Here is a 72,089-nt window from a genome sequence, read left to right as displayed (position 1 = left end):
CTGTGGAGGCCATGTGGGTCTTGTGGCCCAAGCAGCCATAGGGCCGGCTGTAGAAGTAGGAAGGAAAAGGCTCGAAAGGCAAAAGGAGTGATAGAGAGGCAGAGGCTAAGGGTAACTATAATTATTGAAGGGTTAGAGACAATATAATTAATTTAAAAAACGAAATTTTTGCCCAGAATTCTTCCTAGGTGCTGGTAGCTGCTGCTAGACTCCTCCATACCATGGGATAGAGTCAATTCATGAAGCTCCAAGGTGCTGCTACCTACAGAACTCTACACAGCAGTACCAAGTTTTCCAATTTAATATTTCTACCGGGGTGGGAGGGGGGGGGGGGTGGGAGGGGGGTGGGGAGGGTCTATGTTTGACAACAGATCCATGCTCTTTTAACATGTTAGGTGCAACTGGTATGTGCTATAATGGTTTGTGTGTATTGACTATGGGTCAGTCTACACTGTACAATTCATGCAATGTGACACCATTTTAATTATATTAAATGTTCTTTGACCAGTAGCTGGCCACTTGGAGTGCCTCTGGTGTTGCTGTGAGAATGCCCTCCATTGTGCATGTGGCAGGGCTCAGACTGCATTGTAATAGGTGGTTTGTGGTTTGCTCTTCTTCACAATCGCATGTTGTGGACTCCACTTTGTGGCCCCATTTCTTAGGGTTGGCTCTGCATCCCATGGTACCAGAGTGCAGTCTGTTCAGCACCTTCCAACTCACCCAGTCTTCTGTGTGTCCAAGGGGCAGTCTCTCATTTGGTATCAGCCATGGCTTGAGGTTCCAGGATTTAGCCTGCCACTTTTGGACTCTTGCTTGCTGAGGGGGACACAAGAGAAGCCTCCTTGTGGGATTGCAACACATCCGGGCATCTCCTGGGCAACATCTTTCTAGACAGCCGATTCTCTCAACCAAAAGAGACTTGCAACACTTTGTTAACATTGGCATGCCTGTATTACATAGGGGTGGGAGAATATTCCCCATTATTCATTTCCTCATTGAAAATGGATTTCCTGGCATTTGGGGAAATCCCATCAGGAGCAGTGATAAAGCACCAAAGTTTTTATTCAGTTTTCTTGGCATATTGAAACACCCCACCGTGCTCTGGGGAAATTATTCCACAGAGAAAGTAGTGCAATTTTTCTGCAGAAAAATTTGGCATGGAAATGTGTACATTTCCGCAGATTAATTTCCCCAGAATACTTGGATACAGAGAGATATTTTTTATTTATTATTTGCTATCAAGTTGACTTTGACTTATGACAAGCCCATGAATGAAAAACCTCCAAGAGACCTTGTTATTAACTGCTGTTCTTGCAAACTCTGGGTTTTGGCTTCCTTAATTGAATCAATCTACCTATAGTGTGGTCTTCCTAATTTCCTAACAGGAAGAATACTGTGAAGAAATATTTGTTCTCTCCTGCAGTAGGGCAAAAACAATGCAATTATTCATCCTTATGTGTGAGGATGAAATAGTGGAAGATTTACATCCCTACCTCTGTACGATTACTTTAACTGTAGGTTACAAGGTGTTTTAGTGCTGATCACAGCGAAGCTCGAAACAATTTAGCATAGTGCTAAAATGATGCTGACAAGAAACTCAGAGTTCCTCAGGTATATGTTTTTATTTGTGCCAAAATGCTTTTTTAAATTTAAGCATGGCACAAATACTTGTTTTTTTAAAAAAATAAATAGGATAAAGGGGCACATTAGCACAAAAATGAAAGATAACGTAACACACGTACACACCTGTATGCAGATAACGTTAAACTCTGTCACTCCTTTCCACCTCCTACTAAGGAAGCTGTTCAGGTCCTTAACCAGTGCTTGGCTGCTGTGATGGTCTGGATGAGGGCAAACAAATTGAAACTGAATCCAGACAAGACAGAGGTCCTCTTCGTTAGTTGCAAGGTCAAACAGGGTATAGGGTTACTGCCTGTGTTGGATGGGGTTACACTCCCTCTGAAGACACAGGTTCGCAGTTTAGGGGTAATCCTGGATTCATCATTGAGCCTGAAACCCCAGGTCTCGATGGTGGCCAGGGTTAGGGTTAGGGTTAAAGTTAAAGCTTGTGTGCCAGTTGCGCCCGTGCCGTGGGAAGTCAGGCTTGGCCATGGTGGTCCATGTCCTTGTTACATCCCATATAGATTACTGCAAGATACTCTACGTGGGGCTGCCTTTAAAGACTGTTCAGAAGCTTCAACTGGTCCAACGGGTGGCAGCCAGATTGCTCACTAGAGCAGTGTACAGGGAGCACACAACTCCCCTGTTGCCCCAGCTTTACTGGCTGCCAGTCTGCTACTGAGCATAATTCAAAGTGGTGGCTTTGGCCTGTGTGTTCACTTGTTCAGTCATTTCCGACTCTTCATGACCTCATGGACCAGCCCACGCCAGAGCTCCCTGTCGGCCATCACCACCCCCAGCTCCTTCAAGGTCAAGCCAGTCACTTCAATGATACCATCCATCTTGCCCTTGGTTGGCCCCTCTTCCTTTTTCCTTCCATTTTCCCCAGCATCATTGTCTTCTCTAAGCTTTCTTGTCTTCTCATTATGTGGCCAAAATACTTCATCTTTGCTTCTAATATCCTTCCCTCCAATTTGCAGTCGGGCTTTATTTCCTGAAGTATGGAGTAGTTGGATCTTCTCGCACTCTCAGAACTTTCTTCCAACACCACAGTTCAAAAGTATCTATCTTCCTTCGCTCAGCCTTCCCTATGGTCCCGCTCTCACATCCGTAGGTGACTACGGGGAATACCATTGTTATTACTATGCGGATCTTCATTGCCAGTGTGATGTCTCTACTCTTTACTATTTTATCGAGATTGGTCATTGCTGTCCTCCCAAGAAGTAAACTTCTGCTGATTTCCTGGCTGCAGTCTCTGTCTGCATTAATCTTGCAAGCTTTAGCCTACAAAGCCCTAAATGGTTCCGGTTCAGCTTACCTGTCCAGACATATCCTCCCCTATGAACCACCTTGGGGATTAAGATCGTCTTGTCCTTGCTCCAAACATATGCCAAAAATCTGTTTTTTATATATAAAAATGATTTGAACATCTCATAAGCTTGAACTTATCCTATGGTGTAGTCCTTCTCACAATCTTCCTGCAAATACTGACTGATTGCATGTGCTTTTCCTTGGTGATTTGTCCATTCTCCCATTTAAACCCATGCCCCCCCTTAAACTCAGCTCTATTTGTCTAGATTCTACCCTATTTAATGGGATTACAGACAGTGTACAATACCATCAGTGTAAAATGTGGAGCAATTTAAACTAGTGAAAAATAATTTAAATGACTAAAAGCATATTAATCAATTTGCCAAGGTTAAAAAAGGAGTGTTTACATCCATTTAAAACAGTTCAAGATAATTAAAAATAGTATCAGGACACAAGGCAGTTTAAAAAAAATTAAAACTAATGTGGTTTATTATGATTTACAGATTCTTAAATAAAAACAAATCCAATCCAATTAATCTACCCATTAAAAACCTATTAAAATGCTTTTTTGATAGATATAATCAATAATCATCCCCTCTCCTCTCCTCATACTTTTCTCCCTTGGGTGGCTTATTTATGTCTCACTCAGACTGAAAGTCCAAGGGAGAAGGCATTGTTGTTGTTGTTGTTGTCCACTGCCCTCAAGTCGACCTTGATTTATGGCAATCCTATGAACGAGACCTCCAAGTCATCCTGTCAGCCCTATTCTGAATCTGCAGGATCTGGACCGTGGCTTTGCTTTCTTGGTTGAGTCTATCCATGTCATGTGAAATGCCATCTTCCTTTTTTCCTACTGCCTTCTACCTTACCAAACATTGTTATATTTTCCAGTGATCCTTTATAGCTGCATTTCCAAGTCTCAGTGATATTCTGACTTCCTGATTGCCATCCCTTTTTGTGATCAAAAAACAATCAAAGGTCTTGCTATAGCTTATAAGGCACAGTCTGATTTTATTTTGAAATTGTTTGATGTGCTCCATCATCTAACCTATGTTTGCAATACGATCCCTAGTGCCTTTGTTTTTCCTGAAGCCACTTGGACATTTGGCATTTCTCACTCCATATATAGTAAAGGTGTTGTAGAATTTTAAGCACCACTTTGCTTTCAGTGGTTCTCTAGTCACTGCATTCTCTGAGGTCCCCTTTGGGGAAAACCCGCATCTATGTTAAGCATTTCCTATCTGTGGGCTATTGTTTTGTTTTTCACACTTGTTGACAGATATTAGTTAGAAATACACTAGATTCCATTTCTGCAGCTTGGAAAAGCACAATAATAATAATAATAATAATAATAATAATAATAATAACTTTATTTATGCCTCGCCACCATCTCCCCAAGGGACTCGGAGCGGCTTACATGAGGCCAAGCCCAACAGCACATCAGTAAAAACAACAAGCAATAAGCAAATAAACAATACAATTAATATAACTCACATATAAACAATAGCACACAAAGATTTAAAAACCTATGGCCGGGCCAGATGTAATAATTAAAAATTTAAAAATAAAAATAAACGCTGGGCATGAACAGAGGTAGGATGTATCTAGTAGGAGGGTTATAAACGAAATGTAGGGAGAGCAACCCAACGGGTAATTAAAGTGCTAAGTTCTTGTGGGTTTTTTCGGGCTATAGGGCCATGTTCTAGAGGCATTTCTCTTGACGTTTCGCCTGCATCTATGGCAAGCATCCTCAGAGGTAGTGAGGGCTGTTGGAATTAGGACAATGGGTTTATATATCTGTGGAATGGCTGGGGTGGGGCAAAGAGCTTTTCTCTGCTGGAGCTAGGTATGAATGTTTCAACTGACCACCTTCATTAGCATTTGAAGGCCTGGCTGAGCCTGGGAAAATCTTTTGTTGAGAGGTGTTAAGATGTGCCTGGTTGTTTCCTCTCTGCTGTTTTGCTGTTGTAATTTTAGAGTTTTTAAAATACTGGAAGCCAGATTTTGTTCATTTTCATGGTCTCTTCCTTTCTGTTGAAATTGTCCACATGCTTGTGGATTTCAATGGCTTCTCTGTGTAGTCTGACATGGTGGTTGTTGGTGTGGTCCAGCATTTCTGTGTTCTCAAATAATATGCTGTGTCCAGGCTCAGCCAGGCCTTCAAATGCTAATGAAGGTGGTCAGTTGAAACATTCACACCTAGCTCCAGCAGAGAAGAGCTCTTTGCCCCACCCCAGCCATTCCACAGATATATAAACCCATTGTCCTAATTCCAACAGACCCCATTACCTCTGAGGATGCTTGCCATAGATGCAGGCGAAACGTCAGGAGAAATGCCTCTAGAACATGGCCCTATAGCCCCAAAAAACCCACAAGAACCTAGTGATTCCAGCCATGAAAGCCTTCGACAATAAATTAAAGTGCTTCTCAGGATATTTTGCAGGGGATTGTTTCCTTTATTCAGGGAAGGCACTGTATGCCATTTGTTCCTGGTGGCTAATTTATGTCAGATTTCCTCAGTTTCTATTTCACTTCCTAAAACAGTAGGTTCATCTTCAGATAATTCATTTTTGAAAGAATGTGTCATACGTTCATCTCTTTTATGTAGTAATTCAGTCTATTTATACTTTGTCATATAATGTGTTCACCTGCGGGTCATATAGCATCCCATTCTTGATTTAAAGTTTCTTTTCCTGTCTTGGATCTCGTGGAGATGTCTCTTGTTCTTTCTTTTGTTGTTGTCATCTCCTATTATAATGCACTGGTTATTATAGTAGTTCTCCTTGTCCCTGCATACAAGTCATAGAATAGTTAAATTCAGAGTTCTGACTGTAATACTGTCACCTTTTACTTTTATTTCTCATCTCTGTAGTTAACTGTGTGAAGAGTATAATCTCTCATCCATTGAGGCTTCTTTTTCTTGTTGGCTAGAAATAGTGTCTTTTTGGTTTACATCCTGACAATGTCCCTGGCTTTAGTCCAGAGTTCTGGCTCCCAATCAAATAGGCTTAATAATCCAAATCTGTTTTTATGTTATCTTTAAATTCTGCAGGATGCTCTTCTCATTGTATTTTGTATGATGTTGTTTTAGTGCTCTTTAGCTTTACTCTAATTTTGATATTTAGAGTACACAGTCTGTGCCACATTTTGCTCCTGGCCTTGTTTTTGCAAAAAAGTTGGAGTTTCTTTATAATCTTCTTCCAATTCTATAGTCCATTTGAGTTCTATATTGGCCATCAAGTGATGCTCATATATACAATTGTCCTTGAATTGCTTGAAGAATATTCATTCAGTTACTGCCAGTAGTAGCTGTAGACCGGTGGGCTCCGTGGCAAAAGGGAAGGGGAACCAGCATTGCCATCAAATTCAGGCCCGTTTGATGAGGTCATTACTGTGTGATCAATTTCCTCCTGGACTCTAGAATATAATGTTTCAATTTCTTTCTGTTCTGCCTGTGTAACTGGAGGACAAACTTCGATTATGGTTTAATTGAGGGGTTTTCCCTGAAGCCTTATTGATATCATTTGGTCAAACTTTGTATTATATCCAATGACTGTTTCATTAACTATGCTACTTATCATTGTCCCCTGCTGTATTCCAGTAGCTCATTGAGTGCCATTTGACCTGGGAGTTTCATCTTTCAGTCCTGTGTCTTGTTTCATTTTCAGTTGTTTCATCATAGGATTTTTAGGATAAATGTCTCTCAAAGGGGGTTTACTGTCCAGAGGTGTGCTCTTCCATTTTTCCACAGAACTTAGACTTGTGTGGCCAAGCGATGTCAGGATGTGGTCTGTTGTTTATTTGTTCAGTCGCTTCTGACTCTTCGTGACCTCATGGACCAGCCCACGTCAGAGCTCCCTGTTGGCTGTGGCCACCTCCAGTTTCTTCAAAGTCAAGCCAGTCACTTCAAGGATACCATTCATCCATCTTGCCCTTGGTTGGCCCCTCTTCCTTTTTCCTTCCATTTTCCCCAGCATCATTCTCTCCTCCAAACTTTCCTGTCTTCTCATTATGTAGCCAAAGTACTGTACTTCATCTTAGCCTCTAATATCCTTCCCTCCAGTGGTCTAGATGGCAAAAATTAATAATGAGGACAACTCAGACATGTTTGTTCTAGTCTGAGTTATTTGACAGTAAACTGCTTTTGTACTTCGAACATAGTTTGCAAAGGCAGAAGTGGAAAGAGGGGTCATTACTTGCTAGATTAAGAGAGCTGGACAATATGCAGGAATTGTCATAGTGTCAGTCTTATTGGCCTCTCTCAGAGACACTTTGGCTGAAGAGGGGAGGGTAGGTTGGGAACTTACATTATCAGTTGAAGAGGAGGATAGCCATTGATTTGTATTTACATTTGCATTCCTTGGTGTTGATTTGTATTTATATTTGCATTCCTTGGGTTAAAAGAGAGGGATAGTCTTCAGCTTCTCTCTGTCCCCATTGTGCTTCCTCTTGGTCACTCTCAAGGCAGTCTTAAATCTAATACTATTAAGATTACCTTGTATTCATATATGATTTTATTGTATGTATGGGCAAGTGTGTATGTTTTGTATGTTCTGTATGTTTTGATATGGTCAAAATTGACTAATCAATAAAAAATTGTTGTTGTTGTTGTGGCTGAAGAGTGGCATATAAATGCTTTAAATTATAAGGAAACCATCTCCCTTCTTTGAATGCTTGTAATCTGGAAAAAGGTCAAGAGACATTAATCTGGGGAGAAATGTATATAGTACACTTCGGCAGAAAAAAATGAAATATACTTAGGCAATCAAAATGAAATGCACAGATATATGATGGGTGGCATCTGACCTGAAAACAGGACATGTGGAAGGGATCCAGGAGTCTTAGTAGACCACAAACTGAACATAAGTCAACAGTGTGAATGCGGCAGCTAAAAAAGGCAATGCGATTCTAGGCTGGATCGATAGGAGTATAGTGTCTAGATTGAAAGATGTAATAATACCCCTTTATTCTGCTTTGGTCGGACAATATCTGGAATATTCTGTCCAGTTTGGGGCACAACAATTCAAGAAGGACATTAGCAAACTGAAACATGTTCAGAGAAGTGTGTCCTAAATAATCAAAGGTAGGAAGCCAAGCCTTATGAGGATGTTCAGCCTGGGTATGTTCAGCTTGGAGAAGAGAAGGTTAAGAGGGGACATCATAGCCATGTTTACATGTTTGAAAGGATGTCACATTGAGAAGGGGCAATAGATGCAAATTGCAGGGAAAGAGAGTCCAGCTAAACATCAGGGAAACCTTCCTGATGGCAAGAGCTGTTCAGCCATGGAATATGCTGCTTCAGAGTATGGTGGAATCTCCTGCTCTGGGGGTTTTTAAGCAGAGGCTGTATGGCCATCTATCAGGGGCTCTTTTATTGGGTGTTCTTGCATGGATTGGATGGCCCTTGTGGTATCTTCCAACTCTGTGATTCTATAATCTACCAACTTGTTTGTGTTTTTGCAATGAATAGGAATAGGAAAGCAGTGGAGGTGGAAGAATGTGAAGGCCAAAGACGAAGCAGTAGGAGAAACAATATTCCATGGAGTCAACAGATCAGAGAAGGGAATATGTCTAACAAAAGCAGGCAGCAAACACAAATGCTCTTACTCAACTATAGACCACCTTAAAATATGGCTCGATACATCTCTGACTCACATTTTGCTCACACAGATTCATTCTATCCCATTTCCTCATCTGTTAGATAACAATTGTTCAAGTCTTTCATGGAAAGCTTGTATGAGTAAACGTTATACAAAAGCATTTCTACTTAATGCACACTTTTTATTTCCAAGACCTTTGAGTTCAAACAATTTAGAAGCACAAAATCTACAGAAGTGAAAAATCCAAAGGATATTTCTGTGGTGTGCTTGTGTGAATGAGGTCAATTCATATTAAAACATGAATCACTCAAGTCCCACCCACCACTTCTTTATGGTGAAATTTTCATATGCACTCAATGTGCAATTGATACTGAAATCCAGTATGGATCTGACATTTATTTGAATCAGTAGCTTACTGGGGGATTTTAAGGGTTATAGTCTAAAAAGGTAACATTTGCTGGCACAAAGTATGTTTTTTTGAGTGACTTTTGCCTATGTTGAATTGGAGTTCCCATGCAATTGTCCCTTGCTTCTCTCCCGCTATTCTCTTGTGAAAACGACTGCATGCTTTCCAAAAAAAATTGTAAAGTGATCCAAGCTTTGTTCACACTGTTTTCTACCATACGGGTGGTCCTTTGTTTCCATAGATTCTGCATCTAGGTTTCCATCACCCAAGTCTTGAAAATAATTTTTGAAAATACAAAAAACAAAAAAACAAAACAAAACCCTACATTTTTGCCATTTTATATAAGGGACACCATTTTACTATGCCATTGTCATCCATGGATTTTGGTCTCCATGGGGCTTGGTTGGTCCTGGAACCAAACCCAAACAAATACCAAGGATCCACTACTATGGGCACACTAAGAAATTGATGTTTTTCCATGCTAGAAAACACAATAAAGTTCCCTGCATATAGAAATCTCTATGTCAAAAGGGGGAGGGGGGGCGTCTTGTGAAATTTTCTTTCTAACTTAACAGTATTCAATGTGCGTTGAATATTTTTGCATTGCCGCGTGAGTCCTAAGAGAGATTTGAGAAAATGCAGTATAGAAATAGGATTATGATCACATCTTCTCTGTAAAAGGGGAAATATGGGAGAAAAGGTGAACAGATCAAGACCCGAGATTCCCTCATACGCCTAGATATATTCCGTTAGTGATGTTGAATTGGAAAGACAGAGAATTATCAAGAAGAAGGATCACCCAAAATGTAAGCTAAAATTAAAACGTGAAATTATAATTGCCTCAAAAATCGATGCCAGTGCTGGGACATACAACCATCTCACCCCAACATAAAAAAATGCTCATTATAACCTACAAGGATGCTTTAGCTGGAGATCTTGCTCTGAATAGTGGGTTTGACTTGCTGGACCATGAGGCCCCTTCCAACTCCATGTTTCTATTATTTCCTGTAGAAATAAAATGAGCCCAAGATTTACTCTATGTGAAACTATCAATGCCCAGCACAGCCACTGAGAGATGGTGGGACCCAAGATTCTTTATCTGCCTCTGATATACCAATTCTTTCCTTCTTCCTTTAAGGGACAACCCAAATAATTACCATCCCGTCAGCCTCATGTCGATACCAGGCAAGATTCTGGAAAAGATAGTTAAGGAAGTGGTCTGCAAACACTTAGAAACAAATGCAGTCATTGCTAATAGTCAACATGGATTTATCAAAAACAAGTTATGCCAGACTAATCTGATCTCTTTTTTCGATAGAGTTACAAGCTGGGTAGTTGCTGGGAATGCCGTGGATGTAGCGTAACTGGATTTCAGTAAGGCCTTTGACAGTGTCCCCCATGACCTTCTGGCAAACAAACTAGTCAAATGTGGGCTAGGCAAAACTACGGTTAGGCGGATCTGTAATTGGTTAAGAGAATGAACCAATGCTTCCTCTTCATCCTGGAAAGAAGTGATGGGTGGAGTGCTGCAGGGTTCCGTTCTGGGCCTGGTCCTGTTCAACATCTTTATTAATGACTTAGATGATGGGTTAAAAGGCATGATCATCAAGTTTGCAGATGACAGCAAATTGCGAGGGATAGCTAAAACCCCAGAAGACAGGAGCAGAATCCAAAATGACATGATCAGATTAGAGAGATGATGGGCCAAAACTAACAAAATGAAGTTCAATAAGAACAAATGCAAGATACTCCACTTAGGTAGAAAAAATGAAATGGGAAGACACAGAAATGGGGACACCTGGCCCGACCGCAGTACGTGAGAAAAAGGTCTTGGAGTCCTAGTGGGGAACAAATTAAACATGAGCCAACGATGTCATGCACGAGATAAAAAAGCCAATGGGATTTTGGGCTTCATAAATAGGAGTATAGTGTCTAGATCCAGAGAAGTCATGCTACCCTCTATTCTGCCTTGGTCACACCACACCTGGAATCACACAGTCCTGGGCACTACCATTGAAGGGAGATATTGACAAGCAGGAAAGTGTCCAGAGGACGGTGACGTATCCTGTAAAAAGTGGATGTATAGTAACCCTAAGCACAACTACATACCATACTTTGCTTGATTTACTAACAATCTACCAGATTCATATTAGTGGGCAAGAAAAAGTTTATTTTTCAGAGTTACATTCAAATAAATGGGTTCATCACAGACAGACGCAACAACAGTCTTGTTTGTAGATAACAGATTAGTCAATAAACAAGGCAGAGCAACTGTGTTGATTATAATGATGAGAGTATTTGCTAAGTGCTGTTACACTGGGCTACATTTGAAAGATTATTGAAGGCAGAGCCAGCCAAATCTCTGGTGAAAATTGGTAGGGTTAGGGATGGGATAGGCTTTACATTTTCAGATGAAGCAAGAATACTTCCATAGGAAACTGAGGGGAGGTTGCTAAGGGATTCTGTGTTACAGAAAAAATGTATTTGGAGCTCAGCATAAGTCTGGGGTTGGCTCAGCTGAAGGGCACAATAGGTCAATAGCAAGCTAGAGTTGTGAAGTCTTGGCTCCGGCTTTTACTCTCCTCTGCTTCAGTCCCCCCAGTTTATAGGTTTTCCCAATTGTAGGTTTTCCCAACCTTCCTTTGTATTAGTTTTGGGTGGAGCTTAAAATCCCCCCAGAGGCCAGCGTTAGTTGGTCTATTCCATTTGCCTGTATAGAGCTCTCTTGCTGGACTTTTTCTACAGTCACTAGAAACTTGGGACATTGTTTGGTATCCTAGGCCCAAGCAATCCAAAAACAGGCATCCTTAGCACCTGCATTCAGCAGTATTTTTATACCAGCAGTCCAAAGGACAACAGAAGCTTATGACCAGCTTTGCACCAGAGGCAGAAGACTCCAGAGAGATGGCTGCAGCCAGCAAAGGCTCATTTTGTAATGTATTGTTTTAAGTTACCTGGAGTTAACCCTTTATTAATCTTGTTTGCAGTAAACTCATTTTGGTTATCTTTTCACCTTGCCTAAAGTGCCTCTGTCTGCTAAGGGTCTTAATCTTAACAGAAGATATACAGACCCCCCCCCCCCCCCGAGTAAAGCCAGACATTATCGTTTTCCCATAGGCTCGGACATGCCATCACAAGAGTCCACTGCACAGAAACTAACAAAATATTACACTACTTCAGCAGATTGAAATGCACACAATTATAAGCCTTTGCCTGCACTATTTTTTATTCTTAAACAATGTTATGCCAATCCCTCTTTACTAAACTGTATGATTACCCGACTTGGAAAAGATTCGTCTACATGGGCAAAATGCCAGGATCTAGTGCAGTGATATGCAAAAAGTAATGTAGGCTATTGGCAGGTAGTTAGGAACAAACAGTGTATTGCTTGTGTAGTGTAACATTGTTAGCAATCTATTGAACAAGTGAGAGATTCACCTACTGGTTTTAAAATAGTGTTTATATTATATTGTGCTTGTGGTGGCGAAACAACTTCAACAGAAATTTGGCTAAGCTGAAACAGAACGTCCAACTGCTCAGAGAACTCAGCCTGTTAGAGGAGTGCTTCTGAGAGGAAAGATGAAATGATTGGCTGGGATTCAAACCTCACATACAGAGAGGCAGTCAACCAGAAAGGGGTCTGTCCCAAAAGTAATGGGAATGATTCTAATTTTTTAACATATAAGCAATTACAGTTTAGCTGCTTCAAAATAGGCTCCTTGTGATTGTATACAGCGATTCCAGAGTTGCTGCCACTCTTCCTAGCAGTAGAGGAAGTTTTCACTTGAGATGTTGCTTTCAGTCCCCTTGTTACAACTGCCTGGACATTTTCAACTGTCCCAAAATGATGTCCTCTGAGGCAGGTTTTGATCTTGGAGAAAGGAATTGCACAAAGCCAAGGCAGGGCTGTATGGTGGGTGGAAAAGTGTTCAGAATAGCCTTCACACAAACAGCCATGTTGTTCTCATTTCTTGAAGTTGAATGATGCTGTTCCAGATCCCTCTGCATTTTCACCAGTGCCAAAACACAAAAACTACTACACACTTTGCCAGTGTAGTGACTGCTACAAAGGTGCGTACTCAACTAAAAGATGTCAAAATGTATGCCTGGATTCCCCCTCCATCTGCCGCAACACCCTACTTTCCTTTCCTGGCCCTTCTGCATGGTCCAAAAAATATCATTCTCATTACTTTTGAGACAGACCAATGTATAGGTAAGCAGAAGGGTGTCCGGAGATATAGGGGTTGGGTGTATTGTGCTGACAAGTCAACAGCTAGACCCAGAAAACCCTGATCCACTTTTGCAGCAGAATGTGGGATGACTGAATGCTAAGATGATCGACTGGACTTTATTGCTTCAGACTGTTGGTAGCAATATTTACCATTTTGTTACTACATATTGATGACATTTAGATGTCATTAGCAAAGTTCTACCTGACCTCATTTCCTCCAGTCACATTTCAGATGCACTTTATAGCTGACTTCTTGCTGGTGGCAGAGTGTCAGTCCAGATATCTCCACACTGTACCAGCTGCTATGTGAAAACACAGCAACACCTCCTGAATCTTCTATCACAACCACATTTGCTCCTTCCTCTTTTTGTCTCCCTGTTTTTCACCCCTTTTCCTCATGCATATTCCCCAAAAATGCACTTTTGCTTCTTATGAAGAGATGTTATGGAATGAAGGAGAATGGGATAGGCAGGATTTTTTAAAAGAATATGTGAATGGTGTGTGAATAGGAAGATAAGGTCAAGGTACAAAACGGGTTTAGGCTGCTTCTATCTGCAGAATCTGGAAATGGGAGGGCTAAAGAACCGTGAGCCCAAATCCACACCAAATATAACCACATGGACCCTTTCCACACAACTGTATAAAATCCCACATTATCTGCTTTGTACTGGGTTATATGGCAGTGAGGACTCAGATAACCCAGTTCAAATAAGATATTGTGGATTATCTACCTTGATATTATAGGTTATGGCTGTTTGGAAGGGCCTTCAAGAAGTTGCTTTTTTCCAGTAGGAGTTCTCTTTTTATTGTTTTTGGCTTTGGGAATTTAGTCCTAGATAGGCTCTAAATGCAAGGGCTGTGATCTTCAATGGTCAGACATAGCTATGATGATGGATTTCGATAACTGTTGTGGTATCTGAGGATTTGACCTCCCTCCCCTCAAACCCACCTTTGAAGCCTACCAGCCACACCAGCCAAAAGCATTCCAAGCTGCTCTAGAACAATGATGCACCCAATCTCAGTGTGAGACATCACATAATCAGGATGACAGCATGGTGTTCCTTTTCCTTTCATCTCCCAGTACCAACATGTCTGAAAGATGTAAGGAAAGGGAGAAAAGGGGAGAAAAAAACAAATAGGATTTTTGGGGGAACAATGTAAAGAGTGGGAAGTGTTAATAGTTGCACAACCATAGGGTAATCTCATCCTTTGAAAGAACCTGCACAATTCAAAGGGCATATGTAAGAGCAGAAACTATATGATGGGGGATCAAAGAGAACCTTTCTGAGAAGCAATGTAAATAGTTATACTAGGGTGGATCTAAAGTGATTGAGAAGGCCCAGATTTTGTTCCTATTCTTTTCAGTTTTATGCTGGGATAAAATAAACTGACCCAGAGAGCTGGTATAAAAAGCGTTGGATAATATCAAAAGCTGAGAGAAAGTATTATGGAATAAAATATTTATATATGGCTCAAACCAGTCCATACTCCAGGAAATGAAGCCTGGCTGCTCGCTGGAGGGAAGGATATTAGAGGCAAAGATGAAGTACTTTGACCACACAATGAGAAGACAGGAAAGCTTGGAGAAGATAATGATGCTGGGAAAAATGGAAGGAAAATGGAAGAAGGGCCAACCAAGGGCAAGATGGATGTTATCCTTGAAGTGATTGGCTTGACCTTGAAGGAGATAAGGGTGGCAACGGCTGACAGGGAGCTCTGGCATGGGCTGGTCCATGAGGTCACAAAGAGTCAGAAATGACTGAATGAACAAACAACAAATATGGATCTCTAAAATAAATTTGCAAAGATCAGCAACAAAGCCTGTAATTTTCTGGTCTATATGCTCCCATCAGTCTTTAATACAAATGTGGCAAATCCATGTTGTTGTTTTTTAAATTGCAAAATGTTTGCATGTATTTATTTGTGGATTCACCCAGAGTCTGGGGAGTTACAAAACGGCCTTAGGGGTAGTGTTGCAGTTATGGACCGTACATTGCATAACCCTAAGGCAGAAGATATTTTACACAGCTTCAAATTAAAGTGAGAAATATTAATTGCCAGATGAAATCACATCAGTTGAACTCACATCTAGCCCAAGTTATATCATCAAGATCAGCAAAAGCAAAACCATTATACTGGGATCTCTAGCAGCCAATGAAACCTCAAAGGATGCTCAAGCAAATATAAAACAATAAGAGTTAAATCCCATCTCTTTTTCAAGCAGTGAAAATAAGAGGGGGAAATGTTGCATTAAGACAAGCCTGAAGTCAAACATTCAAGTAGAGGTAGTACAAAATAAAATAAACTATGGTGGCAATGCAACACTCACAATTCACAGTGTAAATAGAGTGCAACCACTGTGACAGAGGCCAGACAGAAAGGCAGAGAAACGTTTCTGCTCCAGCAACCAGAAAACAAAGATGTATGACAAGTATGTTGTTTTAGGCAACCACCTGTGACACCAGATTTCAAATTAAGTAGTGAGAACAAATCTCCTCCCTGAAAAATGATAGAAGAGAAGAAAGGAAGATATAGCAAAGAATCCAGAATATGTAAGTATGATATGAAGATGACCAAAGGTTTTGATAGGCATCTTTGTGTTTGGACACGTGGTTGAGATATTCCTATACCTAATTTTAATGGATTTTAAAAGAAACATTACAAAGACTATAACAAGAAATGAACAAGAGAAAGTGAAAAGAAGAAAAAGGGGTGGGGGGAGAATGAGAGGTGAAGAAGTGGTAACCATCTAGTCAAGTGGATTAGCTGAATCGACTCTTTTGATAGTTGAGGTGACAAATGATGCAGCCAGAAGATCCCCATATCACATTGGCTAAGCATAGCTGATTGAGGATATTTCCAAAAATACATTTCCTGTATTGTCCTAATGAGATCTATAAATATACATTGAAAGATCTGCTGCCACTGAATGACACATAACAAATGTTGTTTATTTTGCTTGAACAAAATCTTAAAGTTGGTAGAGACCACAAGTGCAATCCAGTTCAACTCCCTGTCATGTAGGAATATGACTTCAAAGCACTTCAGAAGAAACATGGAGAAAAGAAGATGGGAAGCAACCCTCACCAGAAGAAATGAAGTTCTGGTGTGACTGTGAAAAAAAGAAGGACTCCAGAGATGGGGAGTACAACGGGGGGTAATGAGATGAAATAAATATATGAATTATGGAGATTGTATTTTGTAATGAAATGGAAAGAAAATGTAATATAATTATATATATTTTAAAAAAAGAAAAAAGGAATATGTCATCAGAGCACTCCTGACAGATGGCCATCCAGCCTCAGTTTTAAAACCTCCTAAGAAAGAGAGCCAATGCTCAAAACATACTTCTATGGAACAGATTCCATCTGGCTGCAGCAGAAGGAAGGTGAACCTGCAAGGCCTCCTCCATAGTTCTGCTGGTAGAAAGGGCCATATGACTCACTCCTTCACAGCTATATCTTTGGGAGGAAACAATTAGGTGTTTCTCTCTACATCAGTGGTTCTCAACCTGTGGTGTTTTGGCCTACAACTCCCAAAAATCTCACCCAATTTACCAGCTGTTAGGATTTCTGGGAGTTGAAGGCCAAATCACCTGGGGACCCACATGTTGAGAACCACTGCACTACATAATTATAGTATTATGATTCCAATTTAGCTGCCATATATCCATTATTTGGAATCCTGGAATATGCAGCATAGGGAGGGTTGCTTAGAATTCTCACCCAGAGAGCTCTAGTGCAGTGGTTCTCAACCTGGGGTCCCCAGATGTTTTTGGCCTACAACTCCCAGAAATCCCAACCAGTTTACCAGCTATTAGGATTTCTGGGAGTTGAAGGCCAAAAACATCTGGGGACCCCAGGTTGAGAACCACTGCTCTAATGCTTCATCAAACTACAGACCCCAGAATTCCATAGGATACACTTTGCTGAAGCACTACACCTTTCTGGCTGTGAATTTTAATCAGTCAAGCAAATCAAAATTACAGCAGGTCAACAACACCTTTACCATGGATTTATCACCTGATGTTGCTCCTTTCCCACTCCTACAAAGGAAGTCATCGATGAATTGTTTGAAGAAAAGAAAAACCCTGTTATCCAGGCTGTTTTCCATTGAGAGCACATTGGGAAAGGAGTAATGGGATAAGTCCAAGGCAAAGACACTGTTGTTGTGACGCCGCGAGTGGCGCCACCTATGCATAGAACGGTTAGTTGCAAGATTTAAACTGTTGTATTATGCTTAATCCTGCCCCTTTTACCATGTTTATGTGCAGTTGTATGGATTGGTTGCTTGTAGCTGTCAATCAGTACTGTTTGGCTCCACCTCTTCCTGGAGGGGAGGAGTGGTTTCCTTCTTCATTCTGCCATCAGAGGTCCTGCCATATGGACGTGTGTAAGAGACTTGTTTCTTAAAGACCCTGATTTAAGTTACCTCTTAACAACAGTTCTGAGGTTTTTTACCCCTGGGACTCATGCTTTATGTCCAGATTGTCCTGGACAATTATTGAGGAGACCCAGGCGCCTTCAAGCCGGTTCTTTTGGCTCCAGAGGAAGATCCTGAGTCTTCAAATCATAGGCCATCTGAACTGGGGTTGTGGTTTGCTCCGGCATTCACAGCCATTGAGGTAGGAGGAAACTTGGTGAGGCTTCTCAGCTTCAAACCCCTTGGACCCAGGACTAATAGAGACTGTAACGTATGTTTTCTTTCACCCCTCTAAAGTTTTCCAGTTCATTACTTTGAAGAAATGACTTTGTGATAAATAAAACTTATTTTGAGCAATTTACATCGTTTTGGGTTTTTGGGAGTTCCAGTTTCCTATAGGAGGGCAAGAAGCAATCCCTTGGGGGAAAGGTGCCACGTCCATCCCTCCTTCATTAAGACTAATAGCCCCCAAGCGCGACAGCACAGTTGTCCTGTTATAATTGCAATATGCCCTCTCATGTGATAAAGACCTAAGAAATGCTCCCTAATGTCAAATCCCACGAATTGACACATTAGACTCACAACAATTGAACTGAAATCATAGTGCAAAAATTGTGTGATACGAAAAGTCCTAAGAGATCCACACCATCAGCCTGATTGAGACCTATTGCCCCTTTACTTCTCCCCTTCCTAGGAATGTATATGTTAGGGTCCATTCCACATAGTGAAGCTGTAGATTCATTATTATTATTATTATTATTATTATTATTATTATTATTGTCATGTCAGGAGCAAGTTGCTTCTGGTGTGAGAGAATTGGCAGTCTGCAAGGACATTGCCCAGGGGATGCCTGGATGATTTGATCATCCTTGTGGGAGGCTTCTCTCATGTCCCCGCATGAGGAGCTGGAGCTGATAGAGGGAGCTCATCAGCCTCTCCCCGGATTCGAACCTGCGACCTGTCGGTCTTCAGTCCTGCCGGCACAGGGGTTTAACCCACTGTGCCACCAGGGGCTTAGCTTCATTATATAACAATATGAAAAACTCTGTATCTCTGTTTAGTTTCTTCTTCCTTAGCCTTACCTTCTTTCACATCTGTTATGATAGTTGTACGCCATTATTTCAGATCATAAAATGCTTTGAATGTTTTTTCCAGAAAGAACTTATTTATAGAACTTATAAATAACACATTTAAAATAATGTATTATGTTAATTTGTTAGAGGGGTTGAATAAGGGAAGAAAATAAGTTCACATTTTGCTTTTAACTTAAGGTCCATACTCATTAAACTTTTTGACATCAAACAGCATGCCGCAACTCTTTGTTACTCTTCTGCCATTATTCCTGATCAATGATTGGAGATAAGGAGCTATTTAAAGCCTGAGAAGGTTTTCTAACTCTTATAATAGGGATACTTTTGCTTCTTGCAGGGGGCCTTGGGTAGACTCTGACAAGGTTGTGCATAGAACCCAAACTCAGGCCTGCAAACTGGTAGTTTCTTTAACATGCAGTGATTAATTTCATAGATTAAAAATGTCCAGTACTAATTTAAACATTTTTGGAACTCATTTAATGAAATTGATTTTTTTCAAAATGCTGATGTTTCAAGCTCTGGTGTCAATGGACTAAATTAATTAAGGGTTTTCTATTTCTGTTTGGGCTGACAGTAGAGCACTCTCTTGATTCTTTCACCTGTCATAATGACACCTGTTTGACCCCCTTTTCTGGCCCCAATACAAGCATTCACGTTTGGGGATGGGGTGAGCACTGAAGAAGGGCTTCTGCTGTCTGTCTGTAGCTAAAGGGATTTGTTGTACTAGAGGTATACATTGGCAAAGAATTACAGCATCTTACAAGTTGGAAGGGATGCAGTCCACATACTTCATCATTTGTCCTATTGAATGAGGCCAAGAAAATATTGAACAATTTGGCCTTCTCTCTGCCCCCATTAAAATTTCAGCCTCTTTCCCAGGCAATGGACCTATGATTTTCTTGGTTGTTCCCTTTCTCAGAATATAGCCCTCTAACCAAAACAAAACAAAACCCAGAAACAACCCTCAGTCTTAGCTTTGGCTTTCCAGACTTTCCCCCAAGAAATACTGACTATTGGTTTGTTTTCCTTCTGAGTGGTTTTCCCCTACTTCCATTTTTCACATGTCTTTTTAAAATATCAGTTCAATTGAAAAAATATTGTATATCCATTCTGTTTCATTATTGCTTTTCTTCCCCATTGGGATTGTTTGCAAAATTCCCCCTTTAAGAAACGTCTATATATTATGAAGTCTTTTTCTTTTGAGCCTTTCTGGCCATGGGATCTCACCCAAAGCTTATTGAACTCAGCTGTCTTCAAATCCTTATAAATATATATATATATTATTATTTTATCATGGTTCAATACATTTGTTATACATTGTTTGTTTTGCAGCAGATACATATCATTCAATGCAACCTACCATACTTTAACTTTTGGCATCTAGTGTTATTTTTCAGCTTATACATATTATTTATCCCTCACTGCTGTGCTCCCCTCCCCCACTCCCGAGCCACTGCTTTTTACATATCATCTGTCCAAAATTTCAATTCTTCTTGTAGAGGTAACTTTCCTTCTTTATTTTGAAATCCTTTTTCAACTATCTTCAAATTCTTCAAATTCAGAGGGTGTATCTGATTATTTCTAAGTTTCCCTATTGTCTGTATAACAACTCTGAAGAGGACAATGCTCACACTATCTATACTTTTGATACCATAGACCATGGTATCCTTCCGGGTCGGCTCTCCAGATGGTCTTGGGTGCACTGCATTGCAGTGGCTCCATTCCTTCCTAGAGGATTGTACCCAAATGGTGATGATGGGGAGCACCTGCTTGGATCCTTGGCCATTGACCTGTGGAGTCCCGCAATGTTCCATTCTATCTCCCATGTTTTTCAAATCTACTTGAAATCACTGGGTGAGGTCATCTAGAGTTTTGGAGTTGGGTGCTACCTCTATGCAAATGACACACAAGTCTACTACTATTTTCCACCCCAATCCAAGGAAGCTCCCCGGATCCTGGATTGGTGCCTGGCAGCTATGATGGACTGAATAAGGGCCAACAAGCTGAGGGTTAATCTGTTCAAGACAGAGGTCCTTCTGGTCAGTCACGAGGCCAATCAGTGTATAGGGTAGCAACCTGTGCTTGACAGGGTTACACTCCCCCCGAGGACACAGTTCTACAGACTAGGGTTTCTCCTGGACTCATTACTGACACTTGAAGTGGCTGGGAGGGCCTTCACCCAGTTAAAACTTGTGCACCAGTTGCAAGATTACCCCAAAAAGCCTGACTTGGCCACAGTGGCCCATGCCTTAGTTGGAATATTGCAATGCACTCTATCTGGGGCTGCATTTGAAGATGGCCCAGAAACTGAAGTTAGTGCAAAGATCGGTGGCCAGATTACTAACAGGCTAATTATAGGGAGCATACGGTGCCCCTATTAAACCAGCTCTATTGGCTGCCAACAAGTTTCCAGACTCAATTCAAAGTGCAGGTTATCACCTATAAAGCCCTATATGGTTCAGGTTGAACCTATCTTCGAGACCGCATCTCCTTCTGTGAACCCTCATAGACTATGAGATCTGCCAGGGAGGCCTTCCTCTCGGTCCCACCTCCATCTCAAGTGTGGTTGGTGGGGACAAGAGTAAGGGCCTTCTTGGTGGTGCCCCCCCCCCCCGGCTTTAGAATGCCCTCCCAAAAGAGATCAGGCTACCCCCCACTCTCCAAGCCTTCCGAACATAATTGAAGACAAGGTTTTTCAGACAAGCTTTTGACCATGCTTAGACATTCTTAATGAATATATTTGAGGACCTAGAGGTTATTTCACATTCCACTTTATAAGACTGATTGCAGTCTGGTTTATATCTGCAACTAGTGTTGCATTTTATTGATTTAACCAGTAGGATTTTATGATGTTATGTTGTTTGTTGTTGCTTTTATGTTATTGCTTATGCACTTGTTGTATTTTGTGTGTTTGCACCTTGACATTAGTATTCGTTTCCTCCCTCCAGGTGTTTTGGAATTCAACTCCCACAATTTGTGGGAGTTGAAGTCTAAAACACCTGGAGGGCTGTAGTTTGCCCATGCCTGCTCTGTAGCAACCAAGGCCCAGCCCTGGCTCTACCACAGAGCTGCTAGGTACTTTTAAAGGATTCCCCACCCGCGTCCCCAGCTTTGTTCTAAGGATAAAGATAGCAGGGGCAGTGAAGAAGCTTTCATACCATGAATGAAGAGTGGATTTTCAGAAAGGGCATGGAGAATACAGATATTATGTCATGTGTCTGACCATCTGTCTATCTATCTTGTGAATTATCATTTTATTGGTAAATTTTAAGCTGCATATTACTTGTGTGTGTTTGTTATATCTTTTAATAATGCTTTGTTTTATTTTTCTGTTTTAACTATGTTGTACCCCTGTCTGGAGCCAAAAGGAGAGATGGGTAATAAATAAATTATTGTCATTTTCACTGTCATTGTTGGATTTATTTATTTATTTATTTAATAATCAGCCTTTCTCCCAAAATGGGATTCAAGACAGCATGTTATACCTTTGAAAGATAATTTATATATTCAGATTGGCCCTTAGCATTACAAGTAGCAAGTGATAATATAGAGAGCATGAAACAGTTTCCACATACGATTTTAAAAGAATTACAACTATACATTTCAAAGCATCACTACAGTTTTTCAAAATGAACTATGGATTGATGAATTTTTTGGTCTTTGCAAAATTCAGCAAATAATGCTTAACTGCTCACCAAACGGAAGGATATTAGAGGCAAAGATGAAGTACTTTGGCCACATCATGAGAAGACAGGAAAGCTTGGAGAAGATAATGATGCTGGGGAAAATTGAAGGAAAAAGAAAGAGAGGCCGACCAAGGGCAAGATGGATGGATGGTATCCTTGAAGTGACTGCCTTGACCTTGAAGGAGTTGAGGGGGGTGGGTGGCCATGGCCAGCAGGGTGCTCTGGTGTGGACTAGTCCATGGGGTCACAAAGAGTCGGAAGCAACTGAATGGATAAACAACAACAACAAAACTCATAAGGTACTCTATACCACATGTGGTGGTCCTGCAAAAAAGCCAAAAATTACTAGAAAGAGGCACAAGAGATATGTCAGAAAATACTAAACACAAGAAGTCAAATGAAGCTGGAATATTTCCTGTTAGGTTTAACAGACATAGACATTGACTTAGACCAAACGAAGACATTCTTTTCACATATTTACCAGTGGCGGCAAGGATAGTATATGCAAGGAACTGGAAAAAAGAACCTCTTCCAAAGGACCACTGGCTAGACAAAGTTTTGGAAATCATGGATATGGACAGAATAACATTTCTTATGAAAAAACATACAGGGAGACCTATGAAGACAACGGATTGACAGTTATTTAAGGACTATATGAGAATGGAGAAAAAAGATCTGTAACTCAAGCCATTAAGGGATCATAAGAAAGAACGTGATCTTGCTGAGAGTAAGAAAAGGGGAAAGACAGTGGAGCAAATACCTGGCACTAAGACTATAAAACAGAGGTCTGCAAACTTTTTAAGCAGAGGGCTGATTCACAATCCCTCAGACTGTTGGGGGGCCGGACTATAGTTTGAAAAAAAAACATTGCATATTGCACATATCTTATTTGTAGTACAAAAATAACAATAGTGAAAGAATAATACAATGCTTTAAATCAAGGGTCCTCAAACTAAGGCCCGGGGGCCAAATGCGGCCCTCCAAGGTCATGTTCCTGGCCCTCGCTCAGGGTCAACCTAATTCTGAAACTACTTGAAAGCACACAATAACAACAACAATCCTATCTCATCAGCCAAAATCATACTAATAAATTTATATTTGTTAAAATTGTTCTTAATTTTAATTATTGTATTATTTTTAAATGTCTTTGCACTACAAATAAGATATGTGCAGTGTGCATAGGAATCCATTCATGTTTGTTTGTTTTTTAAAAATTATAATCCGGCCCTCCAACAGTTTGAGGGACTGTGACCTGGCCCTCTGTTTAAAAAGTTTGAGGAACCCTGCTTTAAATGAAGGGCCATTTTAATCAACATAAACTTACCAATAGTTCAATGGGAAGTGTGGGCCTGCTTTTGGCTGATGAAATCGTCAAGAAGATAATTAGAATTGTTGTTGTTGCATGCCTTCAGGTTGTTTCAGATTTAAGGCAACCCTTAGTCTAAAATTTAAGGCACGGGCCAGGGAAAAGACCTTAGAGGGCTGCATCTGGCCCTCTGGTCTTAGTTTGGGGATCCCTACTACAAAACAATGTGAAGAAGAAGATTGGAAGACAAGACAATTTATCCCCTTCCCCCTTTTACCCTTATCTTACCCATTTCCAGCCTTCCTTCATGGAATACTCTGCTTGCTTCTGCACCAAATCCCTTTCCTACCCACACTACCCTTCCACCCATTTTTGTTCCTGTTTTCCCATCCATTCATTTAACGGAGTTTCCCTCCCCCTTTGGTAAAACTTGCTAATAAAGATTATACAACCCCCCTCCCGCAAAAAACAAAAACTTATAAGCTATCACAATGTATCATAGCTCTTGGAAACCTCTTTCCAAGGCCAAGAAATGACTGATGGACACTCCAAGCTCGATGCACATTTGTTTTTATTTCATGAAGTTATGACCACTTGTGTATACCCAGTTCTCGTGACTGGCGCTGAAAGACTGAGAATTAATCAGAAACAACAATTTATTTTCTTCATTCAAAATTCCTAGGAGGTTGTCAGATTGTTGCAAATTGGTGAAAACTGCTGGAATGGAATTCCATGGGGAGCAATAGATGGACCACCACAAAGCTAAATAGATTATCTTTTCCCCAAGATAAGACTTCAGCACATTAGAAAACTGCCAACAAGTAGCTGAAATCAAACAAACATGCCGCGCAACCATCACTCTGTGTTAAAAATGCCATCTGCTGTTTTATAACTACGTGGCAGAATGTATCAATGTGACATTCAATTTCTATAACAAATCTAAAAAAATGGAGAGTGTACAACAAACAAAAAAAAGGTCTGAAACCCAGTGTATTTTCATTTCTTTTCACAAACCAAGTTGCATCAGTTTTAGTCTGCTGGAACCCATCAAAAAAGGCATAGCAACTAACAGACAAAACCCCAGAACTATTTGCTATTGTGTTTGAAAAATAAGAGGAAAAAATTGATTTTCAAACACTTTCCAAATGGTCTGGGCATTACAGTTCTGTTCTTCAGCAACAAAGCCCTTCAACATAGGCTTCTGTCCTGTGTAAAATTAGAAAATGCTAAAAAAAAAAAACTTGCCATGCTTTAGGTTGAAGAAAGCTATTGTTATTGGTACTATACAAAGACTATAAAGGCCAGTTGATATTGTGCATAATATCATGTTTGAAAATGTCCTTTGACCAATAGCTGGCCACTTGGAGTGCCTCCGGTATTGCTATAAAAAGGTTCTCCATTGTGCATGTGGCAGGGCTCAGACTGCATTGTAGTAAGTCCACATTCACATGTTGTGTCTCCACTTTGTGGCCCCATTTCTTAAAGTTGGCTCCACATCTAGTGGTACCAGAGGGCAGTCTGTTTAGTGCCTTCCAAGTTGCCCAGTCTCCTGTTTGCCCAGGAGGGAGTCTCTCATTTGGTATCAGTCATGGATTGAGGTGATGGACTTTAGCCTGCCACTTTTGGACTCTCGCTTGCTGAGGTTTTCCTGTGAGCAGTAGATCTTAGAAAACTATTTCTTGATTTAAGGTGTTGGCATGCTGGCTGATATCCGAACAGGGGGTGGGCCGGCGATGTCACTGCCTTGGTCCTTTCATTATTGGCTGCTACTTCCTGGGGGATGTCAGGTGATGCAATACCGACTTGGTATTTCAGTGTAATTTCTCCAGTGGTATAGGGCGCAAACAGCCTGTGACAATGTGGCATGTCTCATTAAGAGCCACATCCACTGTCGTAGCATGGTGAGATGTGTTCCACACTGAGCATGCATACTCAGCTGCAGAGTGTTTTCTCAAATACATCATAACTGTACCCTTGGTTCACTCCTGATATGATAATTAAAGAAATATATCATGTTTGATGTGGCTACTGACACACTGCAACTGGTACCTGAAAAGCGGTCCTTGGGATGTCTCTGCAGGTGCCAGGAAAATAACTGAATAGAATCATAGAATCATAGAATCAAAGAGTTGGAAGAGACCTCATGGGCCATCCAGTCCAACCCCCTGCCAAGAAGCAGGAATATTGCATTCAAATCACCCCTGACAAATGGCCATCCAGCCTCTGCTTAAAAGCTTCCAAAGAAGGAGCCTCCACCACACTCTGGGGCAGAGAGTTCCACTGCTGCTTGATACATTGCTGCTTGATCCCATCCTCTAGAAAAGGCTTTGTTAATGATGTTTACATGGTGGGTTTGGCAGGTATCATTTAGAGATATAGCTATGAAAATGTAGCTGCATGAAACACGTCCCCTGATACAGGCTTTCAACCAGATTTTTGGTATCCAAAGAAAAGAAGTAGTTAATAAAGGTTAATGAAAGCTCATCAATGTAAATGGGTATACAAGGAATACAAGAGTTCAAGTTGTAAGGGATTTGCAGTGTCTCACTTTCCGCAATGGTAAACGCTTGGAGAATAAAGGACAATCTCATTGGGGACAGAATTCTTCTTAAAGCCTGATGTTCTCAATTTTTCCTCCACAACCATAATTGCATCCAAGATACTATGCCCATCCCTGGTCTAGATGAAAAGCAAGACATGTGTGTCCAAGCAACATTAGAATGTGATCGAGATGATGTAAATGGGGAAGCGCACACAAGCTAGGAGCGGCTGCAGCAGTTTCCTTTCTCCTGGGTTGACAGGAAAAGGCAAGATTCTGCCCTTCTTGTCCTCTCCTCTCACTAACCAAATGCAAAAAAAATTTCCATGTTGAAATGCATTTGAAGTAAGCTGAAGACAAAAAGAGAAAGTCCAAATTGAGAGAAAGTGGGACATTTTTAAAGCAGCTAAGAAAGTGAGGCAACAAAGCATCAAGTGGGATGGTCTTTGCCAAACTGGGATTCGTTGGCTACAGAGTCAAGCTTTTCATTCAAAAGTCCAAATTCTAGAGATGGAAAATGCATCGTTGCGGATCTCAAGGGGGTGGGGTTTTACATTTTTGTCCTTAACACTTCCTGATATCCCAAAAAAGATACCAGGAAATTTTCTTTAAAGCCCTCAGGAGAAGCAGTTATCTAACTCTTTCACTTTTAAACAGCTGCGGAAACACCTTGCCCTTTTCAACAACCCAAGAGCCATGTTTTATATTTTACAAAACTAGAAGTGGCCGTCTAGAAACTTCTGGTTATATTATTTTTTTCATTTTTTACAATCGCTTGGAACAACAGGTTTCAATTTTCCTAATGCCATGACCCTTGAATATAGTTCCTCATGTTGTGGTGACCCCCAACCATAAAATTATTTTTGTTGCTACTTCACAACTTCATGGCTGTTAGAGGGGGTCAAAGGAGGTGGTGATGACCCCTGTGGAAAAATCTTATCAACCAAAGGGGTTGTGACCCACGGGTTGAGAACTGCTGGTTTGGACAGTGTACATGGCACCCCAGGGCAGAAATGTGACCCCCAATTCTGCTGCAGTTGTTCTTTTTGACCCCCAACTGAAGGCAAAACAAGTATCTGAGCTCTCAGGAGCAGATGATTAAGAAGACTCCAAATTAATTTTGAGACCCTGTAAATACAAATGACATTAAGCAACTGTGAAAGGAAATAATATTAAAAAGCAGGCATCAGGGAAATTCTGAACCAATTCAGCTGTTTGCTTAGTGTAGTTTTATTTGTGTATAAAAACAAGCTAGGGTTATAAATTTGAGTGTGCTCTCTTTACTTAAGTGTTGAGTGATTATTTAGTGTGGAGGATGGTGAGATTTATGTTGCATTAGCATTCATAAAGTGGAGATGAACCCAGTCATGGGGGAAAAATTAGATCAATATGTGTTTACTGCAGGAATTCACTTATCTCAGTCGCATCACAACTTTCTCTTCTCTCTTAATTCTTTTTCAAAGACTCTCCTGCAAGGGATTAATATTGGAAACGGTGCAGGCAAAGTGCTCACAAACTGAAGTCATTGTTGCATAGAACATCGAGAGCAATGAAACGTTTTTGGACTAAGAACAGCATTAGAAATCGAGCAGTGTCATACCTTCCAACCTTGTACGGATCACAAAAAGAATTGTATGGTCCTGATAGCAATGTTATTAATGAGGAAGAGGACAAATGCTAGGGATGGCTCCAGTTTGCTTTTGTCTGAACCTACTGGGAAGGACCCAAGTTAACTGAATGACAACTTCTACATTTGGAACTCAGGCCCCTTCTACACTGCCCTATATTCCAGGATCTGATCCCAGATTATGTACTTTAAACCGGATTATATGAGTCTCCACTGCCAGATAATCTGGGATAAGAAGATAATATGGGATCAGATCCTAGGATATAGGGACAGTGTGGAAAGGGTCTCGGTTTGCAGCAATTGAAGCAAGTACAGGACAAAGAGGGAAAGTGGGTGTAAAAGAGAGAAACTGGGACATTTTTTAAGTAGCTGGGGAAAAATGGGATGACAGAGAATTAATCAGGATTGTTCCTGTCAAATCAGGATATTTGAAGGGTATGATGTGTCTCAAAGGTCACACTCCAATAGGCTAGGGACAACAGGTAGTCTTTATAAGCCTATAAAATGTAGCTACACCAGGCTGGCCTTTTGTGTCTATTGTACTCAAGACTAAGACCTCCATCTTCTATAAACCGGTGGTTTGAGAAATGTTTTCTATGGAGAGCATTTATATGAAGGGTGAGGAAGGAGGGATCAATTATTATAAAGGCATTGAATGGGTCTTGATGGTTTCAGTGAGATTCCTATATGTGGCAGGTTGGTTTTTAATTCTAACCCATATGTAAAAAATGTAACTTAATTTAATTCTAGCTCGTATGTAAAAATAAAAAAGAACCCTGATTAATTCAAGTCAAGCACACTTTCCCCAGAGGTCTGTTCACATTTTGAGCATTATCTGCATAAATATTTTATTTACAGTATTTATATATCGCCTTTCTCGCCCCTGGGGGGACTCAAAGCGACCTATACGGGAGGCCCTCGGTATCCACTTGGACTTGGTTCCAGGACACTCCTTGAATAACAAAATCGGTGGATGTTTCAATCCTGCTATATACAGTGGTGAAGTAAAATGCTGTCCCTTATATTAAATGGCAAAATCAAAATTTGGTTTTGGGATTTTTTTTATATACACATTTTCAAGCCATGGATTGTTGAACCCCTGGGTACAGAATCTGCGGATATGATGGGCCAATTGAATTCAATCAGATATCGAAGCCAGAAAGATTTCATTCACCAAGTACTTCACAGACATATCACAGTAGGCCGCTGAGGGCTGGATTTTATCAGAACTGAAGCCAAGCTTTAATAAGCCACAGACTACTCTGCTTGATAAAATTTCAGAGATGCAAGAGTGTAATTTCTAAGTGGCTAAAAATTACATGAAATATATTTCTTGGCTGCTGCTACAGAGCAGACGTTCAAATAGGCTTCCCTTGTGTTTCAGTAAGATAAAGGAAAGGCAGCCTTGTGCTTGCCAGACGCATGGGGCACTAACTCTCATAAGTCCCTGTCTGCATGGTTAATAGTCAGGAATAATGGGAACTGCAGTTGAACTCAGGATAACACATTAGATTGCCTTGTCCTGAGTTAGATTAAATGCAGGTTTTCTGCCATTGTTGTCTCAGGTATTATCCTTGCTACGTCACTCAGTTCTCATTCCCTAAAAATACAAAGAAGTATTGGTGATAGCTTCCAGATGAAGGTGCATTTTATCAAATCAATGTGTTGTGTAAATTCAGTTTCTGCCCAAACCGCAGGTTCAGAGTCCAGCATGTCAAGCTTCCCAGAAGGCCAGATGAAACAAAGATTGATAGAAGGAAAAATCAGAGGTTTATTCTCAATGGCCAGAGAGGATGTCACTGGAGAAAGCTCGCCAAAGAACTGACATACCACAATTGCAAATACAGAGCATATTTATTGTATTTGACAGCTATTCAAGTTTCCTAGCTCAGAAAGTGTCTAGCTAGGATCTGCTTTGTAATTGGTCTGGGTTTTCCTCAGATGCCATCACTAGTTGGTTACCACTGTGGCGGAAAACTCAAATAAACTGTTATTGGATATTTTGAAGAGCCTGTCCATTTATTGATCCACCCCTAAGAGGAGTGCAATCTGAAAGGAATGCAGATGGCAAGCAATATGAGCTTAATGTTATGGTTCCTGTGAATACAATGGTGTCAGTCCAGATAAACAATGACTGCTTTAGGGTGATGGCCATCTTAATGGGTGTCTCAAGGCTAGGTCTCACTTGGGGCATAGGAGAAAAAGACATTCTCAGATCATATTAGGTAAAACAGGAAAAAGGCCTTTGGGCTGTGATGCAATATCTTTGTGTGTTCCCCTCACATCTCCCAGTTCATTGTGATACGATTGTGGTACTTTTTAGGGATTGTTTCCTGGAGTCCAGAGAGTTCATGTAGGGTCACTATAGGACAAAGGCAAGTGGACTCAGTGTATGTCTCAATGGAGCCGTGTTTCATAATTCATATACAGGTAGTCTCCAAGTTACAAACAAGATAGGTTCTGTAGGTTTGCTCTTAAGTTGAGTTTGTATGTAAGTTGGAAAAGATACATTTTATAGGTGTAACTCCATATTTTTAAGTGTAATTTCATATATATATGTATATATCTCCTCTTTGGTTAGCATAGAGAAGGGTTAACACCCCTATGGTGTTTCTTTTGCTGCCTGTGCCCATGTTCAGAAGATTTCACCTCACTTTCTGTCCCTATAATAATTGGATTTTCAAAAATTTGGTTTGTGGAAACAAGGATTGATGACAAAGCTTCCATAGAGACATCTTTTCCCCATGATAACTCTTTCAGGAGTGAATTTCCCATCTGAGGGGATTTCCTTCACTTCCTGTTGTCTTACTTAACTATGAATTGTTTGCAAGTCAGAAGTTTGTAACTTGGAAAGGGTCTGTAATTCATAATTTGAGGTTCAACTTTTCAATAACACATTAATTTCCCTCTAACCAGACGTTTTATAATAAGAATGTTGTAGAAGAGTGCCCAAGTGTCCAAACTGGTTCTATAACAATAAGGGCATTTTGTGATTTTCTGATGTTATAAGAAAGGCAAAAACAGAAAGAACACTTACTGGTGGTTTGTCAGATGGTTTTGTGAATGAATTTTATTACCTTTCTGACAATGCTGCAAACTCTTTTGCTGAATGGAAATACTCTTGATAGTTTGGAAGAGGCTAATATACCAGTTGTGATCTGTTTGCCCATAGAAAATCATGATTACCATATCTAGGAAACCAGAGCTGATGTGGTTTATCCAATGCAATTTTCAGAATCAGCACCACAAATAACCCCAGGAACAGGTTCTGAAAACCAAGACACCAAGAATTTTTTTTGAGCTGTGTTATAGGTTGTTTAGAATGCTTTTTGCTGAGAAACTGGAAACAAATTTGCAGGACTTTACACATGGGGTTTTTACTCAAAAGACAATTACAAAACAGTATTACAAATGTGTTCAATATTTTTGAAATACTTAAAACAGCATGAAAGGGGGAAAAGTTGATTTGATTTTCTAAGATGAAGAGAAAGGCTTTAACAACAAGAACTGAACTTTCCTATGTATTTAGAATTTTGGAAGATAGGACCTTCGGAGATAATTTTATGAAAGGGTTTAAATTAATCTATACCATACAGAAACTACAAAATAATTGTTAATAGAGAATTGATGAAACCATGAAAGATTTTAAAAAAGGGAAAATGTCAATTGCCTACACTTTTGTTTATTTTAGTGCTTGAAGTAGTGAACACATATACAAGACAAGATAACAGAATTTGGGAAGTAAAGATTTAAAAAAGAAATGGGTAAGTTAAGGGCATTTGCTGATTGTTTTGGAAAACCCTTTGGAAGATATAAATGTGTTAATAGAGAAAATGTGAAAAATTGTGCATTGACAGCTTTAAGACCAAAAATATTAGTGAGGAATCTGACTATGGATGATAAAGCTCTAGTTTCCAATACAGGACATACTGTATGCCATCCAGTAGTCACCATCTGCTCACCCATAGAAAACCATATTTAATAATCTAGAGCCGATGTGGTAGTAGTAATATTTCATGGCTAATCAGCCTCTACCCTCACAATATCCTCATTGCCTCGGCACCGTAAGAGGGTTTCGCAAGACCAGTCGCTCTCATTGCCATGTGGTTTCAAGGCAACAGTGTAGTAATGATGAGGCCATGGACCATATTTTCATTCTTGTGGACCACTGGTGGTTCACGGACCACAGGTTGGGAACCACTTTATTACAGGATGCAAAGGAAAAAAGAGGATTGGGTTTACTTAATTTGAAATTGTATTTTGCAGCTTGCTATTTGGTTTGGATGGAAGAATGATTGGTGCTGAGAAATATAAAAAATATTAGAGTTGGAAAGGTACAGTCTAGAACAAGTTGGTGGCATGGATACTTAATGGTAGGATAAACTCAGAGGTAACACAGATTTTAAAAATCATTTCGTTTGCTTTTTTTTATATCAGGAGGGACTTCAAAAACTGCAATTTGCTTCTGTGTGAGAGAATTGTCCATCTGCAAGGGCGTTGCCCATGGGATGCCCGAATGTTTTGATGTTTTACCATCCTTGTGGGAAGCTTCTCTCATGTCCCTGCATGGGGAACTGGAGCTGACAGAGGGAGCTCATCTACGCTCTCCCTGGATTCGAACCTCTGACCTGTTGGTGCAAGGGTTTAACCCATTGTGCCACTAGGGACTCCTTCTCTCACCTTTCGTGAGATCTTCTGTATTAAGAATAAGGGATTTCGTCTTTCGTGAGACAATCTGTATTGATAATAAGGAATTTCATCTTATGTGTGACCTTCTATATCAAGAATAAGGAATTTTGTCTTTCGTGAGACCTTCTGTATTGAGAATAAGAAATAGATATAAACCTAGACTGACCCTGAAAATCCCTCTGTGGGTGTTGGCATAAGAGGAAAAGCATGTGACTGTGGTATCAAGACCTCCTGGAGGTTTGCCGAGCAGAATATAAAACTAAATCAAATGAGCAATTGGTATCAGAGGGACACTATTTGCAATGTTTTTATGGTTGGAAATGTGACAACATCAAAGTACTTTTTGTAATACATGATGGATATGTGAAACACATTGATTTAGAGGATCTTAAAAATATATAGTTCCTAGCTTTTGCATTATCCCCGATTCATAATTTCTTCCATCTTGACCACACTCAGATCTTGCTTCTTGGCCCCACATGTCCCAGTTTTCATCTATGAAATATTAGCAGGAATGTTATATGCTGTGATAATGACATAGGATGAAAGCAAATACTCTGATAAGTCTGTGAACAAAGCTAGGAAAAGTTCCTTTTTTTAAAACTACAGATTCCAGAATTCCCCTGCCATCATAGTAATCCAAAAACCCACTGTTTTCAAACTCTGTCCATAAGTAATTCATTATGAGTAGACTAGAGCCAAAAAGCAACTATAGGAATAAATCTAATTGTTAGTTCCAGTCAAAGAAAATCCGACTTAATCAATGGGATCTTGCTAACATAACAGTTATGAATCCTGTTGATTCAATTATTTGGATTGAGACCATAAATTTGACGAGGAAAGAGGGTTGGAAAGCTAGTAACCAACACTCAGCTAAACTAAGATCTGTTAACACACTCAGCTTTTATTCTAAGTATAGTGTCCATACCCATCCTAGGAATAGGAAGCTGCTGTGCTCAAAATAAGAAATTAATTGGTAAGTGGCACCAGGCTGGGCAGTCTAAATATACTGATTTATATCTATTTCAAGCAATGCATATTAAGTATACTTAGGAAGTGGAATTTATCTTTGTGCGATTTAATCGTCTACAATAAGGGATTCTTCAGGAGGGATTCTGCCAGACAACACTTTCAAGTGCATGTTCAGATTGTTGACATGTTTCATTAGCCTTTTCTTTCTTGAATGGCCAACACCCTGGCTTTTTAAAAATCGAGTTTACTGTTGTTTTTAATCTGTCTTGTTATAAATGACAGAAACTGCTGTCGGCTTCAAGGAGCAGAGCAAGGCGGAAACACTAGGGGGGAAAGTGAAAGAGAGAATATTTTATGAGATTGTGTGGAAACCCCCGACAACCACAACGTCTGGGTGCCTGAGAGTCTGCTTAAAAATAAACAAATATCCATGACCTCCAACAGTTGACGGAAGAAAATAGATGCACCGGTTTCCCCCAGCATGACCAAGGAATTCAGGCCAAGGGAGGAAAAAAAGCCTCTTGGGCACAGTCTGGCAGTGGCAGAATTTATCTGAAGGAGGAATACTTAGAGGTAAATCCTAGAGAAGTCCACTCTGCAGTAAGTCCCACTACATTCAATGGGACTAACTCGGTTAAATTTGGCAGGGGTAGTCCTGATTAATCCAATGTCCTCCCACTTTTTTATCTGTTTGGATTTTTTTCCTCCCAATTTCCCCATTTGTCCTCGTTCTATTCCAGTTGCTGCAAAATGAGTTCAAAGTGCAAAAGTAGATTGCTCTCAACTATCTCAGCAGGAAGGAGAGGAAAGGGCAAAATCTTGGTCTTCCCAGTAGGCACTCAGGCTTTCTATGCTGCCATATAATCCAGATTATCAGAGCAGACCACGGTGGTGCAATGGGTTAAATTCTTGTGCTGCTGAACTGCTGACCTGAAAGTTAGCAGTTCAAATCCAAGGACGGGGTGAGCTCCTGCTGTTAGCCCAGCTCCTGCCAACCTAGCAGTTCGAAAACATGCAAATGTCAGTATATCAATAGATACCACTTCAGCGGGAACAGCATAAGATGCTCCAAGCAGTCATGCCAGTCACACAACCAGGAGGTGACAACAGAGGCTTCTCAGCTTGGAAATAGAGAACAGCATGTCGCCCAGAGATGAGCACCGCCACCAAAACCGATAATGAAATGAGAAGCCCCTGCCTTTGTTTGTATGTCTTACTGTATTATAACAAGACATTGAATGTTTGCCAGTATCTGTTTACACTGTAATCCGCTCTGAGCCCCCACGGAGAGAAGGGCAGAATATAAATAAAGTGTTGTTGTTATTATTATTATTATTATTAGTAGTAGTAGTAGTAGTAGTAAAGCAAACCACTGAACTCCACCCACCATGGCTTGTCTGTTCTTCCTCATTAATAACATTTGCCATCTTGATCACACTCTGATGTTGCTTGACCACAGTTTTCATTCACAAAATATTAGAGGGTATGAAAGCCCAGACCTCTTTCATTGTCCTCCAGGTCTGCCAAGCAATTTGAAGCTACTGCAAGGATTTTCCCACATCTCCATGCAGTGAAAACACAAAAACACTACAGCATTAACAGCTGATCTGCTACACTTTCATCCTGTTGCTTGAGTGCTCACCTAATGTAATAATGTTGGAAACAAGGAGAAAAGCATTTATGTCTTTTGTTTCCGGAGCATTGCAAAAATGTCAGATAAACAGCAAAGAGAATGTTAGGAAATGCAACAAAGGGAGCGTTATCTTCAGCTGTATGGCCCTTCTCACACAACAGATGCTGCTAAGTATGGCAGCCATTATTAAAATTTTGCTGGCTGAAGATATCCACAGATATGCTCTGGTTACATCCTGAATAGACTACTGCAATGTGCCCTTCCTTGAGTTCTGAAATCATCCATCCCTTCCTCCCTCTTTATTCCTTCCGTCCTTGCCCCCTCCCTGCTTGTCTCCTTGCTTCCCTCCTTCCTTCTTTGCTCTTTTCCTTCTTTCCTTCCTTCCTTCCTCATTTCCTTCCTTCCTCATTTCCTTCCTCCTTCCCCCCTCTCCCTCCCTCCCTCAGTTCCATTCCTTCCTCCCTTCCTTATTTCCTTTTTCCCTTCCTTCCCTTCCTCTCTCTCTCCCTCCCTTCCTCAGTCTCTTCCTCTCTTTCTTTCTTGCCTCCCTCCTTGCTTCTCTCCTTCCTTCTTTTCTTCCTCCTCTCCCTTCCTGGATCCCATCCTTGCTTCCTTCCTTTCCTCTCTCTTTCCCTCCCTCAGTCCCATCCCTTCTTTTCTTCCTTGTCTTCCTCCTTGCTTCCCTCCCTCCTTCCTTCCTCTTCTCCCTCCTCCCTCCCTCGCTTCCTTCCTTCCCTCTCTCCCTCCAGCCTTCCATCCCTTCTTGCTTCTCTCCTCCTTCCTTGGTTCTTCCTTCCTTCCCTCCCTCCCCCTTCCTTTCCCCCTCCTTCCTACTTCCTTGGGCAATAATATTAGTCCCAGTATTACCCACCTTGTAAAGAAGATACAAGCTAAAAAATCACAACAATGCAAACCGAATTTAATTTTCTATTTAAAATGTTTTTTTAATATTATAGTAGTACTCTTAATTCATGTACTATTAAGTTTAGCAAATATGTTAAAAGTTTTGATTAAAGTTGATTTTTAGATTAACAGAGTTTATTATTCTTGGACCTTGTGGTCCCTGCTAACAACAAAAAAATCAAAGTGGTCCCTGGTCAAAAAAAGGTTGGGAACCACTGGCCTAAATGCACCAGGGCACGTGCATGCTTTCTAGTCAAATTGTATCCCTACAGTGGAATGGAGCAAGCAAAGAGAAACTGTGGGAGGCAGCTGAAGAAACAAAGCAGAACCTAGATTTGTAGGAGAAGCCTAAAGATAAAGTGTGTGAGAGAAACCATCGAAATTATGATCATACAGCTGCTCATGTTTGGGAGATGCCAAGCAGAGAAGATGGGCAGTCACATATGGGCTTGAACTGATTTGTCCAAAATTCAAGATTCAAGACTCTAGCCAAAGTATATTTCACTTCTTTCAGCTGCAAGATTTATGTAGCCCATATACAATACATATTGGCACTCTGTATCTAAATGAAGCCTGGCTTTTTCCCTCAAAGCAAATGCAAATGCAGCTGCTGCCACTTCAAATGTGAGAGTAACATCCTGTTCTCATCGCCATCTCTTCAAAGCATTCTGCGCCAGTTGAGCATGCTCCATCCTCATTAAATAGGGAGGTGGAGGAGTTGTTTTCCCCCTTTTCATGCAAATATTGGGATCTCCCTTACCTCCTTCCCTTGTGCTAGTTTCTGATACCTCCCTCTTGTTTGTGGTTGGCGATCTTTGTTTCCGCACTCAGAGAACGAAATATATTCGGGAATTCCTGCTTCTAGAATTCGAAGCACTTTGGTCCCACTTTGGTAAAAGATAGAAAAATCAAACTAACAAATAATTGTAATGTTTGCAAGAAATCCTTCTGTCAACCAGTCTAAACCTAGGGATCTTTTTCCTCTCTGAAATGACATTCATTTTATTAAGCAGAGTTGGAATATTATGGCCCATTTCGCCCCGTTACTGCTTGCCTCACCTTTTCAATCTTGCCCCTCTTGTGGGCAGATCAACAAACAAACACAAGGCTTCAAAGATGTCAATGACAATTTATAAAATTTCCTTCCAAACCTGGGGACCAATTAGCACCAATGACAGGCAGCACATCCCAGCCAACCGGCCTGCAGATCCTAGCCTACCACTATCTGGACCAATCGACATTCAGGGAAACATAAATCCTTTGTTTCAAACTGCTGACAAAGTGCTAAAATATTTCTGTATGTTTGCATTGAGGTATGTCAGTTCTTTGCAGTGCTGTCTCTGCAGACATTCTCTATGGCTATTGAGAATAAAATCTCTAATTTTGCCTTCAGCCTGTCTGTGTCTCATTTGGTCCTTTTGGAACTTGGCACCGGGCCCTGAACCCACAATTTTAGCAGATCTGAAATCACATAACACACATTAGAGGAGGAAGAGGATCTTATACTATTCTATCTAAACATATTCCTCTGAAATTGTCTTTACCCTACATGTTGTGTGATTTCAAGTTATTTCTGCCTTATGGAGACTCTATGGCACACAGTTGCATAACCTGCTTTTAACTGCATTTGTGACCCTACAGTAAATCTATCATAACGTTTCCTTGAGCCACGGCTACACAAATGAAACAACCCATACTTACCTTGAAGCTGGCACTGGCTGACTTCAGAACACATGGATCCAGTATGAATCCAAAATTTTTAGCCTTTAACCTGACTTTGCTCAGCACTAAGAAAAGTTGGATAATATTTCGAATTTTGTAGGAAACAGTGGAATGTCTCCAGGGCTTGCAGCAATGTGGACAACTGCCCACATGCACACTGCCACCATCACTCTTTCCCTGCACTATTCAGGGAAGGGGATGGGTTATCATCATGTCACTGCTGCTTCTCCTCACCAGCCATGGAGCTTCATGCAAGAGCCTGGCCATTATAGTCACTTCTACTAAAGTAAGAACAGGTTTCCCATTTGTTCAGCAAGGAGGAGGAGATCACCCTATCCTCTCCTTGCTGATTGCAGAAGTGCTAAATAATGGCCTCAGTAGACACAACTGTAATGGTCGGGCACTTACAGAGAGCTTCATGGCGGGCAAGGAGTGGTGTCAATGATACAGAGGACAAAGGATAGCTCAACTGTACCCTCAGGACACCTATGCGGTGCCTCAACTGGTCTGGTCCAGTGTGTGTGGCTGGCATCACAGAGAATTAAGCAACTGGTGTAGAATAGAGCAGTCCTTGATTAAGTACCAAGTTTAGATACATTCTTGGCAAGATTTGTTCAGAGTGGAAGTTGCCTTTAATTCCCATGAGATTGCGACTTGCCCAAGATCACCCAATGGGTTCCAAGGTCATAGTCCAATGCTCAAACCACTAGCCTGTGGTCATCATCATAGGTTATCACTTGTAGCCGAGTATGATTGCCTTCCAAGTGAAGGGTCTTGGCAGTGGGTCCATAGGTAACTGGAGAGACCTATTCTGGATCTGCATGTTCTTTTGCAATGAGGACATTGATTTCCAGAAGAAAAGTGGTTCTGTCAAGGGTTGGCTTGATGTGCCTTCCCCTTGACATGTTTCTCCCTTTTGCCCTACATTCGTGCCTTTCGAATACCACAGCACTGTTGGTAACAGCTGACCTCCAGTTAGAATGCTCGAGGGCCAGGGCTTCCCAGTTCCTGGTGTCTATGCTACAATTTTTAAGGTTAGCTTAAGCCCATCTTTAACGCTTTTCCTGTCCACCAGCATTCCATCAACTACCCTGTGGTGATTCCCATTGCAGCAAAACTTTGTTTCATATGAGTCATGTGATAACTGCTCAGCATTTTACCTGCTTGTTCACACAGTGCTGGTATTTTGCCACCACAGCACATATGACAGGGAGGGCAGGAGAGAGAGGTAAGGTTAGATGGGGGCACATGCTGTCCACATAGGATGGCTGTTCCCCATGCTTTTATCAGAATGTTCATTTCACATGTGCTGCGTGAGGTTGTCTTCTTCATCCAAAGTGGTATGTAAATGAATCATCATTTATGACTTTCTGTCACTGACTCTCCCTCACATTTCGGAGCAAGCTTCCTCTAGAGCCTGTAGCTCTGATCATCTGTCTTTGCTTGCCTGTCAGCACAAAAGACACTGATTTTACCAAGCAATCCTGTACTCTAATTAGGTCCGGTGTGGGGCGGGGGAGATCGACTGCAGCTAAATAGCAGCTGTATCATATGGAGGAGATGGAAAGTCACTGCTCAAATATGTTAAAGCAGTATCAAAACAGCAAGTGAAAACCAATCTTAACCACATAAATGGGAGAACTACAAACCCTTATCCAAGACTTGACACAACAGGGCTTTTAATGACAACACCAGAAGAGTGATGGATATGATCAGAGATAAGCAATCAAGCTGGTACATACATCTCCCTTAGATCAAAAGAATAGGCAATTAATTCGCTTTAGCTCTGGTCTGAACCTCTTGTCTATGCTCATTACTGCATGCATAGAGCATGTTTTTAGCTTCTTCCCCAATTTAGAGAGCTGACACCTGTTTTTCATCCTGGCTGCAAAGGGATTGAAGATCTATGTTTAGCCTCTGGACTGATGTTTGAACTAGATATTCATAATCCAGGAATGGCTTGCAGGAAGGTTACGCTCCGTTGCCTGGTCCTCATCCATGTTCCCTTGGCTCATGTCTCCCAATAAGGTCTTAGCTTAGGTTCAGCTCCTCACAGGAGGATGAAGAGAGAAATGTGAGGAAGCAATGGTTAAGCTGATAACTTCCCTTCTGTGTTCCCTCTTCTTCTGTCATAGATTCATGGATTAATAGAGTTGGAAGATATCATATGGGGCCATCTAGTCCAACCCTCTGCCATCCAGGAAAAGCACAATCAAAGTATCCCTGACAGATAGCCATCCAGCCTCTGTTTAAAGTTTCCAAGGAAGGAGCTTCCACCACACTCTGAGGCATAGAGTTCCACTGTTGAGCAGCTCGTATGGTCAAGAAGTTCTTCCTAATGTTGAGGTGGAATCTCCTTTCCTGTAATTTGAACCCATTGCTCCTAGTCCCAGTTTCAAGGGCAGCAGAAAACAAGTCTGCTCCCCCTTTCATATACAGTAGAGTCTCTCTTATCCAACACAAATGGGCCAACACAATGTTGGATAAGTGAAAATGTTGGATAATAAGGAGGGATTAAGGAAAAGCCTATTAAACATCAAATTACGTTATTATTTTACAAATTAAGCACCAAAATATTATGTTTTACAACAAATTGACAGAGAAAGCAGTTCAATACACAGCAATGTTGTGTAGCAATTAATATATTTATGAATTTAGCACCAAAACATCGCAATGTATTGAAACAGCTGTGGATTGATGTGGGAGACAGATTGAGTTGGATAATACAGAACATTGGATGAGCAAAGGTTGGATAAGCGAGACTCTACTTTATATACATGGCTACCATGTCTCATCCCAACCTTCTCTCCTGCAGGCTAAACATACCCAGTTCTTTTAAGGCACTCCTTTGATCATTTTAGTCACCCTCCTCTGGACACCTTCCAACTTGTCAATATCTCTTTTGAATATGGTGCCCAGAATTGGACACCAGGTGAGGTCTAACCAAAGCAGAATACAAAGGCACCATGACCTCCTTTGATCTAGACACTATACTCCTTTTGATGCAGCCCAGTATCCCATTGGCTGTATCACACTGTTGGCTCATGTTCAACTTGATGTCCACGAAGATTCCAAGATCTTTCTCACATGGACTGTTGTCAAGCCAGGCACCACCCATTTCTGTATCTTTCCATTTTGTTTATTCTGCCTAAGTGTAGTATCTTGCATTTGTCCTTTTGAAATTAATTTGTTAGTTTTGGCCCAGTTAAGGTCATTTTGAATTCTGATCCTGTCCTCTGGAGTATTAGTTATCCCTTCTAATTTGGCGTCATCTGCAAACTTGATAAGCATGCCCTTTAAACAGTCATCCACATCATTAATAAAGATGTTGAACAGTACTAGGCCCAGGACTGAACCCTGTGGCACTCCACTTATTATGTCTTTCCAGGATGAAATGGAACCATCGTTGAGCACCCTTTGGGTTTGGTCGCTTAACCAATTATAGATTCACCTATTAGTAGTATGACCTAGCCCACATTTGACTAGCTTGCTTGCAGGAAGGTCATGGGAAACTTTGTCGAAAGCCTTACCGAAAACAAGATATACTACATCCACAGCATTGCATGCATCTACCAAGCTTCTAAGTCTATCGAAAAAAGAGATAAGATTAGTCTGGCATTACGGATTTTTGAGAAATCCATGTTGAGAAATCCTTTTTAAGTGCTTGCAGACTGCCTCCCTGATGATCTGCTTCAGAATCTTTCCTGGTACTGATGGCAAGCTGACTAGATGGTAATTGTTTGGGTCCTCTTTTTTCCACTTCTTGAAAATAGGGACAACATTGGCCCTCCTCCAGCCTACTGGGACTTCTCCTGTTCTCCAAGAATTCTCAAAGATTATTGCCAGTAGTTCTGAAATGACTTCCACTAGTTCCTTCAATACTCTTGTATGTAGTTCATCTGGCCCTGAAGACTTGAATTCATTTAGAGCTGCCAGGTATTCCTCTACTACTTCTTTACTTATTTTGGGTTGCAATTATAGGGCAGGAGATAAGGACATCCCTCTCACCATGCAATTTCCTTTCACTCTCAAAATTTGTGGCACTTTAGTGAATGAGACATTGAAAATAATTAATGAATAGAAATATGGTATTTGCTATGTTCTCTATCCATTTGATTAGTATGCATGTCCCATCTCTTTCAATACCTAAACTGTCTTCTAAATACTCGAGTGAATTTTCAAAGTTCTGTAATGCTAGAAATTTGGGGACTGAAGGAAAGAATTCTTGTGGGTGGGCAATTTTCTCATTTTGGTTTTCCTGGAGCAACATCCAAGCAGTTGGCTCCTGCGGGGTGGAAATAGAGAGAAGGTCAAGTAAGACCCCAGTGGTTGACATTCAGATTATTTATATGATATCAATGTGGATGTAGGCTAGACTAATGTGGCCTTTTGAGTTGTTTCACAACAGTAAAAAGCTTCCCTGCCTTAAGGCTGATAGCACCTTTGACTCAAGTATGAGTCTTTCCAACATATAGCTTTTTGGATATAGTCAGAACATTAGAACTATAACTCCCAGAATCCCCTAGGGAGAACAATAAAAAATGCTGGTAATAAATTCCCTAAATGTAGGTTCATCTAAACCTAGATGCAATAACACCTCATCAGGATAGGGAAATAATACCCATATGCGATGTTACAGAATAGCAACATAGTGCAACACATATTAGTGACTTGGTGGCATTGTGCAATAATGTCTAAAATGCAACTCTAGTAGGGTATGTCGTATTAATAATTCATCCTGCATGCATAGCATGACTTTACACATTAAAATAATCCTAGCCTTGCAGTGTATCCACACAACAAAATTGCAGTAATATAATATCACTTTAACCCTCATAGTTCAGTCATACTCTGGAATTTATAGTCTGATAGAGAGCTCTAGTGTTATAATTCAAATATTGGACCAGAGTTTTCTTGCAGATACTCCAATTCCAAACTGCAAATTCTAGGATTCCATAGGAAGGAGCCATGACATTTAAAATAATATAAAAGTGCTATAACTGTAAAAAGTGGACAGACCCCTAATCTTGGGTTCACATTGTTTTTCTTGGAATCCCTGGTGGGAGGGATGACCCATGGACAGAATGAAACAACAATGAACCCGCAGTCAAATAAATATTCTAGGCTGCATCAAGAAGAGTATAGTGTCAAGATCAAGAAAAGTCATAGTCCCACTCTATTCCTCACCTGAAATACTGTATCCAGTTCCACAATTCAAGAAGGATATCGACAAGCTGGAACATGTCCAGAAAAGGGCGACCAAAATTATCAAAGGTTTGGAAGCCAAGCCACATGAGACTGAGAGGATTCTGGGATTTGTAATCCAGAAAAGTCCAGAATTCTATTTTCAACAGGGCCAAAAAAATACAGTTTACAAACTGGGCATGAGAAACAACTGCCCTTTGGATCTGTCCAAAAGATCTAGTATTCAATAGCTTTGAACAATGACTCATTTAGGGATTTGCTGTCTTGCTCTTTAGCAGGAGCTTTAAAAGCCCAGTAAACAAATAAAACAAAAACAATAAATAAAAAATACAGAGAGCACAGCAGCAGGACTATATGATTAATAATGGAACAGAAGACCGAAAAAGCCCTGGACAAATAAAATTAGTCTTTTAATGAGATGCCTAAAAACTATTTAGAGGTTTGAAGCCTGGCACCTTCAATTGTGCTTGGAAATAAATTATGAGCTGAGGCTGTGGTTCAGGAGGCTTTCAGTAATTTGGAGGCTTTACTTCTTGATCTCACCCTGACTAAAAGATAATTTTGGGGGTCCCCAGTTAGCATGGGCAATGGCCACTCTAGCTGAAAGATTCTGAAAGTTGTGGGGAAACTACAGAATGAGACTTCAACAGCTTGAATAATGAACTATGGATTTGGAAAACTTTATGGACATTTAGATCATAACTCAGTATTTTATATGGTGATATCTATTTGATTAATTGATGTTGTAATTGTTTATATATTTAGATTGTGTTTATTTTGATGAGATGTGTTTTATTGCTTACCTGTGTGGCATTGAATTTTTGCTAGATTTGTAAGCCGCCTTGAGTCCCCTTCAGGGTCGAGAAAGACGGAGTAGAAATGAAGTAAATATATCTACCCAAGCTAGTAATAAATAAATAAATAAATAAATAAATAAAACAAATCACATTCTCCATCACTGTCAGCGATTACGGTGTGTACGTATAAGTACAATCTAATCCTCAAACTGGTTTGAGGACTGCCTATCTAATTATCTGCACACTGAAACAGCATCCTTCTCTACCAGTTTCACACTGACTTGTGTCGTCAGTGCAGATGTCCCCATCGGGGCTGGATATATTTGCAAAATAAGATTCAGCATGCTGGATAGTTCTGCCCATTAACACAGAAACCACAACCTACCCAAATTAAGGGTGCATCTGCATTATGGAATTGATGCAGTTTGGCACCAATTTTAACAGACCTGAGTCAGTGGAATCCTGGGATTTGTTGTTTGCCAGCACTCTTTGGCAGAAAAGGCTCATACTTTAGTAAAACTGCATTTCAGCCAGCATGGTTAACAACTGAGAGTTATGCATTGGGGCAATAGCTGCATTAGGCCAACCAAAAGGCACAAAATACATTGCACATGTTTTCAAAACTCACTGATGTCTTCATCCAGCATTTTAGTGGGGGGAGATGTGACAGTAGAGGGTCATGGAGCTGCATTTTACTTGAGATGTTAAAGCTGAATTTAAGATAATACAGGAGGGAGGTTTGATAAAGATAAAGCCACACTGGCCCCGAGGCATTTGGGACACAAAAGCAAGGCAAGACAGTCTTTTCCCTTCCATTGTTAGAAACAAATATAGTTCCTTTGAAATCTAGGCTGCATCTACAAGCCCTTTTGTCAGAATACAATGAATTCCTTGAGAAGCCTGACACATATGGAGACAATCCTAGGCACAGTGAAAAAGGTAACATCTCCCAGTGGTTGCCAATACAGTGAGTAGAGTCTCACTTACCCAACCTTTGCTCATCCAACATTCTGTATTACACAACACAGTCTGCCTCCTGCATGAATCCATAGTTGTTTCAATACGTTGCAATGTTTTGGTGCTAAACTTGTAAATACAGTAATTACTACATAATGTTACTGTGTATTGAACTGCTTTTTCTGATGATTTGTTGTAAAACATGATGTTTTGGTGCTTAATTGTTAAAATAATAACATAATTTGATGTTTAATAGGCTTTTCCTTAATCCCTCCTTATTATCCAACATTTTCGCTTATCCATCGTTCTGCTGGCCCATTTATGTTGGATAAGAGAGACTCTACTGTATCAACTTGTTTGGAGGATTGTGCTTTTCCTGCATGGCAGGGGGTTGGACTAGGTGGCCCATGTAGTCTCTTTTAACTCTATTATGCTATGGTTCTGTGCTGGTACAGCTGTACCAGAAGCTCCCATTTTATTTGCCTTGTATTAAGTGTTTGTTTGCAGCCCAAGGCTTGGGATTCTGCAGAAGGGTGGCTTCCTGTTAAAGTTTGCAGTTATAGGGCAGGCCCGCTGTCCATCATCGTTAAGTTTGGTTCCGCCCCCTGTTCAGGACAATTGAGAAGGGAAGGGAGCCATTTTCAGTCAGTCTCAGCAAGGAAAGTCAATGTACAGGACGTATACAGACCTCCTGTACAAAGGCTTCAACCCTTAAGACTTCCCGGGGGAGAACAGTCTTAAGAGCAAAAGATTCACAGGGAAACAGCCCTAAAGCTCTGAGGAATTTCAGAGGGAAAAGCAGCTTTGAATATCTAAGAACTCCAGCTGAAGTGACTACAGGCCTACTGGTAGGTCCACTCTGTGCTTTGAGATGCAGTTCAATCCGGTAGTGGAGCCCACATCAATTAGGTTTAGGTTCACAGTCAGCCTGGGAGAAGATTGGAAAGGGATTTTCTTTTAGAGTAAAGTAACAGTTAGAAGCCACCAGTTGCACAAAGGCCTGGAAGCATTTGTTTAACCTTTTGAAGACAAAGGAAGTTTCTGTTGATTGTTCACCAATAAAGGACTTTGTTATATTTTATAACCCCTCTAGGGACTGTTTATGGTGAAAATCCTTGCAAATTTCTCTTCGGGGCCCCTGGCTTCCCGCTGGGCTAAAGTTATACGTCCTGTTTTTAAAGCAATTCATTTCAAGCCCAGTGCACAGGTTCTATGAAAACCAAGAATGAGCGGATCCCCATCCTTGTGTTGCCTTTAGTTCAGGATTCCCCTGATGCAGCTGAACTCACTCTCTTCAGAGCCAGTGTATGTTGGTCATACAGCTAAATAAATAAAACAGCAAATGAAGCAAAATAAAAATACCACATTACGTTGATACTTATGCGAGCTTTTGAAGTTCACCATCTTAAACAGCACCGTTCTGAACTCGGCTTTAGCATCTCAAGAAAGATGTAGTTCCTCCCTGGTCACATTTCTTCCCCTAAAATGACTTTCAACATCCATTTCTGAGGAAGAAGCCCACTTCAAAAACATGCATAATATATTTTGGCCTAATAAAGGTACCATATGTATTCATTGTAGGATTACTATGACAGTCATCTTAGTCTAAACAATTTACAGGACTCTGAGTTACCCATTCTTGAGATGAAAACTATAGGATGTTTGATGGGAAAAGGAAGAGTAGAAGATAAAAACAGAGGTCTTTTTTTTAAAAAAAAAAATACTATATTCCATGATTTGATTTGACATTAAGTCTAGTCGTGACTGATTCTGGGGGGCTCTTCAGCTTCTAAATCTCCATTTAGAAGCTGAAGAGCCGGCGTTGTCCGTAGACACCTCCAAGGTCATGTGGTCGGCATGACTGCACGGAGTGCCATTACCTTCCTGCAGAAGTGGTACCTACTGATCTATTCACATTTGCATGTTTTTTGAACTGCTAGGTTGGCAGAAGCAGGGGCTAACAGCTGGAGCTCACCCTGTTTCCCAGATTTGAACCACCAACCTTTTGGTCAGCAAGTTTCACAACTCAGTGGTTTAACTCACTGTGCCACCAGAGGCTCATGATTTGATACTCAGGCCTTTATTTCTGTATTGTCTCGATGAAAATATCAGGTCGTTTTCAGTCTTTTCGTCATAGAGATCAAAGGGCTATTCATATTGGGCTTCTTACACAACAGCAGAAGCTGTTCAGGAACCAAGTTTACTGTGGTGTGTGTATGTATGTGAGGGTGGGTGTATATACACAATGCACACACACATATATATATATATGGGGAGAGAGTGAGGGGGGGCAAAGAACAATGCAGTCCAAGTTGTAATGAGCTGGGACGCATACAGATTCACTTGGGACAATTCAATCAATAACATTATCAAACAAAGGCAATTTGCATTCTCTTCATTAAAAAAAGCAACAGTCAAAGCTAAATGCCAAACTAAATTAAAAACAGCATCAAGCTTTTTGTAAAAAAAGAAAGAGATACAAGATTATGCAAAAGGACACCAAATGTTGATACAATTATGCCATTTTCATGCCCTTAAACTTTTGGGATTCATCAGGCCAGTATTACTGGGAAGTGAGAAATACTTTGGACAGAAGATTCCAGATGCAGCATAATTTTCTCTGCCTCTGTCTGTCATTATTAATACAAACACAAATCTCCCATCCGGAGGAACGTGTGTATATGTCATTTCAGCTTGCCTGAAAATGTCTAAGCAGAGCACTGAGTTCATTTGCATACTGTTTGTTTGTTCAAAGAGCCAAACTACCTTATAGGATAAGTACAAAGTGTGCAGCTGAGCCTCACGTTAATACTTCTTATAGTGTGTTCTCCAAACATTTCCAACTTATAGTGACCCTAAGGCAGCATTTCTCAACCTGGAGGTCAGGACCCTTGGGGGGTTGTGAGGGAGTGTCAGAGGGGTTGCTAAAGACCATCAGAAAGTACCATATTTTCTGTTGGTCATGGGGTTCTGTGTGGGAAGCTTGGCCCAATTCTATTATTGGTGGGGTTCAGAATGCTCTTTGATTGTAGGTGAACTATAAATCCCAGCAACTACAACTCCCAAATGTCAAGGTCTGTTGTCCCCAAACTCCACCAATGCTCACATTTGAGCATATTGAGTATTTGTGCCAAGTTTGGTCCAGATCCATCGTTGTTTGAGTCCACAGTGCTCTCTGGATGTAGATGAACAACAACTCCAAAACTCAAGGTCAATGCCCACCAAACCCTTCCAGTATTTTCTCTTGGTCATGGGAGTTCTGTGTGTCAAGTTTGGCTTGATTCCATCATTGGTGGATTTCAAAATGTTCTTTGATTGTAGGTGAACTATAAATCCCAGCAACTACAACTCCCAGATGACAAAATCAATCTCCCCACAACCACACCAGTATTAAAATTTGGGTGTATTGGGTATTTGTGCCAAATTTGGTCCAGTAAATAAACATACATCCTTCATATCAGATATTTACATTATGATTCATAACAGTAGCAAAATTACAGTTATGAAGTAGCAACAAAAATAATACATGAGGAACTGTATTAAGGGGTTGTGGTATTGGTAAGGTTGAGAACCACTGCCTTAAGGCAACCCTGGGCACATCTGCACTGACCCCTTAACATGGGTTGAAGGCACAAACATGCCTTGGAACATGCCTTAAACTGGAATAAGTAAAATCATGGGATATTCCCAAACAGGGCCTGTAATACACATCAATACATGTAGATGTAAATCACATCACACAGCAAAACTGATTAAGGGATGGGTGTTTTGGCAGTCCACACAGTCACATTGGAGAGGGGGTGCTTTGAGAGAAAAAAATGGAATTTCCACATATGTGAAGCCACAGATTCGGCAAATCTTGGAACTTGGTTATTTATCGTGTCATATTTATCGTGTCATCCGCAACCAGAACATTGTGGAACTTGGTGGAAGTTGAACACTCTGCACATAAGTATTTTCCAGGCCTCAGTGTGTTCTTGTGTTTGATGTGTGACCAGGTGCATGCTTGATTCACTTCCTCCTCTGTCATTTTCAGCCACATCACTTGGTCAGTACAGATGGGCCTCCTATCGCACAATTTGTGGAGGGGGAGTTGAGATTGTGTGACTTGCCCAAGGTCATCCAGTGGGTTGCCATGGCCAAGCAGGGAATTGAATCCTCTTCTCCAGAGTCATAGTCCAAAGCTCAAACCACTACACCACACTAGTCCTTAAATCTTTGTCCCCTGTGAAGAGGGAGTTGAAAGTCTAGATGACTGCTATCGGCCAGTGCAAGTGACATAAGCCTTCTCTACAAGCCATTCTATTCTTGAGCTTCTCCTCCTTCCGAACCCTACTGTTGCCAGTGAAGAGCATTAAACAAAGATTTACCATCCTGACGTTCCACTACCTGCCTTGCTTCAACTAGGACAATTTTATACACCTGCAACCTCTCTCCCCACTCCTAACTTTTTGGTGCACTGCTAGGAATTAGGTAGAGATGGGTGGCAAGGCTTTGGAAAACATCTCACATACAAATCAGACTTTTATTTTTCCCCAGTGCTGCTCCTCCTGAGATTTATTCCTCCAACTAGAAACTCAGAACACAGTGACACCCTGAGACTAATACATCTTGTGATGAGACTCTGGTGGGAGCTGATATGAAACATGTGCTACAGATATGTGTTTTTCTGTATACAACGGCAATTAGTCAGTTACAATCTCATAAACTGGGCTTGGGATATTATGACTGCATTGGATTCTCATTTGTTTTTGTGACATTATTACCACAACTGCAAATGACCCCAACACTTGGTAGAATCGGGCCAAGCAAACAGCTTCAGCCCCTCCTAAATTTTGTGATCTTCCAAAATTATAACTGGGCAATACTTTGGTGTTACTTGGCCACATGTGTCTTGATTTTTCATCTACGAAATCTTGGAGTATATGCACATAGGCATTTGGGATGTCGTGTGACATTGGATCTTTGTTGTTGTGTGCCTTTAAGTCATTTTCAACCCTGTTGTTTATTCATTCAGTCGCTTTCGACTCTTTGTGACCTCATGGACCAGCCCACGCCAGAACTCCTTGTCAGCAATGGCCACCCCCCAGCTCCTTTTAAGTCAAACCAGTCATTTTGAGGATACCATCCATTCATTTTCAACCCTAAGGTGAACCAATCACAAGGTTTCCTGGTACTGAATATGGGACTTGTTCAGGGTCACCCAGGGTGTTTCCAAGGCCAGGGGGTGATTTCAACGCTAGTCTCCAGAATTATAGCCCAACTCTCAAACCACTAAATAGCTGATGTATTGATCTCTGTGTCTGTCAGAGGGTTTTTTTTCCCAGAGGAAGGCACTGAGGGCAGATGTCCTGGCAATCATTTGTGCTATTGCAGGGATATCCTTCTCGAGAAATGATATCATGGTGGAAGCAACAGAGCTCTACTTGTCTAGAGTAGGGAAAGAAATCAGGCCACCTCTGGAGTCAGTATCAAAATAATATCTCTTTAACCTGCTGCCAGATGATATCCCAATTTGTCAGGAATAATTTTGATTATTCTTCTATCTTCCCATTTTGGCTGCTTTTAAAATGTCCCAGTTTCTCACTCCACCTCCCACTTTTCCCATTTGTCCTCAGCTTACTTCAATTGTACTCCATTAACACAAAAGGATAGAGGGGAGGAGGAAAATCATAGCTTTCTCAGTAAAACGAGGCAAAAGCAAACTGATGCAGCATCATGTATTTTGTGTGTTGTTCCCTACTAATAACTTTTGCCTTCTTGACCACACTTTGTCACAAAGGATGAAAACTTATTTTGTCATTTTTCAGAAAGAAACGATAGGGAAGAGAATGTTGGAATAGCAATCTTCTTCAAGCCTCCACTAGTAATTTGTTTTGTATATGATTCTGTTTACTTACTGTATTGTATATGTATGTTTTGGTATCCAGCTTTCCCTTTACTCTAAGTTTCTTGAGGTTGTAGAGAGGCTGCAGACCACATGATCAGATCTGAGACTGCTCCGAGCTCAGACTCCATTTTAGAGGACAGAAACCATTAGACCATTAGACTTTGGACTGTTAAGAGCAAACTTGTGTTGCTGTCGATGGTAAGAAATGTGTTGTGTGTTATTTGCACAAAGAAACCACTTCAAATCCATCTGTAATTGGATTGACAAGTTATGTACCTGTATGCTGAATGCATGAAGCTTGTGAGTAAACCAGACATATTACTTTTAACGAAGTCTATTTTGGGTTGCTGTGAGTTTTCCAGACTGTATGGCCATGTTCCTGAAGCATTCTCTCCTGACGTTTCACTCACATCTATGGCAGGCATTCTAAGAGGTTGTGACCTCACAGCACATTGAAATCTACTTTATTTTTGTCTCTTGTGAGCATAATATAGAAATAAGATATTTTATGGGGGAGGGGATGTTTTTGGGCATTGAAAAAAAACTTTTGAAGAACTGCTATATTTTGTGCATTGACATAATTTCTGTTCCTAACGCATCAGAGACAACCAGGTTATCAGTCTAACAACTGAAAACCGAATTGCCTTGCATAAGTACATGTGGTTATATACCACTGAAGAGAAGATTTTACTCAAATTAGTTTTTTTGACTCTTCTATGGAAGATCATACTTTTACAAAAGACTATGATTTTCAAACAGTTGTGAATGTCATTTTTCTCCAAAAGGTTATGAAGATGCCAGTTTTCCAATGAGAGGACAGTCTCCTTTGTGGAGAGAAAAAGGGGAGTATAAAGAAATAGTAGTAATAATAATAATAATAATAATAATAATTATTATTATTATTATTATTATTATTATTATTCCTTAGATACTGGCAAGGTCTCTGTTGTAGAGTTGGATGATTAATATCCTCCTATTCCATAGGGTGTCATTGCAGTTGCCTATGAATTGGGTTGGCAGAAGCAACAGTGGCAAAGTTTGTGCCTGGTGTTGAATTTTCGAGATGTCAGCACTGCAGCAACTGTGGGATCAAGAGGGATCTGGTGCAAACCCTATGGGTGCTGCCCACTTCTACTGTACTGTACTGATTCTCTAGAAAATGAGCATTTTTCAACCTGAGTATAAAGTTTTGTGCTGATCTCTGAAAGGACAAGGTGATGTGAATGAAAGGCATCCTACCAGAACCAGCATTAACTAGCTTAACTAAGTAGCTCCACCATCAAAAGATCCAAAATAGAAGAGCAGCAGATAATTAACTGCTACAGTGCTTTCCGCACAATCACGCCTGAGTCGGCTGGCGACTGCCGGCTGTCTTTCCCTTCATCCCGTAGGATTAATTGTTCACTTTCATTTTGTCATGCAACATTTGTAGCTGCAAGGATGTGCAAATGATATGAATAGATGACAAACAAAAAGCGCACACAGCCATCTTTTTGCTGACAAAAAGGTAAGCCTCTAAAAGATGCCAATGGATCCTTGCCTCCACATCAGTTACTAAGGTGTTGTTCTAACCCAAATGCTCCAAACCCATAAGATTAAAAATCCAACAAAAGTAGCACTGAGGTACTGTTTAGATTTTAAAAAGGCCTTCCAGAATGCTCTTCTCTCCCATTTGGAGCATGGTTCCTGAAAGCTGCAAACAACCTAGCGTGAAACAGCAGCGTGCCTCCAATTTCATTCAACAGCCACTCTACGAAGCGAAAATCACTCCCAGCGATGATGGCTCTGTGCAAAAGCAGCTCTGTGTATTCCAATCACACCTCCTTGCTGCCAAGTCCAAATCTATAGGAGGAGAAAAGAGCTGAATCAGAAAAGGCAGTGAACACATGCAGAAGCAACCTTTGCTGCAAGGTTGTAAGAATCCTGCAGCACATTTTACTAATTCACCACCAGCCCTGTTGGAATAACGTGGTGGTTTGCAGTCTCCGTGCTTTTGGGGTTGAGGAGAACGTGTTCTCGGGAAACCTTAGTTCACTGCTGAACTGCACAGCCCAAAGAGACAGGTTTCCAATGGATTCATTAAGCAATTTGGCTTAAATTGATAAAACGGTGGTGCTTGTGCTTGTGTTACTCTTGGTCATGAAAAGACCTCCTGTAAAAATGATTAGGGTAAAAGATTGTAATGCTTTCTTTTACATGTTTCTAAATGCTTTTTCTAAATTAGGATTACAATGGGCCCTTGGTATCTGCTGGGGCTTGGTTCCAGAACACCCCCCATGGATACTGAAATCTGTAGATGCTCAACTCCCCTTGTGTACAATGGCATACAAAAATGGCATCCCTTATGTTTTGTTGTTGTTGTTTATTCATTCAGTCACTTCCAACTCTTCGTGTCCTCATGGATCAGCCCATGCCAGAGTTCCGTGTCAGTCGTGGTGACCCCCAGGTCCTTCAAGGTCAAGCCAGTCACTTCAAGGATAACAATCATCTATCCAGCTCTCTTCCTTTTTCCTTCCATTTTCCCCAGCATTGTTATCTTCTCCAAGCTATCCTGTCTTCTCATTATGTGTCCAAAGTACTCATCTTTGCCTCTAATATCCTTCCCTCCAATGAGCAGTCGGGCGTTACTTCCTGTTGTATGGGCTGGTTTGCTCTTCTTACAGTCCAAGGCACTCTCAGAATTTTCCTCCAATACCACAGTTCAAAAGCATCTATCTTCCTTTGCTCAGCCTTCCTTATGGCCCATCTCTCACATCCATAGGTTATTATGGGGAATGCCATTGCTTTAACTATGTGGATCTTGGTTGCCAGAGTGATGTCTCTACTCTTCACTATTTTATTGAGATTGGTCATTGCTCTCCTCCCAAGAAGTAAACGTCTTATGCAAAGGATCGTTACCTTTTTATGGTGCTGGAGTCTGAGCACCTCAATGATGCCATGAGCAAAATTGTGAAGGGACATCCAAGATGGGAAGGTCATGGCAGAGAGGTCAGACTAAATACGATCCCTGGGGAAGGTAATGGCAACCCACCCCAGTATTCTTGCCATGAAAATGAAATGAATCCCATATGTAAAATGGGAAAATCAAGATCTGCTTTTTAAAATTGGGCAGGGGCAGAGGGCGTTCAAGCGGTGGATGCAGAATCTGTGGGTACAGACGGCCAACTGTATGTGAAGAAAGCTTTAGACAAGGTCAATCTGTTTGTAGCTTGCTTTGCAGCCCTGGTAAAGTGGATACGGCACATTGAAAAAAAACCAGTTCTATCAACTGAGGAAGCTGCACTGCTTGCTCCAAAACAGCTTAGGAGCTGATCAATAATTTCCTTTCTACCCTCCAACTCTCCTGATTTGGCAAGTGACTCCGCTGTTTCTTCACTTCTTCAGCTGCTTTTAAGATATCCCACCTACCCCCTTTGTCCTGAGCTGACTTCAGTTGCTGCAAACTGGATTCAAAGTGTGAAAGTAGTTTGCACCATTTAACCCAGTACGCTCAGGCAAGAACAAACAGCTGCAGTATCTCCAGGTTTGCTCTTTCTTATTAATAGCTTCTGCCATCTTGATTGCACAGACATTCTGATTTCATCCTAAAAATGTTTAAGGGTGTGTTTCTTCTTTGAGGGAGATGGGGCTAAATCACCAAGAGGAGCTCAGCTTCTTGCTGATTGTATTTGCATATATGTTGTAAACCGATCTGAGTCCTTCGTTGAGGTGAGAAGGCCGGTATAGAAAACTTCCAAATAAATAAATAAATAAATAAATAAATAAATAATTGTGCTGAGTCAAACCATCGGTTTATTAGCCCAGTGGTTGCCAACCTGTGGTTCATGGACTACCAGTGGTCCACAAGAATAAAAATATGGTCTGCGGCCTCACCATTAATACATCATTGCCTCAAAAGCATGCGGCAATGAGAGCAACTGGTCTTGCAAAAGCCTCTTATAGTGCCTAGGTAACAGGATGTCGGGAGGGGAGAGGCTGACTATCCATGAAAGATTGCTACTACCACATCAGCTCTAGATGATGAAATATGGTTTTTTGTGAGTGAGCAAATGGTGACTACTGGATAGCATTTGTTCTGTATCAGAAACTAGAGCTGATGTAATCTATCCAATGCAGTTTTCTGAATCAGCACCACAAATAACCAAACTGAATCTAAAGTTGATCGAAAACTGATTCATAATCCTTTTAGTACTAATGTTGGAGAGTGGTCCCTTGTCAAAGTGGTTCCTGGTCAAGTGGCCCCTGGTCAAGTGGTTCCTGTTCAAAATAAGACTGGGAACCACTGATCTAGAGAGTATTGCCAACGCAGAGTGTCAGCAACTCTCCAGAGCTTCAAGCAGGATGTCCCTACTTGGACATCCTTGGTATTGCTTTGGTAACCTCCCAACCAAGATGTAATCAGGACTGGCCATATTTTTAAGCTTATACAATATTCCAAGATTAGTCCATTAAAGGGCGTATAGTAGCTAGAACAGTTAAAACTAAAAAGAAGTTTTAAATGAATATAAACAAAATAATATATTCATAAATATGCATATGCTGAGAGTAGCAAGTCATAAGGATACATAAGCACAATGCCAGTATTTCAAATCTCATCAGTCACCTTCCTATCCCATCAAATACTACTACAGTTTTCAGTGGAAAACCCAGAACTTTGGGTCATTGTTGTGTTCCTTCAAGTTGTTTCGGTGCTATAGCAACCCCAAGGTGCTTCTGTCATGGGTATTTCTGAGGCTGAAAGTAGGAGGCTCCCCCAGGATCACCCACAGTGGCTCTCCATGGTTGAGTGGGGAATCAAACCCTGGTCTCCAGTGCTCAAACCACTATAATGTAGCACCCCTCTTTCTTTGGGTACCTAACCCGTATTTCTAAAAACTCAGCTGGGTTTTAATTGAGAACAACTCTAGAAATTTGGGGACAGACAGGAGCAAAATCTCATCTTAGGTGGCACAATCCTTATTTGGGGAATGGGGACGATGTCTTCATTTTACATCCCACCCTATCACTATATTCTCTGCCTTTAGTGGCCACAATAAATAACAGTCACAGGCCAGATTTTCCCTCCTTGCCATCCATTCACCCACTTCCTTTGCTTTTTTGGATGGGAACCATTTCTCCAGCCAAATAAGTTTATGACTCTAATGCTTTGGAAACCAATGGCCTGAACAAGCATTCAAGGCACACACACAGTGTCAAGGCACACACATAGTATCATGCCATATATCAGGAGAGGGGATATGTTGTTGCTTTAAAAAAAATCCTGATTCTTTTAAGTTTCACAGTGTCTCGCTTTTCATTTTTAATGGTGTAAAAGTGTACAGTGATCTGTCTCTGTGCCTGGCCGGTAGAGATTAGGAGCAATATTATGAATGTTGGTGACATTTTCAGCTCACAAAAAGCACTGGAACTTTTTCATGAAAGCTCTTTCTTCTGGATAGGAGAGGCCTGTGAAGTAAACTGCATATTTAATATCCATAAGAGGCTTTCAAGATATAAAGGCTAGTTTATATGTATCTGTTTAAAGTGATGATATATGAGCTAAGGGCATACAGATGAAGTAACAGATCCTCTTCTAAAATTCATACCTTATAGATGTCACTCTCCCATTTAAAACAAACGCTATTGGGTGTTTGTCTGAATGTTTGAAGGCTTCATGTGGGTTGAAGTTCTCTGTGTAATATGACCTTTGGCTGGCCAGACTTCCCTTTCAGTCCCAATTATCCCTGAACTGAGAGATACTCCATTTGTGTTCAGTGGCAGCCAAAACATCAAATTCTAGGCTGCATCAACCAGAATGTAGTGTCTAGATCAGTGGTTCCCAACTTTTGGTCCTTCAGGTGTTTTGGACTTCCTTACAGTTGGTAAACTGGCTGGGATTTCTGGGAGCTGGAGTCCAAAACACCTGAAGGACCAAACGTTGGGAACCACCTTGGCCCCACTTTAACTGGGATGGATAAATGTTGTGGAATTATAGGAGTTGTAGTTTTACAAGGTCTTTCAACTTCACTACCGAAGAGTGTGGGTGCCTCAGCAATCTTCAAATCCTAGGTTTCAATTGCATTGAGTCATGGCAGTTAAAGGGGTGTCGGACAGAGAGGTACCTAGCTTGGAACTCTATCAAGGAGACCCAGAGAAGCAGGTGGGTACAGCGGTTTAGTGTATGGCTACACCCCTCTACTTATTTCCTCTATTTGTTGCCCTTCAAACTGCAACCACAATTATTTAATAGTTTAAAGACTGTCTAAAAGATACAAAGCAACTATGCATAGAGTATTGCAATAAAAGAACAGCGGATGAACCAGAACATAAAAGCAAGACAAAATGGGTGGCAGAGGATAAAACATTTCTGTATATAAAACCACATTAAAACCAGAAGCAAGAAAAGAGTGCACAGTTGTAGAAATGCTAATCTGTATCTTAAAACATCTGGGAGAATAAGGAGGTCTTCTTTACCAGAAGCCAAGAAGACTATAACAATGACAAGAAATGAAGCTCCCTTCGGAGAGCATTTTATATACTGACTGCCCCTTTATTATGGTGGGTAATCATTAAAAGGGTGCTTAACTTTTCCCATCACATCAAAGGGCCCTAAAGGCACCTATATTAGGGTCATTTACAATAAATAGATTGAAACCAGAGATCTCCCTAAGAGATTGTTCTTTGACCTAGTGCATCTCTTTCAAAAACTACAAAATGTATGCCCATCCAGGAATGACTGAACCGGAACTCTCATTAGCTCTCATCACTAGCTATGCTGACTGGTGCTCCAGGAAGTCGTAGTCCAACTAAGTCCAGAGCAGGTGGGCCTAGAGAGGTCAATTCAGCATAATCCAAGGCTCTAAGGCAGTGGTTCTCACCCTCCCTAATGTTGCAACCCCTTAATACAGTTCCTCCTGTTGGGAAGGGGAACCTGGGAAGTCCCCCCCCCCCAATAATGAGCTGGATAGAAAAGGAATATTTTGGCTTCCCAGATTGAAAATAGATTTCTGTCCTCCCAAATTTGGGAGGCTCCCGAAAAAAGGATCGAGACCCCCACCAAAATTCAGGACACCAAAATGGATCACAGTTTACCTGGATAGCACAAGTCTAATTGGCATCTTTCAATAAATGAAAGGTCATGATATGAAAAATGAACTCCTATGGCTTCCATAGCATTGAGCCATGGCAGTTAAAGTGGTGTCACTTTTAACCAATTTGTTCATTTGTTGTTATTGTTGCAAAAATGACTACAAACAATATAAAGACAAAAAAAATAAAACCAATCAGATAATCAAGCTTTCTAGAATTACACACTGGAAGGTGAAAGACACTTCTTCAGTGGATATTCTTAAATAGACCTTGGATGACTGCCTGTCAGGGATGTTTAGCAATGGATTTTGACACCAGCATAGGCTTCTAATAGCAGGTGGTCATTAGGACTCCTGCCAAAACTACTATGCTGTAGATTGAATGTACTTTGACACCACTTTAACTGTCATGACTCAATGCTATGGAGTAATGGGCATTGTAGTTTGGTGAGACACCATCACTCTTTGGCAAAGAAGGCTAAAAGCACTATAAAACTACAACTCCTGTGATGCCATGACAGTTAAATTGGTGTCAAACTGCATTGATTCTAGTGCGTAGATACACCTTGTCAACAGTTCTATGATTCTATGCAATTCCCATCAGCCAGGGTCAAGAGACCTAATGGTAAGGGACACTGGGTGCTCAGTATATCAATATTTGGAGAGCAGCCATTTGCCATTGCAGATCTAGAGGTCTCTTTGCTAGGAGATGAATCACTAGTTCTTTTGTTCCTATTTCCTTCCAAGCAGATGACATGATCAGAAACAGCTGCTTAACAGGGCAGAAGAAATGCCACAATGTAAAGATTGGCTACAAATTACCACAAGTGTAGCAAAAATGCTAAATATGGATTTTGGTGGTGCAATGGTAGTGGTGAAGATTTGGAGTTTAGAAAGAAACTGCCTGCCTTTCTGATGGAAAATTATTGTATCCATATTCGCCTGTTTTCACAGCTTTGCATCTGCTTACATCTAATAGCTGCAGAGCTAATGCAATCCAATTTTACTGACTTTAAAAGAGAGAGAGAGAGAAAGGATACTAAAGAGGAAAAAATTATAACTTGCAGTCATTAGTCTACATTTGCAATGATCTATTATGTTTTCGGTGTCTAATTCCATCGTTCTTCTGCATGAAAATGAAATTAGCACACTCATTTTCAGGATGGCTCTTATTTCAAACACAATTTCTTAACATGTCAGCAAAGAAGCAACTCATTGGGCAAAGAAGCTTCTTTATTTTTAACAAATCAAGATCTACTGATATAGCAGGACCCTTTCAAGCCTGCTTCACGAGGAACAGCAGAACGGAATGATATCATCTGTCTTGAGGCTGCCTCACACATAACATTTTCCAGTTTGTAAAATGGCAATTTAAAAACATGGAGAGGGAGAGATTATGCAAAGAACTGTAGATAACAGCCACAACTGGGGTAGAGCTGCCACTAAAACAGGATGTTCTATTAGGTCTTTGGGCTGGAGTTTTAGCTTGTGATTGAGGTTGCCAAGGTTGCAATCAAGGAGATATACATTTGCTCTGAACGAGGCTTGGCAAGCAAGCAGAGTTTGGAAATGTTTCTTTTATGAACTAAAAATCCCAGAATCCTACAACTACCTTGGCACTATCTATGCTAGCTGGTGTATTCTGAGGTTATAGTCAAAAGGTAACTTTCCCAAGATCTAGAGTAGACTTGTATGTGGAATTTGTTTCTTGTTTCCTCTGTTTCTTTTAGTACCTTCTGTACTTTGGAAGCTCGTAACAGCAAGGGCCCTCCTAGTACAAAAACCCGCCTTACATGAAAGCAAGCCTGAGCTGATCTCGGCTCCCCCCCCCCCCCCCCCCCGCTTTTTGGCATCACTGTTTAATCTTTTTATTAATCCGCCAGCAAACAAAAAGAAAACCCTATTTCCCTGAAAACTAATACCAGTCAGGGCCATAGTCAAAACCCAAAAAGGTTCTAACCCCCTCCCCACCCACACACACACACACACTCCTGGTTTACTCAAGAATTTTAACTGGTTAACCAAGTTATGAATAAACCAGGTTTCTTTTTTAATCTAATACATTTCAGGGCAGGGTTAAACTTTTAACCCCACCCCCATCCCCCGCTACGGCCCTGTTACCTCTTCTCTTCCAGAAGGTCATCACTCTTCCTTACCTGGAAGTGGGAAGCCTCCTTAAAATGCCTTGGAAAGAGTTGTGCATGGCTGCTGACTGGGGTAGCCTGGGTGAGAAAGTGCACACTTGTCTGCAGCTGGGCAGCTCTCTTGTAGAGTAAGAAACAGAGAACTTGCCTCCTTTCCTTATAAAGAGTGCATGTGGGTGTAGGCCTTGGAGAGAAAGCACTGGCACCTGCCTACAGCTAAGTTCCTCTCCTCTAGAGTAAGAAACAAAACTTGCCTTGGAAAGAGTGCATGTGGGTGCAGGCCCAGGTGAGAAAACATGCTCCTGTCTGCAGCTGAGTGCCTCTCCTCTAGAGTACAAACAGGTAAGAAGCCATCTTAAAGCATGCACTTGCCTGCTCTGCTCTAGAGTAGAAACAGCTTAAATGCCTAAAATGATGGGAAGGGGAGCCTGGGAACCGCCCCCCCCCCCCCCAAAAAAATGGGCCAATAGAAAATGGATCTTTCGACACCCCGGAGTGAAACAGATATTTGCCCTCTTGAATTCAAGAGGCTCCAAAAAAAAAAAGATCGAGGTTCCCCCATCAAAAGCCAGGATCAAGATTTACCCAGTTTGCACAAGCCTACTCTAGAGCAAAGCTTTCCAAACTGTGTGTTGCAACATGCTGCAGTGTGTAGCACAAACATAATGAGAAACTTCTGTGTCTATGTGAAAAATAAGTCATGTGAGATATTGTGTCTCCATACATTTCATTATTACAGTTGAGGTATGTGTTTTTATCTCTTATTAGGGGTTGGTTGAATCTCTGGCTTGCTAGCAAAACTTCATTACTGTGATGTGAAGTGGTGCATGACTAGAAAGTGCATCAACAACATGAAATATCTGATCTAGAGAGCATGTTTTCCATCCAGAAAGTTCTCGGTTCAATTCCTGGTTTGTATATGTGTGTGTCTTCAAATCTCCTGTTATGACTCCATTTCATAGGGTTTTCCTAGGCAAGTAATATACATAGGTGGTTTGGCTCATTCCCTTAGCTAAAAATGACACTCTTCTGGAAACTAAGGTTAGTACTTGGATGAGAGACTGGTTAGTACTTGGATGTACTTGGATGAGAGACTATCAACAAAGACCGAGTGTTATAGGCTGTATTTCAGAAGAAGGAGCTCGCAAAACCTCCTCTGAGAATTCCCGCCCTAAGAAAATTCCATACAATTCCATAGTAACTACTTCATGCAACAACAAAAAATGTGCTATAAAGTATTGCTAATGGTAACCACAAATAGCTACCAACTGATTGCTGCAATTAGTAGGTCAATTTTAATTAGCCGAAACACAAGAACTCACTGTGGAATTGCTTTGGCTTCAGCCAGAGGTGAAAATGGCCAAGTTTGTGTTTAATCTAGAAGATTCACACAGGCTTTTGGGTGATGCATTTGGAAAATGGTTAGTTTAAACCAAGGTAGTTTTCTTGTGAAATAAATCATATTCACTCCAATGGGACTGACTCCCATGTATGTGAATGTATAGGATTGCAGTTTGTATCATGAAGACACACACAGAGAACCCTTTTGTAATGATACCTGATTTATTTAAATGATTTTTGGAAATTTCTTAACTTTCAAAAAGTTTTGACATAATTAGAACATGGTGAGGTGACTCAATTTGCAATATACAATTATTCATAAGTTTTGTTTGTCAAAAAGTGTGTGTTTGACAAGTATCATGAGAAAACATAGAATCCTAGAGTTGGAAGAGACTAAAAGGTCTATCCAGTCCAACCCCATTCTGCCACAATCAAAGCACTCCTGACAGATGGATAGAATAATAGAATGACACGACTCACCAGAAAAGACAATAATGATCTACAAGGTAGAAGGCAGTGGGAAAAGAGAGAAATCGCATTACAAATTGATGAAGTTGGCACTGAGTCAAGACACTGATTTGAAAGCAGGGCTCTTGATAACAGGATGACAGAGATTTCTCAGTTATAGGAACACCATCGATCACAGTTGACTTGGCAGCAGTTGAAAACTAAGCATAGTATAATGGTTTGAGTAGGATTCTGGGACACCAGAGTTTGAATCCCCATTGGCCATAGAACCCAGTTGCATGACCTTGGGTAAGTCACTCTCTCTATATCTCAGAGGAAGGCAAAGGCAAACCTCCTTTGAACCAATCTTGCTAAGAAAACCCTGTGACCAGTCCCCTTAGGGCAGCATTTCTCAACCTGAGGGTCGGGACCCCGGGGGGGGGGTCGCAAGGGGGATGTCAGAGAGGTCACCAAAGACCATCTGAAAACACAGTATTTTCTGTTGGTCATGGGGGTTCTCTGTGGGAAGTCTGGCATAATTCTCTCGTTGGTGGAGTTCAGAATGCTCTTTGATTGTAAGTGAACTATAAATCCCAGGAAGTACATCTCCCAAACGTCAAGGTCTATTTCCCCCAAAATCCACCAGTGTTCACATTTAGGCATATTGAGTATTTGTGCCAAGTTTGGTCCAGTCCACGGTGCTCTCTGGATGTAGGTGAACTACAACTCCAAAACTCACGGTCAGTGCCCACCAAACCCTTCCAGTATTTTCAGGTGGTCATGGGAGTTCTGTGTGCCAAGATTGGTTCACTTCCATCACTGGTGGAGTTCAGAATGCTCTTTGTGGATGAACTATAAATCCCAGCAACTACAACTCCCAAATGACAAAATCAGTCCCCCCAATCCCACCAGCATTCAAATTTGGTCCAGTGAATGAAAATACATCCTGCATTTCAGATATTTACATTATGATCCATACCAGTAACAAAATAAAAGTTTATGAAGTAGCAACAAAAATAATTTTATTGTTGGGGGTCACCATAACACGAGGAACTGTATTAAGAGGTCACAGCATTAGGAAAGTTGTGAATCACTGCGTTATGGTCTCCATAATTCAGAAATGACATCAAAACACAAAACAATTGAATTTTATGGTCCTTCTCATGGAGGACTGTGCCCGTGAAAAAAAGGTTAGATAACTAAGGAATATAAGAGTATATTAATTGTAGGAATACAGAAAAAAATATCTTGATGTTAAGTCAGAAATAATTATTTATATCGCTTTGTGTGGTTCTTCTGAGTTTCAGAGAAATCAGGGACTAAACATGGGACTTTTTGCATGCAAACCAAAATAGCTCTGCTGAATAGAGCCAAAGGTTTGTCCAGATGAGCATTTTGCGTACTCTATAGAGTTTGCTGCCACAAGTTATAGTGATTCAAGGGGAGTGGATAAAGCAACTAATAGCTAATAGTCATGCTGGCTGTATATTATCTCCTGAATCAGAAGGTGCTATTGTATGTACATCTACTTTGTGGTCTTCCTACAGGGAAGCAGCTTGTCACTGGCTGAAGAGAATGGTGCTGTAGATAGATAGGCTTTTTGTCTGAATGCATGGTTGAGCTCAGAACACTTTCAGCTCAGCCATGTAATAATCCTTGCTCACAGTGACATAGAGATCTCTCCTAGGTCAGACCAAAGGCTGAATCAGTCCTACATTATGTTGAGCACAGTTGCAGATGAGATCTTGAAGGAATACCTCTTTTCATCTATCATTTTCCAGCCCAGTTGGCCATGCCAGAGTGGAGATTTCTCAAGCTGTAGCCCAAAAAGCTCTGTTATGGTTCTGATGTTTACAGGAATTCCACAAGCATTGAATGAAACCAACAGTGATTCCAGCAAATGATATTCAGTAGCCTATTGCTTTTAAACATGAAGGCTCTATTCAGCCATCAGCCCTAGCTAACATAGTTAGTGGTGAGGAGACTTGATAATCCAGCAGCATGTGAAAGACCACATGTTTCTCATATTCCATGCATTCATCTCTTTTGAAGACAAGTATTTATTTATCTATCGTGTCAGGAGCAGACCTAACAGTTGCGTTGCATTTTTTAACAAACAAACAAAACACAACGTTTGCAAGCTTGGTAGTTGATTAAATGTCCTTTGACCAGTAGCTGGCCACTTGGAGTGCCTCTGGTGTTGCTGCAAGGAGGTCCTCCATTGTGCATGTGGCAGGGCTCAGGGTGCATTGCAGCAGGTGGTCAGTGGTTTGCTCTTCTCCACACTCGCATGTCGTGGATTCCACTTTGTAGCCCCATTTCTTAAGGTTGGCTCTTGAAGACAAGTAAGCTAATGGCAATTAACTAAACACAGTGTAGAATTTCTTTTCCATGCATGTTGCCATTGTGTGCATTCAAATAATTTCAGACCTATGACAACCCAATGGCAATCCTTTACAAGGCTTGTACATCTTTATATATAGTACATCTTTATATACGGTATATCCTCACCTATATATTGGACAGCCAACAGGCGGAGGATTTTGTGAATCCTCCGCCTGTTGGATGTTATACACCATCTTAGCTTTTAATGCATTTTAGTCTAATTTTTAAAGAGGTTTAACGAGTTTATCATGTTGTAAATGTTTGTGATATATTATGCAATGTTTATTTAAGTTTACTATTTTCATAATTTCTATTAAGATTTGTTATTTGCTGTTCTCGGCATTGAATGTTTACCACTCTGTTAGTTTTACTGGAAACCACCCTAAGTCCCCCTGGGGAGATTGGGTGGCTTATAAATAAAGTATTATTATTATTATTATTATTATTATTATTATTATTATTATTATTCTGGCACAAAAACACAGTATGACACAGCAAATGAGATATATATGTGCTAGATTTCGTATTACAAAATCACAAGTCAAACACTTCCCAAGCATTTAGGACTGTGATGTATTTTCAAATGATGTGCGCAGATCCAAGTAAGGTAGCCTTTTTGCAGTTGACAGATTGTGATTTTGTCCATGTTTACAAAATCAATTGTTTTCAAATGCTGGATGAGATCTTTTGGCACGGCACCCAGTGCGCCAATGACTACTGGGGCCACCTGTACTGGTTTATGCTAGAGCCTTTGCAATTCAGTTTTGAGATCCTGATAATGACTGAGTTTTTTCTGTTGTTTTTCGTCAATTCAACTGTCACCTGGTATGGTGACATCAATAATCCCAAGTTTTTCTTTTCCACAATCATGATTTCTGGTGAATTCTGTTCTAAAATTTTGTCAGTTTGGATTCAAAAGTCCCATAGTGTTTTTCTGTGTTCATTTTCCACTATTTTTTGCAGGGATATGATGCCACCAGTTTTTTTTACTACAGGTGGGTGGCACTTGTGACATAAGTTTCAATGAATCATTTGGGCCACATAGTTGTGCCTCTGTAGTCCCTTGTAGTCCATCTGTGCGATTTTCTTGCAGCAGCTGAGCATATGATCAATGGTTTCATCCGCTTCCTTGCACAGTCTGCAAATATTATTATTATTTTGACAAGATTTATTTCGAAGAGATTTGCCATTGCCTTCCTCTATATATGAAAGAATGTGACTAGCCAAGGTCATCCAGTGGGCTCCATGGCCTACCATTTTCCCCAGCATCTTTATCTTCTCCAAGCTTTCCTGTCTTCTCATTATGTGGCCAAAGTACTTCATCTTTGCCTCTAATTTCCTTACCTCCAGTGAGCAGCCGTGCATTATTTCCTGGAGTATGGACTTGTTTGATCTTCTTGTGGTACAACACATTCTCATAATTTCCCTCCAATTTTCCTCCCAAGGGTTATAATGTACAAATATTCTACGTACAATGTTCGTTAGTGGAGCGACCAATGCAGCACAGCAATGGGTGCCAATGTAAATGGGGAGCACTATCAAATGCACGTCAGGACTGGCTAAGAAGTTCTGGAGCATAATGGGAGCCCCTGGTGCAAAGCAGAAATATCTGGTGCTCCCTGGAGCTTTCTTGTCCAGATGTACATCTTTGCAAATGAGATGAACTTCAACTATGGAGAGTTTGAAACCCCACTCAGCCATGACAACCCACTGGATGACCTTTGGCAAGTCACACACTCTTAGCCTTAGAAAACCCTGTGATGGGTTTAGAGTTGCTATAAATCAGAAATGATTTGAAGGCACACAGCAACAAAATAGGGTTTCATTGCCTTTCTGCAACAGAGCTACAGATTCATAAACTGACAAAACGTGGACAGTGATGTAGGGTCTTGGCCTTCATTTTTATCAGTCCTGAAACTACCACCAGTCCATTTCATTGGATGACCCCAAGTTTTAATTTATAAGAGGATTTTTTTTTTAAAAAAAAGGAAAAATCACTTTCTGTACACTCTGCAGAATGCTGTAAACATTCTGAAGCCATCCAAGGCCAGCTTAGGCCACAGGAAAGTATCTCAATTGATTATGGTAAAGAAGCCATTCATCTTTGTTCTGCGTACGTCTCCTTTTAAATAAGTAAAATCCAAAGCATTATTATTCAGTTGTTACCTTGGAAAGTTCCTTCAATAGTTGGGCCTGGTCCATCACAGTGTAACTAATAAGCTGTCCTTGCTTAACGCTGGCTGAAGAAATGCACTGATCTCCAGAAAATGCTGAGCTTGGTATTTGCGAGGACATTGGACTTAACAGCTTTAGAAGGAAAAAATAAATAACCCTATAAATAGAGGGCTAGAAGAATCCAACTATGTTAATTGCAGCATGAAAATGCATGCTTGCACTGTGTACACATGTATACTTCAGTCTGGATTTATCACCAGAATGAGATTTTCCAGTTCATTTTCAATCTCCAATGGGAGTCATAAAATTCATGTAATGCCTTCTCTCTAAACTATTCCAAGGGTGCATCTATACTGTGAGAATTAATGCAGTTTGACACTATTCCAACTACCATTGTTCAATGCTATGGGATTATGGGAGTTATACTCTTTGGCAGAGAAGGCTAAAGCACTTGTAAAACTACAAATCCCATGATTTCATAGATTTGATCCATGACAACTAAAGTGATGTCAAGCTACATTCATTCTACGGCGTAAACCAGTGGTTCCCAACCTTTTTTTGACCAGGGACCACTTGACCAGGCACCATTTGACCAAAGACAACTCTCCAACATTAGTACCAAAAGGGTTATGAATCAGTTTTTGGTCAACTTTAAATTCAGTTTGGTTATTTGGGGTGCTGATTCAGAAAATTGCATTGGATAGATCATATCAGCTCTATTTTCTGATGCAGAACATATGCCAACCAGTTGCTGCCATCTGCTTTCCCACAGAAAACCATATTTAATAATCTAGAGCTGGTGTAGTAGTAGTAATCTTTTGTGGGTAGTCCCCTCCCAACATCCCCATTGCCTTGGCACGAGACCAATCACTCTCATTGCTGTGTGGTTTCAAGGCAATGCTGTAGTAATGGTGAGGCTGCGGACCATATTTTTGTTCTTGTGGACCACTGGTGGTCCATGGACCACAGGTTGGGAACCACTGGTGTAGATGCACCCTGAGGTTCCCTAACACCATGTATCCTATTTGAAGAAGAAAGAAATGGAATTGTGCCCATCAATCATACTTCTGACATGTGAACATTTAGTTGAAAGGAGGAAAGACCTACCAGACTAAAACCAATCAGTATGACCTAAGAAGGTTCAGCAGAAGAGAGCATGGTTTACCTGGTGTACAAGGGAGGGGGACATTTGGTCCAGCAGAATGTTTTGAACTACAATTCCTAGAACTTCAGCCATAGGTTATTTGGGATAAGAGCAAAAAATTGAAGGTTGATTCAGAAAACACAGAGGTGCTCCTGGTCAGTTGATAGATCAGGTAACAGGGGGCTCAGTTTGTTTTGGGTGGAGTTATATTCCCTCTTGTTTTAAAGTTTGAATGTACTTGTTTAGCTCTGAGCCAGGAGGCAAGGAGAGTATGACATGCCCAAGGTCACCTAGTAGATTTCCATGGCTCAGTGAGGATTTCAACTTGGCTCCTCCAGTATTGCAGCCCAATGCTCAAACGGCTATACCAATATTTCTCAAACTGTGTTTCTACAGGTGTTTTGGACTTCAGCTCCCAGAAATCCCAGCCAGCTTACCAACTGTTAGGAATTGTGGGAGCTGAAGTTCAAAACATCTGGAGGTACACAGTTTGATAAACTCTGTGCTATGCATGCTGGCTCTCCTTAAGCAGCTGGAAAGAGGGTTCAAGAATTTTAGTCCACAACCTTAACCAAGATCTGGTTTTGGGTCTTGTATATTCAAGAGAGATAACTAATAGCCCCATGACTACGGAAGTACCAGAGGAAGTTATAATCATAACCCATGGTATAGTTCCCCCCCCCCCCCCAAGAGGGAAATGTATGAGTTTAGCTTCTGTGAATGAGTGACCGTTTGCCTGAGGTTTCTCTGCTCCAGCTGCAAGACAGCTTATGGTAATTTCAAAGTGTATTTATAGCCAGCTTTGATGAGTTCCCTGCAGTATTTCAATGCTCACTGCAATCATTTGGCATCTTTAATGACGCCTCCTTCTCCCCATCCGTCCTCCATGCCTGCGGTTCCTGGACGTTTGCTTCAAGGGACACCTCAGGTCCACAACAGTACATTTCTTTGCAAAGTAAAAGGGAAAGATTCTTTGGGAAAGATGTCATTGGTCAAATACAGTCTAGCCACAACCAAGGCTTGGTGACTCCCAAGATTAGAAAGTAGTGAGACCATTTAAATTGTGCTTTTCTTCCCTAACTACAACCATTATGAACTAGGGAGATCCCACCCATGTTATTATTATTATTATTATTATTATTATTATTAACTTTATTTGTACCCCGCTAGCATCTCCCGAAGGACTCGTTGCGGCTTACACAGGCCGAAGCCTCAAACACAATACAAAAGAAAACATATCACAACAATAAACAAAGCAAATCAAAACAATTAAGCAAAATAAACAACAATGACATACATCAAGACACTATTAAAACTGGTTCGGCCGGCGCAATGGGGTACAGGGTTAAAAGTGCTGATATGGCAGGAGGAACGTAGGATTAAAGTGTGGTGTGCAGCAACATTTGTTGTGCTAAAGTGCTTCCAGGACTTGGGATGGGGATTCCTAGTTTGGGAAGGCACAACGGAACAGCCAAGTTTTTAAATTCCTTTTGAAAACGGCTAGAGTGGGGGCCTGTCTGAGATCTTTTGGGAGGGCGTTCCAAAGTCTGGGGGCCGCCACGGAAAAGGCCCTGTCACGCGTCCCCACCAAGCGCGCTTGCGACGTGGGTGGGATCACGAGCAGGGCCTCTCCGGATGACCGTAACGAGCGTGTGGGTTCCGGATGACCGTAACGAGCGTGTTGTTGTAGTGTTGTATGAATTATGTTGTCGAAGGCTTTCATGGCCGAAATCACTGGGTTGCTGTGAGTTTTCTGGACTGTATGGTCATGTTCTAGAAGTATTCCCTCCTGACATTTTGCCCGTATCTATGGTAGCCAATCTCACAACCTCTGATGATGCCTGCCATGGATGTGGGCAAAACATCAGGAGAGAATGCTTCTGGAACATGGCCATATAGCCCACAAAACTCACAGCAACTCAATGTATGAATTTCCAAAAAAAAAAAAATCAGAATAAACAGGAACAAAATCTGGAACTTCCTTGTCTTTTAAATTAATTGGGATGTGCCCCAAAATAATTTTAAAAGCAGCTTTTACAGCACAGACAATTAAGATAATAAAAAGCTCCCCTGGTTTTAAGGACAAAAAATAACCAGCAATTCAATGGATTGGTACCTGCTTGTCTTTTCAGGTATGTGAATATGGTCCACAACTGGGTGTCACTGCAGAAAAAGCTATGTTTTGTGTACTTGCCATCTTAAGTCTTCCATTGTGGTAAAGTATGTAACAGGCCCCCATTGAGGAATTTACATTCTAGGCAGGATTGTATGGGAAGTGGTAGTCTTTATCTGTCCCAGATTATTTAGGATTTTGAAGATCAAAGTCAGCCCTTTCTGACTGATTCTTCTCAGGGAGTTGGTATTTTTCTGATATACAACCCCATCTACAGCAACTGGACATATAAAGTGGCTCTCAGGAAGGTTTTGACTTTTAAAGCCTACACAGCTGGGGCCTGGACAATTAGAAAGAATAATCTACTCATATAAACCAACAAAGATATTTTTCTCAGTCCTACCACCTCTACAAATGCAATTGGCCAGAACTCAGAAGAGAGCCTTTTCTGTGGCTTTTCCAAGGCTGTGGAACTCCTTTCCATGTGAGATCCGGTGAGTCCCAACTTTTTGCCAATAGATGAAAATGTTTATATTTAAGGAAGCATTTGGTGATGGCAGATAGAGTTACTAATGGGGAGGGGGATGCAGAGAGTTTCTATTTTAGTCTGCTAAAATGCTTTTTTAATTTGAGTTTTCAATCAAAGTTTAATTTTATTGCATTTTTTAAATTTTATGGTGAGTTTTCAACTATAATGTGTTTTAAAGGCATGCACACCACTTTGGGATCCATACTTGGAGAAAGCAGAATATAAACAAAAGATAGATAGATGATAGATAGCTGATAGATAGATAGATAGATAGATAGATATTTGGCCAGTAAGATACCAAGCCGTGGTGGCGTTGCGGGTTAAACTGCTAAGCTGCAGAACTTGCTGATCGAAAGGTTGGTGGTTTGAAGCCGCAGGATGGGATAAGCTCCCATTGCTAACCCTAGCTTTTGCCAACCTAGCAGTTCAAAAACATGCAAAAGTGAGTAGATCAATATGTACCATTTCGGCGGGAAGGTAGCAGCACTACATGCAGTCATGCTGGCCACATGACCTTGGAGGCATCTATGGACAACACCAGCTCTTCGGCTTAGAAATGGAGATGAGCACCACCACCCCAGAGTCAGACACAACTAGACTTGAAGTCAAGGGGGAACCTTTGCCTTTATTATACCAATATTGGTATTAAAACTTGAGATCATACCCAGGCTATGGTTGTATAACTCAATCTCATAAGGAATTGAAACACTGTGCAACTGAATTTGCATGTATACCTGCATAAACAATATGCTACCATGCAGGCACATGCATACCCATTGTATAACATTGCCGCACAAGGTAGATGCACAGCCATGCACAATGTGCATCCATGCATAGCTCCACGTTCATATTCTCGAACTCAATATGGCCATGCTGCATCAGACAAAAATGCCTAACTGCTTCCACGAGGAACTCATAAAATGCACAGCAGGATTCCAGCAAGAGTCCTTATTCTTCTGCTCATTATAATAATAATCATCATCACCACCACCACTGTCATCATCATCACATCGAAATGTCAGCAGTGCTATATCCTTTAACACTGCTACTGAATAGATTACTCCCCCTCCCCCATAATGGCTTGATTTCAAATAGTAAATTTTAAACTTCAGTCAAAAAACTATAAATCCACAGAGTGACTTTGAGGAAAAAAAAGTTTAAATAATCATACCCATGAATTAGACAGCTTGGGCAGGCTCATAACCCATGAATTACAGGCTGGTACGTGAACTGCATAGCAACCAAGCCTCCTATGCAGTTAACTTTTTACGTAATTCTTCCGAAGGATTCGTGCATTAACAGAGTACTAGACTTTCCAATGCAGACAAGAGCCCAGTGTTCTCAGGAGTCTAATTTGAATTCTAATTTGAGATGCTTCACAGGGCAGTGGCATTGTCCTGAGCTATTTCTCACTACCATTTGTCCATTTCATCCTCTACTCCCATGCTCTGAAATGACAAGTCCATCGCTTTTGTTGTGTCCTCCTTTCTCCTTCCTGAATCGCCTTCCAGAATGTCACATTCTTGGGGGCTATGCACTTTGGCATCTAGTGATTTCTGTGTCATTGGTGAGGGATGAATTGACTCTGGATTATAGACTCCCATCCCCTTTTACTTGGTGGTCATGTGGGTGCCCCATTCTACCTTCAGCAAAAATGCTCTTGATGACCAGGAGCTTGAATTGAGCTCCTTATCCAACTGGGATCAACTGGGATCAGATGAGCAATCCCCTTCCCCTGTGTTATTCAGTGCAGGGAAAGAGGGGGGTGGCAGCTGGATAGCTGATTGAGCCAAAACTGCTGTCCAGATGGACACTGCATCATCACCATTTCCCAGGACACTCCATAAGATTCCTGAAAGCTCTGGAATATCCCACGACTTTGCCAAAAGTGGCCAAAGTTAGAACAAAGCAAGCTGCCATATTCACTGGACATCAACCACTGGACAATCTAATGGTGAAGACAACCACCAGTAGATTCAAGGTAAGTCCGCTTTTTCTTACTTTTAGTCTTAACTGTGTGGAGTCCCTAATGGTGCAGTGAGTTATAGCGCTGAACTGCTGAACTTGGTGACTGAAAGGTCACAGGTTCAAATCCGGCGTGAGCTCCTGCTGTTAGCCCCAGCTTCTGCCAACCTAG

The sequence above is a fragment of the Anolis sagrei genome, chromosome 1, assembly GCF_037176765.1.
Source record: "Anolis sagrei isolate rAnoSag1 chromosome 1, rAnoSag1.mat, whole genome shotgun sequence".
In the NCBI taxonomy this organism is placed as follows: Eukaryota; Metazoa; Chordata; class Lepidosauria; order Squamata; family Dactyloidae; genus Anolis; species Anolis sagrei.
The sequence above is the reverse complement of the archived record's forward strand: the minus strand, read 5'-3'. Positions refer to the sequence as shown.